The following is a 72089-nucleotide window of genomic DNA, read 5'->3' as shown; positions in this document are numbered from 1 at the left end:
AATAATTGGCTGTGGAAAGAAAAATACATTCAGCGATAAAAGCTTATACCAAAAATTGATTTTTTTGCCGTAACTTATTCCCCATTTCAATATTTTATACTGATAGAGCAATGTCCATTATAGGGGGCCCATTACTGGATCCACGTCCATTACCGGGGGCCCATTACTGGAGCTTTGGTGTCCATGACTGGAGAAAAAAAGCATAGTTTTAATTTGTTAAATATGTGGAAACTAATTGCTGTATCTTTGATACAACACGCCCTAAACATGAAAGACGGGTAGGACTTTCATCTTTTAACACGCTAAGCGGTAGACCATTTACATGTATACGGGAAATATCATAAATACTCCAAATTTCCTCTTAAATGTCCCATGACTGGTGCTGTTACTATAATAAATATGTTGCGTTTAGAAGATATCTTCAAAAGACGCATTTACATTAAGTGACGCATTAGCAATAAATTTCTAACTTCGTTTAAAGACGTATCCGTTTGATAAAAAAATACAAACATCATTTAAACATAATTTTTCTACATGTGGAAACTTGTAATTGGCTTACTGTTTCTATGTTATTACCTAACTTGTTACTCAAGCTGTAAGTTTTCCTAATAAATAAAATAAAATAAATTGACATCAATGCGTTAGTTCGAATCGGCCTTCGGTCCAAACGAGTATCCATGGCGATGGCGGGCAGGGAATTGCCAAATTGCCCAGCGTCTCGTTAAGCTGTAATGACCACTAAATCCCACTTTACTACTGTTCTTCCGAATCAATTCACTGGCTTTACAGCTTCAATTAGCTTATTTCCTGTATAAAGGCGGTGTTTAATGAGGTAATTCGGTTTTAAAAATTAGGGATGATAGGCTGATTTTATTTTGTTGTCATGCAACAAACGTGATTTTTTTGCCGTCTTTAGGGTTCCGTACCCAAAGGGTAAAACTACTATTACTAAGACTCCGCTGTCCGTCCGTCCGTCCGTCCGTCCGTTCGTCTGTCACCAGGCTGTATCTCTTGAACCGTGATAGCTAGACAGTTGAAATATTCATAGATGATGTATTTCTGTTGATGCTTTAACAACAAATACTAAAAAGTACCGAACCCTCGGTGGGCGAGTCCGACTCGCACTTGTCCGGTTTTTTGTAATGGTACCTACGGAACCCTTCGTGCGCGGGTCTGACTCGCACTTGGCCGGTTTTTTTTGTTATTAGGCTTGAATAAAATATGTTACTGTTATGCAAATATAAATAAAATAAATAAATAAATAAAAAGTCATTTATTGTCGCAACAAAACTTACAGCAACAAATCGAACAAAGAGAAAACAAAAAAAGGTTACAGGTTACATAATAAGGTTAAAGTCCAATAGGGTTGTTGTTGTGTAGGGTTGTAGGGTTGTTGGGTTGGGTGTTTGTCCAATATGCCTTACCGTGTACAATATTACTGTCTCCTGAGTTGTGTCTAGTTTCATTTTCAGTATTTTTGGATCATGAGTCATTGACACTCAAAGACTCAAGTCCAATAATAAGAGAATCAGTCATACTGCGACTCTCAGGCCTGTCAATTTTTGACCTAGCCGGCAGTCCGCCGGACGGTATCGGCCTGTCAGTTGTTCGGAACTGTCAAAATTTTGTTCTAACTGACAGGCCGATACCGTCCGGCGGACTGATAATCAGAGGGCCCTTTAATACAACGAGCCAAGAGTGCGGCTCGTTTTACCATTTGCACTCAACATGGTATTATCTAAATTATCTTTATTTATTCAAGCAAAAGCTAATCGTTTCGCCTCTAGGAAAGCGTTTCTATTATTCCAGTTTAATAGCTGTAATCCTCGTCCCGCCACGCTTGTTATAACTTGCCAACGTAACTAGGTTCGGTTGCGCAGTAAAACTATAATAGACAGTAGAAAAGTTAAAAATCTGGGCTTATTTATCGACAGTGGTTTAACATGGGAGCCACATGTGTCTGACGTCAGTCGCCGGGTGAACAATACATTGCGGGCGCTTTATAAACATAAAAACTTTTTACCGGCAAGCACTAAAATTTTACTTGTTCAGTCCCTAATATTGCCAATCATTGACTACGCTGATGTCTGTTGCACAAACATTACACAAGCCTCGCTGTCCAAACTTGATCGTCTCCTTAACAATTGCATCAGATTCGTTTTTAACCTGCGCAAATATGACCATGTCTCTGCCTTTCGCCGTAAACTCCAATGGCTCCCAATTCGTGAACGCAGGTCATTGCGAATTTTATGTACTCTGTATTCAATTTTATTTGACCCAGCTGCACCCAGTTATCTCAGGTCTAAATTTGAGTTTATAACAGCCCGTCCTGGTTGCATTCTCCGTGCTTCTCGTAGTCTGATGCTGGCTGTCCTCCCTCATCGGACTGGATTCTTGTCCAACTCATTCACCTGCCAAGCAATTCGTCTGTGGAATGCTCTCCCTCTGCCTATCAGACAAGCTCAGAGCAAGCTTTCATTCAAAAGCAAGTTGCGTAAGCATTTATTTGAAAGCATTCGAGACTAAATGTCTATGTGATGTCTCACACTAGGTACATAATTATTATATATATGTATGTTTATTTATATATATTGAATTTGTATATACGTAGGTATATTTTAAAATGTATATTTGTGTAATAGTATAGTATAGTATTATAGTTTGTAGTGTCGACTTGTGTCTATATTCTCATATTCACTATTTACAATCCTGCACCAAATTAATTACTGTCTCTGTTTAGCCCAATGGTTGACTGGTAGAGAATGCCTCAAGGCGTTAAGTCCGCCAATTGTACTCTTTTTTTGTAAATTTGTGCAATAAAGTTTAAATAAATAAATAAATAAAAGTTGAGTTGAGTTTTGTTGAGTTTAGTTTATAACCGAGACTGCTAGGCTTAAGTGGGACTGGGCTGGACATGTCTATCGCAGGAAAAGTGGGCCAAAATGATTACTGAGTGGGACCCACGGAACACCAAATTTAAACTGTGCAGACTGGGGTTCTGGGTCAGGCAGATAAGGAAACAGAAAAGAAGATGGCGGGTGCATTGGACGCATTCTACTCCAAATAATAGGAAAATGCCGATGACAGGGTCGAGTGGAGCAAACGAGGGAAGGCCTTTGCCCAGCAGTGGAACACCAAAGCACTAATAAAAAAAGTTTATAATTTGTCACTAATTCCAAGTAGCAGACAAAATCTAGTACAATATAAAAGCTACTTTTGCTCTTCATTGCAAAACTATTTGGAGTTATTCAGAATTTATGTGTAGGGTCAATGCGGGAACAGTTTTTTAACTCGGACAGTGTCTCACTCAAACTAATTTCAACACGAAATAAGTACCTTATTTGCTTCCGCGCTAATACAGCAGAAACATTAATTAATCGAACAAACGCATATGTACAGCTTGGCAAAAAAGAGTAGAAATTAAAAAGTGGCAACACTGTAGTGTCGTCCCGTTTTTTTATATAAATTGGTTAGAAAGGGACGACACTAGAGTGTTGCCACTTTTTAATTTCTACTCTTTTTTGCCAAGCTGTACCTACGAGCAATGGTTATTTTAACATTCGAGGGTGCTATAGTACGAGTATAGAGCAATATTTGGGTGACAGAACCACTGTTCGAGGCCACTATTCCCGCCTTGACCCTAGAGAGCATTACTTGTAAGAGAGACATGGGAAACATTATTACGCCCAACCTACTGTTAATCTACTTTCCACTGTGACCCAAACTATCTGTAAACGGTTTCCCGCTGTTGTGTGTATTAACTGTGTAACCAAAACTTTACCACTTGGTAAGTCTAAATAGATAAGCTAGCCATTGTCATCTTTACCCTAAATAGATACAGCAACTGTCGCGTCTCATCAAGAGGCAAGTCCCGAGATAAACTCACCATCTCTTTCTGATTAGTGATGTATGAAAGAGACAAGGAAGAGCTTCTTACTTGAGTCGTAGCTTCCGATGACCGGCCTCCCCACAAAAAGTTCCCGCATAGATTTAATAAACACTAACTTTTTACCTTAGTCGCTTCACCTTAGATCGCAAATACCCTAAAGGTCAATTCAAACTGACATTATGACATCAAAATTATATCCAAATGATGTCAGTCGCGCGTGGATTTCGCTCAAGAGTCGACGTAATACAACACGTCTACGCGATTATCACAAGTTTGCGCGAATTTTTCTCGCGCGAACACACTACCAAACATATTACGCTACGTCTTACGTAGGCGAACAACGCGCGAACGCGGCGCGGCGCGGCGCGGCGAAAGCGGCCGCCGCCGCGCCGCGCCGCGCCGCGCCGCCTGACATTCGCGTGCAAATCGCGCCGCACCGCGTTCGCAACGAGATCGCTTACGTAGGACACTTCTATGAGCATCAAAGGATTGATTTCGCCGCGCCGCGCCGCGCCGCGTTCGCGCGTTGTTCGCCTACGTAAGACGTAGCGTTAAACTCGAATAGGTGTCCTAATTGACAATCGCGCAAGCGCGCAACCAATTAGGACACCTATTCGAGTTCAATATATTTGATCGCGCATTCACGTTATATTAAGACGACCCGTCATACTTGTCTGTGCATGTATTTTCGGAAGCGAGACACACGTTCGACTGACATCATTTAGATACCATCTTTATGTCATAAAGTAAGTTTGAATTGACCCCGCAGCCCCTTAAAACGTCTCCCCGGCACTCCAGCGCCATATATTGAAATTTATTGCTGTATTATAATACACTTAGAGGCAATACTCGTGCGGCGCGAGGCTTTTATTTCGTTCATTCAATTTGCCGTGTGACTAACGTCGATAAAACGGAACGTTATTGGTTCGCCAGATGCGTTAAGGTGTGAAATATTTAACCGACTTACAAAGAAATGTTAAAGCATTATTTTAACACAATTTGTTGTATATTAACCATAGCTTTTCCCCCCAATAGATTTTTTTTTTGTTAAAAAGGGGTTAAATTAGTTTGTAAAATTTTTTCGTTCGTATGTCTTATAATAACTAATCTAAAAATCTAAAAAAATATAAATACCTAGACATTTATTTGTGTAAAAATATTTTAAATTATGTCAATATTCAGGGAGAAAAATGGGGACTACGTGTGTACGGATAAGCGGTCGTTTCTAACAGTCGTCTATTGTCTCTCTATCAGTCTTCTACATTAGTGCGATAGAGACAATATCGTTTCGTTTCTCTGCGAACGATTGTCATCTTGGCTAGGCCCCCCAGGTCAGTGGGGTGACACCTCCTTTCGGATATTCTCGGCTCCTTTCGGCTCAGCATTGCTCCGAGCAATTATTAGGGTTGGCACAACTTGACGTCCCTTTGTCTGCACGACCACGGGATAAGATAATGACTTTGGCAACCCTAAATAGCCGAAAGGGATATTGCAATACATTATTAGATCCCTTTCTAACCAGCATGATTTGTCCCTGAACCGCTGTCAAATTTCGGTTTTGTAGTACATATAGTCAGACCGTAAAAAGTCTGCAGCGATTTTGATAGCCCACGCAGTGCAAGTGTCATTTAAAACGTCAAACTTCTATGAAATTATGACGTATACATAACACTTACACTGCGTGGGCTATCAAATCCGCTGCAGACTTTTTGTTTGGTGCGACTATAAGTGTCTTTTCTGTACGGCAGTACTATTATTTATTCTGTGCTAAGGAGTAAGTTTGAAATTAGTCTGATATTCTAGAACAGCGGTCGGCAACCAGCGGCCCGCGGGCCGCATGCGGCCCGCGAACCTCTCACTTGCGGCCCGCGAGCCTCCCTGGCTATTTTGTGTCTTATATTGACAAATGAAAATGTCTGATAAAGTCATAAATATTAACAAAGTGCGGCCCGCGTCCACTTCGTTAACTACTATGTGGCCCTTGGCTGCTAAAAGGTTGCCGACCGCTGTTCTAGAATAATACCAAACCGTACATGCGATACCATGGCAACAGGCAATAGAAGTCGTTATCACGAAATTGGCCACGTATACCGGTTAACCATCTCCCCGAGGCGCGTACTTTGATCAAAACTGCCTTCGAAGACTGACGAATACGTTCGGAATATGTTTGAGAGTTAGGCCCTTTCGTGGTCAGGTAGAATAAATAGATAGTCGGATGTGGTACCTTGTACGCTCACACCTGGGGGCCTATTTGTAATCGTAAATGTAACAACTGTGACGTTGCTAACGTATGAATGTTTAGGTACTGTACATTTGTTAGATTATACCCCACCATGTTGCTACTAATTAATTCCTAAGTCGAACTAGTTTTCAATGGCTCTTATTTTTTTTTCTTGTATTACAAGGTATCTATTAAAAGTGTTTAAAAATAAACTCGAGTATCCTTACAAAAATGTTACATAAATTGATAATTCCAGATTTTTAGATTAAGTTCGTGTTGTTGAACGTCTCTAATGAGAGAAACCTAGAGAACTATGATAAAATCATTACTTACATGCCCACAAGCTGTTAACTATTGCCCACAGGAGAGAAAACTAGTGTGTTCGCGCGAACTGTACATTTTTCTTCGTCGCTTCGTCGTTGAATTTGCCCGTTCAACAACCCTTTGTGTCGACTTCCTGTTTTGATAAAAACTTTATCCCTGGTGACTTTTGCGACAACTTAGTTTTTTAGAGTCTTATTATCAAGTAAAAGCTTTAGTTATTTGTAACTAAATAAGTTACAAATAACTAGCGTTTTTTTTTAGAGAAGAGTCAATATTTGTCTAAAATCTATGAAGAACTTTTTTCTTTAAAACACACCATCTTTTAACGGGACGTCTGTCTTTTACTCTCAGATATAAATACAATACTAGATATTGATAATAGATTACCAAGTTGATATATAAGTATAGAACTTGAATTATTTTGAGACGTGCTTCAAAAATTACATGACTAAAAAGACTTTGAAGTCACCCAGAAGAGGCAGTCTCATACATCGTGAATAAACTTTCATTTCACTTCATTTACAAGGGCTTCTATCTGTTTGTTAAGCTATTAGAGAGTTAGATACTTTTGACGCGTAGTCTGATCCATTACTTTTGATGCTTACTGTACAATTTTTATTATTCAATGAACTTAATACATCAAACCCATACAAATGTCTGCTGACCCTTCGAGGCCAATTCGAACGTACACTGACGTCAGAATGATACTGAGTGTTGTCATTTAGTTAGTGCCTGTCTCGCTTGCTCCTATACATGTACGGATAAGTACGAGCAAAATGCACGATAGCTAAGTGACATCATTAGAATATCATTTTGATGTCAGTGTACATTCGAATTGGCCTGTTCGGATAACGTCATTTGCAGGGTTATGAATGAATGATTTTTAGGGTTCCGTACCCAAAGGGTAAAACGGGACCCTATTACTAAGACTTCGCTGTCCGTCCGTCCGTCCGTCCGTCCGTCCGTCCGTCCGTCCGTCTGTCACCAGGCTGTATCTCACGAACTGTGATAGCTAGACAGTTGAAATTTTCACAGATGATGTATTTCTGTTGCCGCTATAACAACAAATACTAAAAACAGAATAAAATAAAGATTTAAATGGGGCTCCCATACAACAAACGTGATTTTTGACCAAAGTTAAGCAACGTCGGGAGTGGTCAGTACTTGACCGTTTTTTTTTGCTTTTTTTATTTTTTTTTTTGCATTATGGTACGGAACCCTTCGTGCGCGAGTCCGACTCGCACTTGCCCGGTTTTTCCATTTATTGGAAAAACCTTCCAAGTGATATTGAAGGTGATGGATAGGTCTGAAGTTATCTTAGGACTGGGATAAAAGGTGGGTATTATTTGATTTGTAGCCGCCGTAACCGGTATTCGGTGAAGGAAAACATCGTGAGGAAACCGGACTAATCCCAATAAGGACCGGTTTGCACATTGGTTTGTGTAAACACTATTGCGACATTTGATATTTGCGTTTATTGGCAAATGAATGAACTATTATTAAATACTAATCAATGTGAAAACAGGTCAACACACAAAACACCCTGGTTTTGAAGATTCGATGATCTTCGCATACGTAATATAATAAAAGTACCTCTCTCGATCTAGGTTATAATTATGGTAGCTACGGTTAAAAAGATAAATTATTCTATGGATTTACTTAAATGTTAGCGCTTTGCAATACACTGCGTCTTGGAATAAACTTTAAAGAGTAATAAAAATCAAACCATGAGTTATTTTCAAAAGTTGCTGAACAAATGTGGGTCAGTTTGAGAAGTACATACAGCCTACAGTTTAATTTATTGCTCCTGTTACAGAAAACACACTGTATAAAAAAATATAGGAATTTAGTATTATGTCACAAACCGGTAACGTGCAAGCTCACACGGCTAGTTCCAACTGTAAACTAAGTTGGTTTCGGCGTAAATTGAAGCAAACTCGTTCGCCCCAACTTGATTTCTGTACTGTATGCATTGACTGTCTGCTACTAGATCCTGTATTACCCCTGTGTGTTGTATACTGTAGCTGAAGTGGCAATGGGCAGGCCACATTGCACGCAGAGAAGATGCTGGCCGATGGGGTCGAAAAGTGCTCGAGGTCGTTTCTCAAAAAGTTGGCACCGCCACCTGTAAATAGGTTTATGTTAGAACTTTTTTTTCGTTATGTACAATTTTTATATATAAAAAATTAATACATATTTAGAGAGACTTTTTACACAGAGGCCTAATACTTTGAAAAAAAATTAATAAATATTGATTACAAAAAAAAAATATTGTAACTACGTTTATCCGTTAACCTGCCGTGTCCCAACGCGAGGTACTGATGTTCCGAGCTATGAAAACCACACAAAATATTAACTTAATTTAACGGCATTACCGTATTTTATTAACATATATCCTTAAGTTTTAAAGTATTACTATCGCATAACAATATTATACTTATATTTTAAGTTATTCGGCTTCAAAGTTTGTCCAAGGCAATTCTTAACAGTCACCTGGCGCGTCACATTCACGACGATTGTATAACCCCCACCGCACCTTTCCCGTCTCACTCCGCACGAGCTGAAGCCGTCACTCATCAGCTATCACCTGGTAGGACGAAGACGTGGTTATTGTGCTTCGCAAATAAAACACAAACGACAAAGTATCGGAAATTGGAGTTTGTAATGGGTAAGTACTCTTTATCCTGGAGTCGATATCTTGCTAATTATGTAACCTATCGCATTACTATCAAGATATGTAACGTAAACAATAGTTTAGTTTTATATGCCTAAGTATGGAGTTCATCAAGCTAATACATTTTGTGTATTCGCGATATAACTGCCATTTTCCCCATCACCTGCATATCGTCCACCTGGCTAAAACTGCCAGGTGGATGAGATTTTGCGGCAGGTTAATGTCACTGATACCACAACTAATACTCGTAACTATATAATTATATAGCGGTTATATCGCTTTTGTGTGTTAATTAAGGAATAAAAACTATCCTGTCTGTTAAAGCTGCATATTATTGAAATTTTTGTACTTTTGTCTTAAGTCTCTTTAACCTGTCCAAAAAAGTCAGGTGAATGATGCAATGGCAGGTGAACGAAGCGTCCTTCACCTGCCATATGACAGGTGATCGATAATTATTTAAAATCCACGTTACATATACTCAAACTAGATTTGTGACGTCCCACGGGAAAAGGTACCTTATGAGGGTTTTTAGTTTTAGACATATATTAAAATGTTTTGTAAAAAGTATAAGTATATGCAGATTAGTCCCGTTCTTGTCAAAACCCAGTTCTGATGATGGGATCTATGAAGAATCGAGGGAACTCCTCAAATCTTAAAGGCATACATATAGTGATTTTTGTGTTTTTATTTACAAATCAAGCATATACATTCACAAAAGTGACATTGGATGAAGTGGAACTGCTGATGAAGATCAGAACGAAACTCTTCAACGACGCATAGTTCACGTTTGGCGATTTGTCCTCTTCGTTATGTTTGTTAAGCAAGATAAGTTTATAAGCTGCATTTTTGTCAATCTCGAGTTCTGATGATGGGATCCATGAGGAATCGACGGAACTCCTCAAATCTTAAAGGCATACATATAGTGATTTTTGTGTTTTTATTTACAAATCAAGCATATACATTCACAAAAGTGACATTGGATGAAGTGGAACTGCTGATGAAGATCAGAACGGAACTCTTCAACGATGCATAGTTCACGTTTGGCGATTTGTCCTCTTCGTTATGTTTGCTAAGCAAGATAAGTTTATAAGCTGCATTTTTGTCAATCTCGAGTTCTGATGATGGGATCCATGAGGAATCGAGGGAACTCCTCAAACCTTAAAGGCATGCGTATAGTGACTTTTGGATTTACATCAGAAAATCAAGCATTTTCATTAAAAACTGTCGCATTTGATGAAGTGGAACTGCTGATGATGATTAGAACAGAACTCTTCAACGATGCATAGTACACGTTTGGCGATTTAGATTTTGACTTGGATTGGGACTGGGGCTGGGACCCGGACCCAGACTCGGGCCCGGACTCGGACCCGGACTGTGACTCGGACCCGGACCTAGACTCAAACCCGGAGTCGGACCTGGACCTGGATCCCGGCTCTTATCTGAACCTGAGCCCGGTACTAACTTGACCTGACCTTGCACCAAACCTGAGTTCCACTAGGTACTGCGAGGGTTCAACATCAGCTCTATCTTGGGTACTGCGCTCCCAAGTGCTCATCAAGACGTGTCGAATGACCAAAACAGCATGTGTCTATGTTGCATCAAACCTGAGTTCCAGTAGGTACTGCGAGGGTTCAGCATCAGCTCTATCTTGGGTACTGCTTTCCCAAGTGCTCATCAAGACGTGTCGAATGACCAAAACAGCGTGTGTCTATGTTGCACCAAACCTGAGTTCCACTAGGTACTGCGAGGGTTTAGCATCAGCTCTATCTTAGTAACCACTTTTCCAAGTGTTCATCAAGACGTGTTGGATGACCAAAACAGCGTGTGTCTATGTTGCACCAAACCTGAGTTCCACTAGGTACTGCGAGGGTTCATCATCAGCTCTATCTTTGGTACTGCTTTCCCAAGTGCTCATCAAGACGTGTCGAATGACCAAAACAGCATGTGTCTATGTTGCATCAAACCTGAGTTCCAGTAGGTACTGCGAGGGTTCATCATCAGCTCTATCTTGGGTACTGCTTTCCCAAGTCCTCATCAAGACGTGTCGAATGACCAAAACAGCGTGTGTCTATGTTGCACCAAACCTGAGTTCCACTAGGTACTGCGAAGGTTCAGCATCAGCTCTATCTTAGTAACCACTTTTCCAAGTGTTCATCAAGACGTGTTGGATGACCAAAACAGCGTGTGTCTATGTTGCACCAAACCTGAGTTCCACTAGGTGGTGCGAGGGTTCAGCATCAGCTCTATCTTGGGTACTGCTCTCCCAAGTCCTCATCAAGACGTGTCGAATGACCAAAACAGCGTGTGTCTACGTTGCACCAAACCTGAGTTCCACTAGGTACTGCGAGGGTTCAGCATCAGCTCTATCTTGGGTACTGCTCTCCCAAGTCCTCATCGAGACGTGTCGAATGACCAAAACAGCGTGTGTCTATGTTGCACCAAACCTGAGTTCCACTAGGTGCTGCGAGGGTTCAGCATCAGCTCTATCTTGGGTACTGCCCTCCCAAGTCCTCATCAAAACGTGTCGAATGACCAAAACAGCGTGTGTCTATGTTGCACCAAACCTGAGTTCCACTAGGTGTTGCGAGGGTTCAGCATCAGCTGTATCTTGGGTACTGCCCTCCTAAGTCCTCATCAAGACGTGTCGAATGACCAAAACAGCGTGTGTCTATGTTGTACCAAACCTGAGTTTCACTAGGTACTGCGAGGGTTCAGCATCAGCTCTATCTTGGGTACTGCTCTTCCAAGTGCTCATCATGACGTGTTGCATGACCAAAACAGCGTGTGTCTATGTTGCACCAAACCTGAGTTCCACTACGTGCCGCGAGGGTTCAGCATCAGCTCTATCTTGGGTACTGCCCTCCCAAGTCCTCATCAAAACGTGTCGAATGACCAAAACAGCGTGTGTCTATGTTGCACCAAACCTGAGTTCCACTAGGTGCTGCGAGGGTTCAGCATCAGCTGTATCTTGGGTACTGCCCTCCCAAGTCCTCATCAAGACGTGTCGAATGACCAGAACAGCGTGTGTCTATGTTGCACCAAAACTGAGTTCCACTAGGTACTGCGAGGGTTCAGCATCAGCTCTATCTGGGGTACTGCTCTCTCAAGTGCTCATCAAGACGTGTTGGATGACCAAAACAGTGTGTGTCTATGTTGCACCAAACCTGAGTTCCACTAGGTGCTGCGAGGGTTCAGCATCAGCTCTATCTTGGGTACTGCTCTTCCAAGTGCTCATCAAGACGTGTTGGATGACCAAAACAGCATGTGTCTATGTTGCACCAAACCTGAGTTCCACTAGGTGCTGCGAGGGTTCAGCATCAGCTCTATCTTGGGTACTGCCCTCCCAAGTCCTCATCAAAACGTGTCGAATGACCAAAACAGCGTGTGTCTATGTTGCACCAAACCTGAGTTCCACTAGTTACTGCGAGGGTTCAGCATCAGCTCTATCTTGGATACTGCTCTTCCAAGTGCTCATCAAGACGTGTTGGATGACCAAAACAGCGTGTGTCTATGTTGCACCAAACCTGAGTTCCACTAGGTGCTGCGAGGGTTCAGCATCAGCTCGATCTTGGGTACTGCCCTCCCAAGTCCTCATCAAAACGTGTCGAATGACCAAAACAGCGTGTGTCTATGTTGCACCAAACCTGAGTTCCACTAGGTGCTGCGAGGGTTCAGCATCAGCTGTATCTTGGGTACTGCCCTCCCAAGTCCTCATCAAGACGTGTCGAATGACCAAAACAGCGTGTGTCTATGTTGCACCAAACCTGAGTTCCACTAGGTACTGCGAGGGTTCAGCATCAGCTCTATCTTGGGTACTGCCCTCCCAAGTCCTCATGAAGACGTGTCGAATGACCAAAACAGCGTGTGTCTATGTTGCATCAAACCTGAGTTCCACTAGGTACTGCGATGGTCCAGCATCAGCTCTATCTTGAGTTCTGCTCTCCCAAGTGCTCACCAAGACGAGTTGGATGACCAAAACTTCATGTGCCTATGTTGCACCAAACCTGAGTTCCACTAGGTACTGCCAGGGTGAATAGACAGTAAGATTGAATGTTTACTTATTCACAGAAACTTGTTGTTAAATTGGGAATCGAATCGAAGGTGAGGTGGGTCAGAATCCAAAATTTTAATCATCATGGTGGACAATAAGGTCCCTTTTTACAGAAGATGACACATTTTTCGATTATTTTTAGAAGGCATTGAAAATGATGTGGTGGACAGGTGGATGACACTCATTACAGGTGAACGATGACAAGAAACCAGGTTAACGGCAACGGACACAGGTTAATGACGCCTCTCGATAACCTGTCAATATTTTCATTGGAATTTGTACTTATTTCTCGATAACCTGCTTCTACTATCGATAACCTGGAGACAAAATATCTTTCACCTGTCCTTGATATCATTAACCTGAATTTCAAACGCCTATATCTCCTAAACTAATTGAAGGAATTGCTTCCCTTCCACATTTTCTAATAGTTAAAGTTGCCTTTTAACGATCCCAATAATAAAAAATGCGAAAATGCAAAATTTTTGAAAAACGTTAACGTTAACCTGGCGGTGCCAACTTTTTGAGAAACGACCTCGAGTGGAGACCACGGACTAGCAAGCGCAGCGTAGGACGTCCACCCACAAGATGGACAGACGACCTTGTTAAGGTCGCCGGAAGACGCTGGATGCGGGTCGCTTCCAACCGGCACGTATGGAGGTCCAAGGGGGAGGCCTATGTTCAGCAGTGGATGTCTTATGGCTGAGATCCTGTATATGTATATTTCTCACTTGCCTGTTTTTTAGAAAACTGTATGTACCTCTATTCCGCGAGGTAAATACGCAGGTCATACTGAAGGATTTATTTATTCATTCATCTGCAACCTTAAGGTTGTCTGAAAGAGACCTCTTACAGCAATAAGACCGCCTGTTGCTACCTTTATTTACATTGTACCTAAATCAATTTTTAATTTGTTTTCTTTTGTATTAAGCATGTTATTTATTTACTCGCACAAAATGCATGGAGTAATGTATAAAATAGCGGACATAATGTGATGTTATATGGCATTCACTACCAACCCTGACCGGTGCTTCCTCTTCCCCATGACACGAGTAAGGGCAGCATCCGCTCGGTGTATCCCTCACATCTCATAAGTGTCAAAAGGGGCCCCACGTGTTGGCTTCGGCTCCGCGCACGCCTCCTAAATGTGCGGGCCACAATAAGACAGACTAAAAGTGAATGAGAATAAATGATTTGTATTTGTACTCGTGAATTATATTTAAATGCTTGTATAGGTATGATCTATCTGTTTGTAGGCAATCTCTGTATTTTCTGTAGTGCAGGCGAACTTGCAGGATTAGTTGGTTAACTATCCGAGTTAAATTAATGATAACTTCAAAACAACTCTATGGAAATTTCAATAAACACAGGAAATATAATTATACCTACACAGTTTGTTTGAACGTTCACAAAGTTTGGATGTTACTGTTAGAGAAGAGATACCTTAATGAATAATGTTTCTAGAGTTTGTGTTTGCCGATAGGTACGCTTATTTATTTTAATTATTTCTCAACGGTTTTGACGTTGTACTGTACATAAATACTGTTAAGAACCTTGAAATATAATTTTATAATGCGTAAACTAGCCATAACGGAAAGTTTAGGAGGCAGGCCTTCCAGTAGTGGGACTACTGCTGGGGCATTTTATACCTACCTAGGCATAGAAAAATAAAAACATTGATTATCGTTTACTACTAAAAAGTTTATTGTTTGAAACTGCTGTCGGTCATTTATTTCACAGATTGTACTGCTTGAGTATTTAAATTAGTTCATTTCTTTATTTTCTCCATTTAAAGCTAAATACAATACAATAATTCTTCCGCTCAACAAGCTCTACCCCTTAGCTGGAGTGGCTCCCCCTGATATCCGCCGGGAGGTAGCCTGCGCTGTCGAAAAGCACAAGCAGGAGAACGACCAGCGGCACCCCTTGTATGGACATATCCCACCACCCGCTCGTCTTAAAAGTCGCAGGAGTTTCATGCGGAGCACCAGCCCCCTGCAGGGTGAGCCGCCCGATATGCGCCGCTTGCTGTGGCAGACCCGCTACCCTCCACCGGACGTGTACGTGGAGGCTTTGGAGCAACTACCGCCTGGCCATAAAGAACCTTGGCCAATCTGGAAGTCCTTAAACAGGCTCAGGTCCCAAGTTGGTTGCTGTAGGCAAAACATGGCCAAATGGGGATTGCTCCGTAGCCCCTCGACTCAGTGTACCTGCGACACAGCAACGCAAACCATGGCACATCTATTGGCGTGCCCCGCATGCCCACATCACTGCTCGGAGCTGGATCTGAGGGACGCGACAGCCACGGCTGTCAACACCGCTGCCTACTGGGCATCCATCGTATAAACAAAGTTTTGTACGGAACACTAAAAATGGAACCTCGACACGAAAAGAAGAAGAATAATTCTTTATAGCTCACCAATATGAAAAAGAACATAACATACAAATTAAGCATACTTTTTAAACTATGGTAGATAACAGGCGAAATAAAAAAGTACCGCAAATACCCAAAACGCCGAGCTTATTAGCATTTTACTCATCTAATAATTATAGAATAGAATAGAAATGGTTTATTTGGTGTTGAAATACATGCTTAACCTATAATACATCTTATTCTAGTACAAGACACCAAAATGGATGCCACTCAGCATAATATATGCCGATAACTAATGTCCTTAGCCATGGCGCTGGTTTTCAGGGCAACCACTTAATTCACTCCGCGTCTAAACTGACAAAATTGACGACATTACTGTCGAAAGCAAATTGTTATTTATTATGAGGAAATTGGACTTCCCCCATAAAGCATTGGTTTAAGGCGCTCTTATACTCGAGTTTTACGTTTTCAAGGGGGTGAAGCAGACGTAGCGATAGAATAGGCAGGGGGGCACCCCGCGCGCCCCGCCGCACGATTCCCGCGCAACACGTCTACTTCCTTATTCTGTCGCCATCCGTATTCTGGTTTGTTAGTTCCGAATTTTTTTCGGAAATTTATGTTGAATAAGGTTTATATATTGACGAAATAAATAAAATTGAGATTGTTTATAGGCTAATTCGTATTTTGATGAGTATTTAATGAAATTTACAATGGTGTTAAGTATAGATAATTATATGTAGAGTATTCCACAGTAAAATAATAAAAATCAATCATTTCTAATCACATTTCATTCCACGTTGTTTTATAATTCATGTAGTCTTGTGTGATATAATAAGCTTTAGAAATCGATACTTTTGGGTTCATTTGGCGTAAAGGACATTTTGGCGAAAATGAGTTATATATACAGTTTTATTCAAAATTCCAAGCGCTTTCGTTCTGTATAGTTAAAATTTCAATATATCTTTAAAAGTTGTCAATTTATACTATGATTTTGGAAAAACACCTTAGCTCAGGGGGCGTAAATGACCAATTATAAATTACATAGTATAGTAAAAATAATTGTTATAAATTGTATTGATAGACATAAATAAATAGATATAGATGGTAGGACAGCAGTGATTCTGCTGAAGTAATATAAACAAATAAAAAAAATTGTTTTGTGGCAAAAAAATTCTGTAAGTACATTACGCCCTTTCAATCAATCAATCAATCAATAAATTTATCAATCAATCAATCCTTTTTCTAATAAGACAACCATAAAAAAAGAGGCGTAAGGGTTGCCCTTCTTAAAAACAGTCGTGTTTTTTGGCGTAACGGACACGCTGTTTTCGTAAATAAGTATTGTATTATAAGTTCAAGCAATCAGTTCAAAAGAACTCAAAAAGTTAAGAATAAGCCATAAATACAGACATCCGTTTATTGAAACAAACAAAAAGGTATGATTTTTTTTTCTCAAAACCAAACCGTTTTTGGCTCTCCTAAAAATCGCGTTTTGTCCGTTAAACCCTTTGAGCCTACGGTAGTCAATGTGTACCGTAGTTGGTAACGAATACACCCTGAATTTAGAATAAAAACGTCTTGAGTATGTCACTTACGACCCCCTACTAAACAAGACTCATTAAATTATCAAAAATGTCATGGTCTTAAAGGAAATTCATAGTGTTTTTGACCAATTTTAAAGGACATTAACTTCTTTCGTATTGAATTTATAGATATGATCGCTAATTTAGGTTAAAGAGACTAACATTTTGAATACTTTTCCAATACACATAATATTTCAATATTTACAAAAATATAGCTCTATAAATAAAAAAAATATATCAACATTAAACAAAACATCGCAGTTATTCGCGTCTCCTGAAAAGTAGCATTTTGTCCTTTACGCCAATCGAACCCAAAGGTATCTTCAGTCTTGCCTTGACCGGGCGCGTGCAATATTACACTGGACTGCCGAGATAAGCGAGTGTTCAATAACTAATTTGCGTACGATTTCCTATTCCTAAATGATCGATTTAAAAGTAATGTTAAAAATAGGCTCATATTAATTGTTATATCGTTTTATTGTATAGTGGACATAATATTGTCTATCGTTCGGACAATATTTTATTGAACTTGCCGATATGCTGCTGTCGATCGTCCTATAAGTTATCAAACACAGTCCTTATCCTTAATAATCCCCTATCCTCCTAAGGTCCAAGGTCCTACCTATAGCATTTATTCAGTTCGATGAAATTTAAATCATAATAATATTCAATTGGAACAGTCGTTCAATTTTTTTTTTGTAATAATGGATATTCTTGTATAAGATATATGTGAAAGCTTTTTAGTACTAGAATTTTTAATCAATAGCCTTACCACGACTATGACACTGACATATTCGCTAACGTCTGCGTAACTTACTTTCTATACATCATCGAGTATCTTCTTTTAAAAGATTATGAAACAATTAAGTAAACGAATTAATTTAAACCGATTTGGTCATTAAATATTAATTACTTCTTCGTCCAGATACGTTTCAAACTTTTTAAAATGCTTGAAACGAAGCTTTTTTGTTTTATATCAACGAGTTAGTGTAGCTGAGCTCATGCAATGACAGAAATAATTAAATTACACATAAACAACCACTTCCACTGCTTAGGGACGAATAATAACAGGCATAACATATCCCTGCGCTCGATCAAGCTGCATCTCCGATGAGAATCGGGTAAGCGAGGCGATGAGCAGTCGCTGATACACCTGTTTTGTTCTCTTAATCAACAAAAAATGCGAATCCGAAAGGTACAGAGTGTATTATGTACAGGCCAGTATGTTGTCGCAGGGCTATAAGAGATTCCACTGCGAGTAAAATAACGATAGTTGCTGAAAAAACCTGAGCTGAGGTTTCTAAGCTAAAGGGCAAACATTACATTTTAGTAATAAAGGGCCCATAAAACTATTTAATAATTTGGTATTATAGACCTTTACGCCCATAAATAAAGATAACTGCGGAAAAACTCTTAGCGTAAATGCTTTCAAATTTAAGGACATTATAGTAATAAAGGTCCCAGGAAACTTTTTATTTGATATTATACACCGCTACGTCCATGCTATTTGTTTTGAATTTAGAGTTTAGAAACTAATTTGTGGTAGTAAAAGACACATTATCAAAACATAATATTAGAAAAGTCCTGTACAACCTGGTTCGCTTCATATACTTATGGTAAAATCATTTTTAGGGCGGGTTGTAAATAGGCAAGTAAAATAATATCAATACTAAAATATGTCCCCTATGACCATCTTGACCATACGATATGAAAAATCATCAAGAAAAATGACGGGCTTAAAGGACAACAAAAGACATAATGTGAGTCATTTACAACGATAACATCTATGAACATGTAATTTATAACTGTTCATTTACGGTCCCTGAGCTAAGGTGTTTTTGCAAAATCATACTTAGTAAAAAATTCGGTTGTAAAGGCAACTTTTTAAAATATATCGAAATTTTAACTATGCAGGACGAAAGCGCTTGGAATTCTGAATAAAACTGCATATATAACTAATTTTCGCCAAAATGTCCTTTACGCCAATTGAACCCAAAGGTATCGATAGGTATTATGAATGTCACAAATTTTCCTAAAATTAACAATATTTTTATGTACCTATATACAGAATATTCTGAGGTATAATAATATTATATTATATTATTATACAGAATATTCTAATAAATGTATTGACAGTACGCTGTTATTATGTAAATTTAATGAAATTTATCTCTAAGTCTCTATGGTTCATTTTATATATTGCTTGAATAGCCCTCTTCTGCAGAACAAAAATGGTACTTAGAGTTAGACGAAGAAAAGCTGCAGCGGATTTGATAGCCCACGCAGTGCAAGTGTTATTTTAAATGTCAAACTTCTATGAAAATATGAGTGTAAATAATACTTGCACTGCGTGGGCTATCAAAATCGCCTAAAGACTTTTCTTAGTTTAACTCTAGTAACTATTCGGTCGTATCAATGTTACATAGTATCTGAACGGTTGCTCCTTCTGTCTTATGATGACATAATGCTATGGCAGTTATGAAAATATATACTGATCGAGTTGTTTACACATAGGTTAGCAAACGTTTTGCTCACTGCAAAAGCTGCAAAACTCAGTTTATTTGAAAGAGCAGAAATATGGGGACCCCACTTGAGTTTAGGATCTAGAGTTATACCATGAAAAACTGTAAGTACTATCAACTAATCGTAATATGGAGCGCTTCAAAAATTGGCAAGCGTCCGACCTCCAACGCGTCCCGCTTGGGACTGAGCGGTGAGATGGCAGCGGGGGCGCGAGTAAATGGTGCCGTGAATTCGTAACTTTCGAGTTTAAAGTTATATGTGTTACGAAATTAACAAGATTAAACCCGACGGACATTACATCATTATAAACGTTTATTTTGATGTAATTTTCAATACATAAAGTAGTATAATATTTAAATGAAATGAGTTTTAAGGTGGAAAATAAGGGTATGTTTGGATTTCTTTTCTATCGAGCGATGTTTGTCCAATTATGTAACGAGTACCCGACGTACTTAGGTAAAGGTCTCAAAAACAACATATATTTTTTTCACGTGTTTAATCTTTGCCGTTTCTTAATAAAATGGCATTAAAATTACGTTTCTAAGAGCTTACCTCGCCTTAACTAAATTGCGTTTCCATCGTTAGCGATTCAATTTATTGTACAGACACCATCCGATATATTGGAGCGGCCAAGGTGCTCACAAATATCTGAACACGCCTCTTTTGTCGTGGTATTGACGTATATCTCAGGACGGGCCTTACAGACACTAAAAATGCTACTAGTTCAGCGGTCTCACTCATGAATTCGAGCCAATCGTACAGTCTAACGCAACTAGTTGCGACCAATCGTGTGGGTGATGCGAACTCGTCAACCAATCGCGTTGTAGCGGGGTCACACCGCTGTACTGGACCCATTCTTATTGCCGTGAAGGCCAGTCCTTAGATACGAGTAGACGTCTATGTGTCAAGACGTTTACTAAACATATCTGCATAGTTGTAACAGGAATGCATTTACTTAGCACGCAAAGGCAGTTGAAAAACGGAAAGAACTAAATTAGTGCTAACAGAGAAATTTGTAATGAATAATGTAGCGTTTGCATGCAAAAATGGCGCTTATTTGTAGGCGAGGAAGTAATAAATTGCGCTGCTTATCTACATCTATGAAATAAAACTGTGGAAATACGCACGTACTTATCGCGTATAATGAATTTAAAATACCAACCTATAACTAAGCAAACCGAATGATGATTATAGTGTTTGTTAAAATAGTAATTACGTATGTAGGTTTAGGCCCAGTTCTACAGATTTCTATTACAGATTCCCAATTCTACAGATTTTAAATTTTACAGATTCCCAATTCTACATAGTTTAATTTTTACAGAATCTTAATTCTCTCTCTTCTTCCTCGCGTTATCCCGGCATTTCGCCACGGCTCATGAGAGCCTGGGGTCCGCTTGACAACTAATCCCATGATTTGACGTAGGCACTAGTTTCTCGAAAGCGACTGCCATCTGACCTTCCAACCCAGAGGGGAAACTAGGCCTTATTGGGGTTAGTCCGGTTTCCTCACGATGTTTTCCTTCACCGAAAAGCGACTGGCAAATATCAAATGATATTTCGTCCGGATTGAAAGTCGCACGCTCTTACCGCTAGGCCACCAGCGCTTCACAATCTTAATTCTACATATTCACAATTGTACAGATACCCAATTCTACATAATTTCAATTTTACAGAATCTTAATTCTACATATTAACACCTACACATAAACACCGGCTCGGCAATGCCCTCGCAAAGTCAAAACTAACTTCACTTCCACAACAGCAGTCGTACAGCCCGCGGCCATCGTACCATTGACAGTGACAGTTACTTTTTAGGGTTCCGTACCGGAAGGGTAAAACGGGACCCTATTACTAAGACTCTGCTGTCCGTCCGTCCGTCCGTCTGTCACCAGGCTGTATCTCACGAACCGTGATAACCAGACAGTTGAAATTTTCACAGATGATGTATTTATGTTGCCGCTATAACAACAAATACTAAAAACAGTATAAAATAAAGATTTAAGTGGGGCTCCCATACAACAAACGTGATTTTTGACCGAAGTTAAGCAACGTCGGGCGGGGTCAGTACTTGGATGGGTGACCGTTTTTTTGTTGCCTTTTTTTGCATTATGGTACGGAACCCTTCGTGCGCGAGTCCAACTCGCACTTGCCCGGTTTTTTTACGACTTTTCCGCCAACACAAGGACACACAAGACGGCGTAAGTATGCTATTTAAGCTACTCGCATACATAACACCACAATCATGATGACGACCGATGTTCAATGTTTATAAGCGCTAAGAAACAATCCATGACCTTACCTCAATCACTCCTTGACTCTACACGATAAATCAATTTGATCGTATTGTTTGAAGAGCGTCAGTCATCATCGCGCCAGGACCACTGATTTCCGCAACCAACAAGGGGGCCTATTCTCGTTCAGAACTTCATTTTACTGTTGTATTACGTAGGTAATTTGTGACTTTCCATCGGAGAAGCATCCGGAGCATAAAGACCCTTTTCTGATACAATGGTCCTTATGCATGTGAAGCATAACGACCATTCTTTCAAGGAAAGACATATTTTAGTCGCTAAGGACGCAGTAATTTTTGGAAAGATTAGGTATCTTTTTTCAAGTGATATAGTGCTAAGAGCATTTTTCATATTGTTAAATGCACAAGTCAAATGTAACAGTTGTTATATTTTACAAACATACATATAATCACGCCTATTTCCCGGAGGGGTAGGCAGAGACCACGGATTTCCACTTGCTACGATCCTGACATACCTATTTCGCTTCCTTCACATTCATAACATTCCTCATACACGCTCGCCGATTTAGGGTGCTCTTGACCTGGCCTTTCTTCAGGATTTCCCCGATCTGATCAGAGAAAGTCCGCCGAGGTCTACCCCTTCCAACTCCCACTACCACTTCTCCCTCATACACTCTCTTTGTTTGTTTTGTCAGATATTTGTTATATTTTGTATATATTTATTTATTTACAATTTTACATGAACATCCCTTATTGCTAAAAACATTTTTTGCCACAGGGCACTCTTTAACAGCTGTTGTGTTTCTCATAGAGGCTATCCGACAGGCGATATCCGATTGATACTTCCGGTAATTTCAGCCATGTCGGACCCCCGTCAGCTGTCGGACCAATATTTTTTATTTGTGTGAGTATTTGCGTCGGCATAATGTTTATTGTAGTGTGCTCGATTTTGGATTTCACAGGCCTATAAATCCCGGTCTTTTGATAGGGTGCGTGGGGATATAGATCCAACACGTAGAGGCCCCTTGGAGAGCTTTTAATGTCATGTAGAACGCCTGCTGGAAACCGTTCACAGGTGCAACAATATACACCCATGAACCGGTTTCAGCAGGTATTGAGACTATTGTAGTAAAATTTAACAGTATACCGGTCTATAGATTGAAGTAAGAAGATTGGGCTATTGTAGAGAGGTCGGACACCTGCCATAACAATTTTTTACGTGGCTTATTATTATATATTGCTTTGTAACTAATATGCTTGGAGGATAGCCCCCTCAGCTCGAGACGCAGGATTCATTGCACGTGCATAGTGCATCCAAGCGTCTCAAGACGAGCACAGGGAAGTTACTCATACAGGTAAGTACTCCATCAAACTCTGATGATCTCGCAACACAAAACTTTTATAGATAAATGGACCAATTTTATCATGTATATTTTTTTCGTTAAACTTGGATAAATGTAAAAGCGCTGGTGGCCTAGCGGTAAGAGCGTGCGATTTGCAATCCGGAGGTCGCGGATTCAAACCCCGGCTCGTACCAAAGAGTTTTTCGAAACTTATGTACCTACGAAATATCCTTTGATATTTACCAGTCGCTTTTCGGTGAAGGAAAACATCGTGTGGAAACTGGACTAATCCCAATAAGAGCTCGTTCCCACTATGTCGGATGTCGTGGCGATTTTTAATCGTACGTTCCACTGGCAGAACATTTTATATGAAGCTGTTCACACTCGTCCGACAACGATTTTGTGTCGGATACGACATAAAATGTCGTGCGTTTTGCCAGCCCTCCCAGCCCGGAAAAAAATCGTGTCGTGTCTCGCTCGCGTACGAGTGAATATAGCGCTGTTCACATTTTGTTGGATGTCGGAACGATTTCGCCCGCGCCGCCCGCGCAGCACCCCCTCACACACCCGCGCGTCGCTGCCGCGTCGTTGCGATCGCTCGCATTGCGCAAACATATTTTGGCGCAGAAAGAGAGTATTGAGTTTTTATGCTGCAAAATTGTAATAATGGCTGGACTTAATATATATTCTGAAGATTTGATCGCACTTGTTCAGGAAAGAGTTATTATTTGGGACAAGACTATAGAAGAATATAAAAATAAGCATTTGAAGTTGGCTGCTTGGCGAGAAATTTGTTCCTTGCTCGTACCAGATTTTGAGAAGTTAGATGAAAAAGAAAGACATAATACAAAACCACAAACATTTCGTCGACGTTCATCTTGTACTAAGCCTCGCTACCCACTCGAAAAATACACGCCAGCTCTGCTGCGATCGTGCACGACAGACGACTAGTGGGAACAGTACCGCCGACACCCGATTGAAATCCGGATCCGACATCCGACATAGTGAGAACAGCGGCAACGACACACGATTAAAAATCGCCACGACATCCGACATAGTGGGAACGAGCTCTAAGGCCTAGCCCAATAACTCTAGTTTCCCCTCTGGGTTAGGTTAGATGGCAGTCACTTTCGTAAAAACTAGTGCCGATGCCAATTCCTGGGATTAGTTGGCAAACGGACCCCAGGCTCTCCATGAGCCGTGGCAAAATGCCGGGACAGCTCGAGGATAAAATATGAGTTGAAGAGCACATTCTAGGTCGGTCGTAGGTAATAATATGTAGAATAACTATGGTAATAGGTATTTCTTTGCGTTTCTTGTGTATAAGTATAACCAATATATGTATACTTCTATAATATCAGAAGATACTGACCTTCAAGTGAAGTTTTATAAGCGACATGAATATTAAGTCAGTTAATATAAAACTCGTGTTCAAGTTGTCACTAACAAGTTTAAACTATCCTTCGTCAAAGAGTATCGATACACGCCAGGGACTATAGAAATAAGTGGACCAGCCGGCCTAGCGAAGGTTACAATCGCTATCGCTTCGACAACGAAAAGCTTTATGTCTCTCTATCACTCTTCCATATTAGTGCGACAGTGACAGTTGCGTTTCGATCGCTACGGTGGAAGAGTGATAGAGCGCGATCGACAGTGAAGCGCAAGCGATCGTCATTTTGGCTAGGCCGCTAGGCCCCGTAGACAACATGCCAATCGCGAACGCTCCGTAGCGAACGAAACGCAACACTGTCGCAAATATGGAAGAGTGATAGAGAGACACAAAGCGTTTCGTTGTCGTAGCGAGAGCGATTGTCACCTTACTAGGCCGGCTGATTTGATGATTGATAATCGGAATTTCGCTATCTGCCCCTCTATCACTCTTGCGTATTCGAGCAATAGAGCGGTGTAACGAAATTTCGATTTTAGTCTAGTTCTTCCGCTGTGAACAAACTCCCTTTGCCTTCTCGTTGGAGTGATGCGATCACGGCACAAGGGCCACAAATATGTATTATATTATAGTACAATAGATGGCTATTGTACTATCTATAGGGTAGACGCATTTCTCCCGACTGTTATCCATTTGCAAAGTATTTTTCATGGTATGTGTCGCATTTTGACCTATGTTGCGAATTTATTAAGCCAATTGATAATTTTTCAGCGCGAATTTTTTGCAATATTTTATACCTAGGTAATAATAAAATACTTATGACAACTATCCAAGTTAATGATGTTACGCTTTAGTACGACTTTTATTTTTCCTTATAAAATAATTCAGTAAGCAATGTATCACCACTTTATTTTAACGCAAAGCGTCCCATTTACTGACGTCACAACTGTCACGTGTGATCACGATGCACAAAAAACATGGCCACCCAAAAAAAATAAATTAAACATTTCCTTCAGAATCGTTTCATAGCACATAGCACTAAACCTACGTTTCGTTTAAGTTTGCGCTTATATCAAAAATACACGAAGTACTCGTAAATTATCACCTCCACTTCTTCACATCTTGTGGATAACGTTGAAACTTTATCTATGCAGATAGTTTCCTGAAGAAAAATGATAACCAAGTCTTCACAACAACTTCTTAACTTAAGATACAACTTTTATATACGCTCTCCCCAAGTTCATCCCACGGAATTTTATTACCTATCTGTATTATGGATTTTGTTTAAACAACTTTATAGGAAACGTTGCTTTCGTCCCCCATTGACATCGTTGCTTTATTTGTATAGAAAAAGTTAACTTCCAAAAATTTTCAAAATCATTTCTGAGTGGAGCTGTACCATCGCCCACACTACACAGGTGCATCTAATGCCTTTCGTAATAAGGTACAGTCGACGTCAAAGATTATGTTTACACTGTTGTGCCTTACTTCCTTGTAATGAGGCGAAAAATGTAAACATATCTTAGACGTCAACTGTACAATAGCTATCCAGAGAATTATGTAGATAGAATCTTTGCACCTTCCCTTCATAAAAACCCTTTTTATCTTACCCTAGCGCCCCTTATATAAGTATAACTGATAAAATCCATGTAACATTTTCCCACCACACTTTCGCCGGTTAAAAAATATATATTAAAGGATGACTCACATTAGACCGGGCCGTGTCCGACCCGGAGCTTCCGGCGCATCGTTTTCTATGGAAAGCATCACGTGATCGCCTGTCATGTCATAGAAAAATAAGCTCCGGAAGCTCCGGCCCGGACACGGCCCGGTGTAACGTGAGTCGTCCCTTATGTTTCTGCCAAATTTTAAGATATCATTGGGATGGAACATAACATGAACGATCATCCCTAGTAGACCCGAAGCCATCGATTCACTAGGTCGAGTTACTTACCTAGTAGACCCGAAGCCATCGTTTCACTAGGTCGAGTTACTTACCATACCATTCCTAATTGATTAGAGTATCGAATTATCGATATGGTTTCAATATCTTATAATCGTAATTACGCTTAGGAATTGTAATGATACCTATATGATTTTGCCGATACTATACCGGTACCGGTTATTGAAGTAAATAATGGTCGATAGCGTTATCGATGGCTTAGTAGTTTGTTAAGAAATAAAATAAATAAAGAATTATAAACTAAATATGCATAAATTTAATCGCGATGTTGTGAAGTGTGAAGAACGCAAAAATTTTAATTAAGAAATATGCCAAATTAAAATACACAAAATAAACTTATATTTAGGTAATAATCACGCAATTAAAGTAAAAGTACATCACAATCAGTGAAAGTGTTATTTATAAAACATAATTTCATGTAATTTTGACGTTTAAAATAACCGCAAGAGACTCAAGCCTCACATAAACTCGTAAACTGCCTTTGAGAGATTTACAACATCGTTTTTAATCCCTTAGTAGCTAAAGGAACATTAATAATAGTAAATTAGGGAGATAAAGTGTGCGTCGCTACAAATACTCTTTGGCACGTTTAAAGAGCATTAACGTGTTTTAGTTGCATGGTACCGTAAAATGGGGTGAGTAGGGTCAAAACTGAAATTCAAACCTCGATAACATTTTATTTTTACATATGAAAACTGAATGGTGTATACAATAAGTGTTCCGGACGTTTGTATTTTAGTTTTTATTTTATTTTGGGTAGTTCCATTTCAAAACTTTGACGATAAAGAGGAAAACCCACCTCACCCCGTAGTGCCTCGTATTTGGGGTGAGAGAGGTTTTCATACAAAGGTAATTTTGGAAGATTGTTGGATCGATTTTTTTTATGCGTATTACTATAGCTCTATTTTAAATTGGGATACATTATTTTTGTAGCAGTAGCCTTATCCCTTATAATAAATCCCTTCTCACCCCCCTCTCAAACCTTCTCTCCCCATTCATAACCCACCTCTCCCCGCGAAACCTACTCACCCCGTTTTACGGTTTAGGAACTTTCAGTTATGGTCATTTTGACTCGCTAAGTGGGCTTCAGCATAGTAAAATTTTGTCTTAATTTCGGGTTTTTACAATATTTTTATTCGTTTTATTTCGTATGTTTCATACAAAAGCAAAAAAACTGAACTGTTTCTTGACCTATACGAGTAAATATAAAAAATGTCATGAAGAAACGTTTTGTAGGAGAAATAAAGGATAATGTCCGATTCCTGTATTTTTAAATTAGATCACATAAAAGATCATTATTTTATATCAATAAGAACTAGTACCTACTGCAGACTATTTACCTTTACCTAACTGTGAAAAATATCTAGCAAATATATTTTATCCACCGAAAAATACAAAAGCTGCCTCAAGGGTATAAAATGTCCACACGTTCTATCATAAATACACTCATCAAAAGCCACACTTGATACGAAATCTGGCAATACATGGGTATTCGATGTCACACGTTCGCTGTAAAAAACCGTATACACATACACGTCCATTTTATTGGACATTCGAACGTGGAAAAAAGGAAATTGTGCCAATTGGGTTCCTAGTTGTTAAAAAAATTAACCATGGACGAGACCTAACCAGCGACACATCTGTGCCTATTGTGCCTATTAATTCCCGGAATACCTTAGCTAGAAATAAAATAAATCTGACACAATTTATTCACTAGCCATACTGATCTGTCAGACAGATCTTGGACAGATCTGAGGGATACACACCTATTAACCTGTTTTTATTGCGTCTTGATACTCTTGATATACTTTAATTGCGTTGTGAAAATGCGCTTGATTTGTTTGTTTGATTGCGTTGTGAAAAGAAGCTACAATATGGTCACATTTATATACAGAAACTAGTAAGTTTTGAAAGGATCCTTCGGGTAATTCGTATTGAATGCCGTCTATTTCGTTAAGTACATGGCCTTTCAGCCTTTCACCGACCAAGTTTTTCTAAAGCTCAAGAGATTTTTAAAAACATATCACGTACACATACTGTATTCACATTAAAGCTACTTCTAAATCCCTATTTTCTATTCTATTCTGTTCTGTTCTATTCAATGTTTTACGCGTAATAATTATACCCTCGGATCAAATGGTGGTCCCTATATCCCTATGATAGTTCCTTCCAATCTCGTATTTTTATTACTAAAATGTTACATATTCTTATATAAATTTCTGTGCATAAGTTCCAAGAAATGTCTACAAACATATTACGTGACAGCTAACTACTCCATGTAAAAATTAATTGTCATAGAAAAATAATTGTGTGTCAGTCGACGCGAAAGGTATAATAAGTATATAAGACCCTAAGATAGTTTCTACCTAAACCGACCTAATTACAATGATAATGTGGGTTCTGTACTATAAATATTATTAAATCATTTAGCACACGGTCAACAAGTGAGGCATTTACCTTATCTTGCATCGGAAAACCCTCTTGGGGTAACTGCCATATTGGGTCCCTTCCGAACCTTCTCACATCCTGTAGTGCTATCACAGTCAGTAAATAAATAGTAGATAAGTTATCTCAGAAAACGTGCTTAGGATAGAAGTGGGCGGATTCTTTGGGCCCGATTCGGATTTGAAATAGACATCTATTAGATATCTTCTAGACATCACCAAGATACGATAACGATATGTTTAAGATCTAACCTGTCAAATTTGACATTTGCGCGATTCTGGAGACACTCTTGAACGATTTCCAGAGGATATGACTTAGAGATCCAATTCACACCTAATAGATATCTTACTCTATCTAACGTAAAAGTGACATTGGTTGCCCGAATTGCGCTGCAAAAGAGAACTAGTTGATATCTAAACTGTAACGTAAGTAGAAAGTATTCCCCGATTCTGGCCCCGCCTCTCAGTGGTCCCCGATCCTGACCCCAAGGCCGAGCCACCGCCCCTGCTGAACCTAAAAAAAAAAAAAAAAAAAACAATTAGCCCCCCATTTGAATTGATTGCGCTAGGTCTCAGCAGTGCCCGGCGCCTCCTTCAGGGACTTACGAAATACGCTAATTAAACAATACACCTTGTTCACCACGGTAACAATAGGCTTATCGACCCTTTTCTATTGTTCGATCTCGACTCGGGCGCGCTATTGTGTTACCGAGCATACTACCTGCCTGGACCCTTTCCTTAACCCACCGACGTCTCCATTCATGCCTTCTTTATGTGTGTATACTGTAGGTGTTTGTGATAGGTATTTTGCAATAGGTATTAGCGACAGCTATTTGCAATAGGTATTAGCGATAGGTACTTATTTGTGATGCATAGGTACTCTAACTATCAACTCTAATAACCCGCATTATCTTATTACCTCTTGGAGCTATTTCGATTTATAAGGAATACAGTTCTAACCTTCTTCTGACGTAGAATTTACACTAGTAATCCTTTGGCAGCCTAAACTAACCTTAACCTGTTACCAAACCTAACTTATTCTTCGAAAACCTAACCTAAACCTAACTTGACCAAACCTAACTAAAATCAACCTAACTCATTTCAAACTAACCTGCTTTCACCTAGTCTTCCGATATAAAGTAAACTCGTAGTTACTTGTTTCTTTCTATTATTTAAAAAAATAACGAGGCGTGTGAGGCATTTCTTGTGCACTTGTGTTCATTGTTATAGTAGCTTAATTGTTTTATTTATAGACGTCTATTATATTTTATACTGACAATGGATTTATTGTTTCCTATACCTATTCTTTTGATTCGATCCCAATAATTACCCATTTAGTAAATATTTGTTTTGACAAAGGAATTTTTCCAGCTCCACTTAAACAATCAATCATTACACCAGTTTATAAAAATGGTGACAGAGACGATGTCAATAACTACAGACCCATATCTGTTTTACCAGCAATTTCCAAAATATTAGAGAAGTTATTGAATACCAGATTACTGAAGTACTTAAATAAATTCAACTTATTTTCCCCATCTCAATACGGTTTCAGACCTGGAAAATCTACTGAAGATGCTGTATCTGCTCTAACTTCACTAATAGTTGACCATCTTGACAATGGATCGAAATGTATGTCTGTGTATTTAGATATCAAAAAGGCCTTTGACACCGTCTCTGTCCCCATACTGTTACACAAGTTGGAAAGAATGGGGATAAGAGATATTCCGTTTCGTCTTCTCCAGGACTATTTAACAAATAGGAAACAGAGGGTGAAATTGGGTGACTCCAGTTGTACCAGTGAAGATGAAGACGTGACGTACGGTGTACCACAAGGATCTGTGCTTGGTCCAACGCTATTCCTAATCTATATCAATGACTTGTGTGACTTAAAGATCCCCCACGCAGATATATTTTCGTACGCAGACGACACCGCCATCGTCTTCACTGGGTCTTCATGGGAAGATGTTCAGAAATTTACGGAGACTGGACTTGAAACTATTAATGAATGGCTTAAGAACAATATCCTTACGTTAAATACTGCCAAAACAAATTATATATGTCATAGTATATACAGCAATACACAACCTGTTAATAGTTTTGACATTAAAATACATAGCTGTTGTAAGAATATACTGAACTGCTCCCAGCAAACCTGTCCCACTATACTAAAAGTTGATAGCACCAAATATCTGGGTGTTTTTGTGGATCGGGGACTGTCCTGGTACCAACATCTCGAATATGTTATATTACGTTTACGAAAGCTTAATTGGATTTTTAAAAATTTAAGACATGTGGTGCCAAGAAGCGTTCCGGGTCTAAATGGCCACAGTAGAGACCTTTTAAAAGAAATCTACACATCGTTGGTTCAGTCTGTGTTAACCTATTGTTTGCCTGTTTGGGGAGGCGCTGCTAAGACTCGCTTTATAGACGTAGAGAGAGCCCAGCGTAGTCTTCTCAAAATTATGTACTTTAAGAGGATGTGGTTCTCAACTGATAAACTATATCAAATGTGTAAGTTGCTTACTGTTAGAAAACTATATATACTAACCTCTGTTCTAAGAAAGCATAAAACCACAACTTTTGATCGCAATCTCTTGACAAGACGGAGGAAAGATATTGCCATGCACCTACCTAAAACCAACACCACTTTTGCTAATAGGCAATATAATAAACGTTCTTCGCACCTATACAATATTTTAAACAAAGCACTAGATATATACCCAAAGCTACAATACGATGTAAAAAATAAGGTAGTAAATTGGTTAGTAGATAAAAATTACGATCAGGTGGAAGACTTGCTAGGATATGTAGCCTAGCCAAGCCGCACAAGTACACACACTCACACACACACACACACACACACACACACACACACACACACACACACACACACACACACACACACACACACAATAGTTAAGTATATGATAGTATAATACTAAATAAATTGTAAATTAGATATGGAAGAGCGGTGCCTCCCAGCACAGGTTATTTTGTAAATAACTTACAGGGAGACACCAGTCATTGGTAAAAATATGTAATGGTTTTTAATGAAATAAAGAATTTTGTATTTTTTTTTTTTGTATAAAGAAAAGAATTCTTTTATAATTTGGGTTTGAGTAAAGAGAACGACTGTTTAGATGAACTTGTTGATACATGTTACTTTGTGTGATTTAAAAAAAAGAACGAGACATGTCAACTGGTTTCAACATGATTTAGTCTAATACATCAACATTTCTTGTGCGTTGCTATTCATTGTTATAACAGCATAATTGCTTTATTAATAGACGTCTATTATATTTTATGCTGACAATGGATTTATTGTTTCCTATACCTATTCTTTTATAATTTGGGTTTGAGTAAAGAGAACGTCTGTTTAGATGAACTTGTTGAGACATGTTACCTTGTGTGATTAAAAAAAAGGAACGAGACGTGTCAACTGGTTTCAACATGATTTAGTCTAATACGTCAACATTTCTTGTGCGTTGCTATTCATTGTTATAACAGCATAATTGCTTTATTGGTAGACATCTATTATATTTTATACCGACAATGGATTTATTGTTTCCTATTATGCTTTTGAATTTGGGTTTTAGTAAAGAGAGCGTATGTATTAGATGAACTTGTTGAGACATGATTTTAACGGTACTGTACCCTGGTCATAGTGACACAATATAAAAGCCGAAGAGAAATGAGTTTGAGTAAGTATTACCGTCGTGGCAGTCCACTGTATCAGAGCTCCTTGTATCTATTGCAGTATATAGAAATATAGTGTTAATTCAACAGTGAAGTGTTTAAGTGTTTATAGAAAGACCCAACAATGGATGTAAGTATGTCTTTTATTACCGTAACTTACTTTGTTTTGTTTTCACTTGTGTTCTTTGTGTTTTAATTATCAAGATTGTAGACAGTGTGTAAATTATTGTTTTATATTGTTTCAGTTCACTGAAAATACTTTCAAGAACTATTACTACCCGGATAATAATAAAGACGAATCAAGCGATGAAGAGGGTACGCTTGGTTTCAAAGTTAAACAAGCCATCGCAAAGAAACGTTCAGAAAACAATATCGATAGTTTCTTTGAACGACCTAAAAAGCAACCCAAAATTGTGAAACGGTCTTCGAATGTGAGCAAAAGTTCACCAGACGGTGTTGCAAACTTATCATCCGGACAAGACGACGGGGCGTATGCATCACATTTGATTAAAATCGAGATATATGATATGCAAACAATTAAAAACGTCCCACCCATGGAACACTGGAAGCATGCGGACTTCAGATTGAAATATTTTGCGTTGGAAGACGATTTGGAGCTACAAAATACGCGAAATATTATTTATAACATAACAAAACAATTAGCTTCTAAGGACAGTAGTGTGAAATATTTTATAGATAATAAGAAACAGTGATAGTTATAATTATTAATGATAGTAGTAGCTTAATGATTGTGTTAACGTATTTCTCATTTTTTACCTCTCCTTAAGTACATTTTCCATGTAACAGATTATTTTTACTGTATAACATTACAACAAGTTTTAATTTAAACTTCTCACTTGTAAAGGTCACAGTCCCCACTCTTAGAAATCTTATACGTGTAGTCAACTATTTAAATGAAAGAAAGCGCTGTATGATTTCTCATTTCATAATGGACTCTTTGAGCTGTGATGTCTACGATCTTGAACTTATCAGACTCTGTGAAGAAATAGAAGAAAATGAAGATCTATGCGAGGCTGCCCGTCTTGTGAGCCAACTTCATCGAGAGGCGTAAGTAAAAATATTCCTGTTCATACATGTTTATAACTCTTAACCGGTACCTGTTTAACAAAGGATGGGTCCGTAACTTGTTGTGACCTGAACTAATTGTTAGGATAAACGTGGGGTGGGAGAGGACTGGTTATATAAGCGGGGTATCTCGAGTTTATATCATTCAGTGTTTTGGTGCCGTGCTTGTATTGTGATATCCTTTTCCATAATGGTGTTTACTTATTATCATATTGGTCTCACCTTACCTCGTGATAAGATTGAGGAATTAAGTAAAGAATTTATTGTATCATATTTTCATAGAAATATTAGAATGTGGTACATTTCAAACAAATTACCTCACACGTTACTGGAAGATTCTGATATTATACCGTATTATACACCATGTGATGGGCATATAAAAAATTCCAAGGGGAATACTGAGTCATCAGATGTGATTGATGGAGTTTCGATGATGCAGGCCTATTGTCAGCAGTGTCGAAAAGACTTACGTTAGTATATACAACCTACCTTTTTAGTAATTATTTTTATTTTATCTCACATTAAGATATTTATGTTTATTTTGTATTGTTATAGATCTTCTCAAATAGGACGGGGAGTAAAAAGGACAGCTGCAGTTTTGGAGACTGAAGAATTCTTGTTGAAGAAAAACCGTCCAGCAGCTGCTGAACCTGTCACATCAACATCACCCGAACCAGTTCCCGATGTCATTGTGAGTACAAATAATAATCATGAAATTGAATGTTCTGTGTGTAATAAGTTTGTCTCTAAAAGATATTTTAAAAATCATTTAAATAGTAATCTTCACAAAAATAATGTTTTATTTATTTTTATTTTTTATTTTAAACTTTATTGCACAGTAAAAAATATACAGTGACAAAAGGCGGACTTAATGCTACACGGCATTCTCTACCAGTCAACCTTTAGGCCAAACAGAGAAGCATAGTTGGTGCGGGGTATGTAAAAACACTAAAACTTGATGCTTAAAATTAATAGGTACAAATATAAATGTAATACGAAGATAAAATAAATATATATACAACAACGATATATACGTATATGTATACAATAATGATATATATAATATATATATATATACATATATATACCTGCTCCTAATTTACTATGATTTAATTATGAGACTTTTCAAAAAGATACTTGCGCAGCTTGCGCTTGAACGTTAACTTAGTATCGGCTTGTCGTATGCTGAGAGGCAAATCATTCCAGAGACGGATGGCTTGCACGGTGAATGATTTGGACATAGCACTAGAACGGTGATGCGGGACAGCTAAAACAAGTTTACGAGCAGTGCGAAGTTCGCATCCGGGTCGGGCAGTTACAAATTTAAATTCAGATCTCAAGTAATCTGGCGCCACTGGGTCAAATAGAATGGAGAACAGGGTGCATAAACTTTTGAGACTTCTGCGCTCACGAATACGAAGCCAGTTGAGTTTATGGCGAAAGGCGGATACGTGGTCATATTTCCGGAGGCCATAAATGAACCGAATACAGTTGTTCTGTAGTCGGTCGAGCTTGTCCAGTAATTCTTGCGTCACATTAGTGCAGCACACATCACAATAATCAATGACAGGTAACACCAGTGCTTGAATAAGGAGAGTTTTGGTAGAAATCGGTAGAAAATGTTTAAACCTATATAGCGAGCGCAAGGTATACGTAACTCTACGACACACATCGGACACTTGGGGTTCCCAGGTCAGGCCACAGTCAAACAGCAATCCTAAGTTTTTAACTTTGGTGGAAAAAGGGATGACAATATTTTCGAAGAGAATCGGTGCAACATACGTGAAGTCCTTATTTAATACCAGACGCGGATTCCCGATAATGATAGCCTGACACTTGGAGGGATTCACAGCAATTCCGAAGTCTTTGGACCAAGATGAGATGCGGTTGAGGTCATCATTCAATCTCGAGATAGCCTCATCCACGTCCTCAAGCCTCGATTGGGTGTAAAGTTGTAGGTCATCAGCATATAAATGGTAGGAGCACTTAATTTTGGTTGTAATCAAGTTAATAAAAACGGAAAAAAGCAAGGGAGAAAGTATACCACCCTGAGGAACGCCCGAAGTTAGGTCGCACCAGTCGGAAAGCGACTGATCAGCTAATGTTTCAATAAATAAAGTTTTGACATTGAATGGGTTAATGTTCAGTTAATTGAAAATGCTTTTAAGAATAGGGTGGCCACTTACAGAATACTAATAAATGAAAATGTTCACCAACCATTTACTCCCGAATCTATTTTACTAGGAAATAAAGATAAAATCTTTGCATTATTGGATCGTTCCCTCACTGATCACCATGCTTTAAAAGTAAACTTTATTTTAAATGCGGATTTTACTCAAGAGAGCAAACAAGTAAATAATACATTTGATTTCCAATTATGTAACAATGTAGTTGATGTTAGCAGCGACAAAGATGAGATTTTCGAGTCAGTTGTTAAAGATATATTAACAAAATTATTTAACTTTGAGAGAAAAGATAGTGGATGGAGTTTAGTAAAATTTAACTATCTAGATGTCAATGTAAACAAATTTAATCCATTGCGTGGTTCTTCCTATATCGAATTACCACGTGATATTCAGAACAGAAAAGCAGTTATTAATGTAAAAAATAGTGATCATGAATGTTTTAGATGGGCTGTATTGTCAGGCTTGTATCCACCTACAAGTCATCGTTCAAACACTACGAAATCGTATATAGCGCATAAAAATAAATTAAATTTTGGAAATTTAACTTTCCCACTTAAAGTTGGAGATATTCAGAAATTTGAAAAAATGAATGATATAAGTATAAACGTTTTTGGTCTTGAATACAATTCGAAAAGTAAAATACATGACATAGTAGGCCCATTACACTTAACAAAGTGCAAAAAAGCTACCCACTTGAACTTATTGTACATATCCAAAGACAGTAAGGGGCATTATTGCTATATCAAAAATTTATCTAGGTTAGTATCCAAACAATTATCAAATACACAGCATGCCGCACATATTTGTGATGGTTGTTTGTCGAACTTTACAACTCGTGACAATTTAATGAATCATCAAAGAAACGATTGTTTCCATGTTTGTACACATTTACCTTCAGAACAGGATAAAAAGAAAAACTGGTTCAATGAAAACGTTTCCTCCAATATACTTACTTTCGATAATTATGAACGTAAATTAAGGGTACCTTTTGTTATTTATGCTGATTTCGAGGCCTTTCTAAACCCGATTCAAACAGGTAAAATTAATCCTACTACATCCTCAACAACAAATATACAAAAACATGAGGTATATAGTTTTGGATACTATATTAAATGTTCTTATAATGATAAATTGTCAGTGTACAGAACATATAAAGGCAAAAATTGCACCCAGGAATTTATGAAGTATATGGAACAAGACTTAAAGGCCATTTGTAGGAGAAATACTTTTGTAAAAACTCCATTGCCTTTATCTAATGCAAATAATGTGCATATTTCTCAGAGTAGTACATGTTATATTTGTGATAAAAATTTAAACGAGGATTCAGTCATTTCCTATAATTACTATACTGGTCTTTATGAAGGAGTGGCACATAAATTTTGTTCTGAAAAATACAGGGCACCTAATTTTGTACCTGTATTTTTCCATAATTTGTGTAACTATGATAGTCATTTTATAGTGCATGGGCTTGGTTTGATGGAAGGCGACATTGAACTGATTCCAGAGAACAAAGAGAAATACATTTCATTTTCTAAGAACTTGCAAATAAATAATCGTACAGTTAAATTGAGATTTGTTGATTCACTTAAATTTATGTCCAGTAGTCTTGACAAATTGGCAAAAAACTTGTTGCCTGAACAATTTTATGAATTAAAATTGAATTTTTCATGCGAGGAGGATTTTAAACGCTTATTACGAAAGGGTGTAAATCCCTATGAACACATGTCATCATACGATTCTTTAAACTTAACAGCTCTTCCCTCTAAAGATGATTTCTTTAGTTCCTTGTCTGATAGTCACATCTCAGAGGAGGATTATGATCACGCAAAAGATGTTTGGTCTCATTTTCAATGCAAAAATATGGGTGATTATTCTGATTTATATTTAAAAACTGATGTTTTAGTACTAACTGATATATTTGAAAATTTTAGAAACCTTTGTCTTAAGACGTATGGATTAGACCCCGCTCATTATTATACTGCTCCGGGATTAAGTTGGGATGCAATGTTAAGAACTACAAAAATAAAACTAGAACTCCTAACTGATATCGATAAAATAGCTTTTATAGCGAAAAATATTCGAGGTGGCATATCACAGTGTAGTAATAGATATGCGAAGGCTAATAATATTTTTTTGTCAGATTATAATCAAAATATCCCATCGTGATTTCTTATGTACTTTGATGCAAATAACCTTTACGGGTGGGCTATGTCTCAATGTCTTCCTACCGGTAAATTTGAATGGGTAAATACAGATACTGACTTTAATATATCTGATGACGCTGATCATGGTTTAATTTTAGAAGTTGATCTCGAATACCCTAACGAGTTGCATGACTCTCATTCAGATTTGCCATTCTGTCCTGAAAACGTTTGTTTGGGTAATTCCAAAGAAAAAAAATTAATTACTAATTTAAATAAAAAAACGAATTATGTCATTCACTATAGAAATCTAAAACAGTGTTTAAAAAATGGTTTGAAATTGAGTAAAATCCATCGCATTCTTAAATTTCAGCAGTCTATGTGGTTAAAAAGTTACATAGATTTGAACACCCACATGCGATCACAGGCATCATCCGATTTTGAAAAAGATTTCTTTAAACTAATGAATAATTCAGTGTTCGGTAAGACCATGGAAAATGTTGCAAAACGTGTAAATGTCAAATTATTAAATAACTGGGAAAATCGAGGAAAAACGCAGGGGGTTCAATCTTTGATAGCGAAACCCGAGTTCCATAGTTTATCCATATTCTCTGAGAATTTAGTGGCCGTTCAGTTGAATAAAACTAGAATATTTTATAATAAACCGATTTATTTGGGATTTTGCGTATTAGATATATCAAAAACTTTGATGTATGACTTTCACTACAGCTACATGAAAACCAAATATCCTGACAATCTTAAGCTTCTTTATACAGATACTGATAGCTTAGTATATCAAATTTTCACGGAAAATTATTACGCAGATATAAAATCAGACCTTAATTTATATTTTGATACATCTGACTATCCTCCTAACAATAAATATGATTTGCCGTTAATTAATAAAAAGCGATTAGGGTTTTTCAAAGATGAAAATAATGGTAGAATTTTAAAAGAATTCGTAGGTCTGAGATCTAAAATGTATACCTTAGATGTTGAAAAATATGACGAGAATGATGAGAAAACTGAAAAATACGGTGTTTTATCAAAAGCCAAAGGAGTCAATAAATGTGTTACAAAAAAATTTACTCTTGACAATTACAAAACGTGTTTATTTAATAAAAATTTGCAACGCGCTCAAATGCTAAGATTTAACAGCCGTATTCATAAAAAATCCTTAAATGAGGAATGATCAGCTTATTAGCTAATCCGCTGTTTAGGCTTAGTAAGCCGTTGATAAGAACCATGATTTATAAACGTTTATTAGGGGCTTCTTAACTAATAACCAGATTAGACGCGTTATGTTGGCATCTTGGCGCATCATAGACTAAAATATGGCTGAACATTAAATTAAAAAAAAAGTTTGACAGCAGCACTAGCGGCCAATCGTAATATCATGAAGAAGTTGATTTACTATTTTGACTAATTTTCGGAATTATCTCTTATTAAAATAGCTTCTGTGCCACAAAAATAATTAAAGATTGCTGCATGGCCGGAAATTTTATAAAACTTGGTGAGTAACTACGTTTACAGACAAGTATCTTATACAGCAACAAGTAATAATATGAGTTCACTGCAATGTTGATATACCTATATCTTATTGCTTTTAGTTTAAATATTATGTGGAATGGAGTCGAAAGAAGTGGGGTTCTTTCAAACTAACCGAGAAGTGCATAATTAGCGAAGAGAAGAAGTCGAAGCCAGATACCGTACCAGACCCCACTCGCCTCCGCAAGAAGAACCATTGAATAATGGTTCATGAGTTCACACTAATTTATTCTGGTTGCGGCAGAAATTCACAACGGGTCAACAAAACGAAGTCCATTCAGACTCACTAAATCAGGTATGAACAATGTCCTATACTTTCTTGTTTACCTTACATACCTGCAGTGTTTAGAGTTAGACAAAGAAAAGTCTGCAGCGATTTTGATGATAACTCTAGGTACAGTTCAAATTTTGGGCATGACCATCTATTTATAATATATTATAGACATAGGTACGTAACATAAAATGTAGTATCTGAACATGTTAAGATTGACACTTGCATTGACGGCTTTGACATTATTTAAAGGTTATAACACTTATAAATTTGGTAAATTTATCCGTGCTTTGTGGAGCTTGGTGTATTTGTTTAAAATTATGCATAGGTACCTACCTATTATAGGTATTATATTTCTTAACCATACAATGGAACCAAATGATAATTATATGTACAAGTGATGTTTTATTGTAACAAGCCGTTGTGTCGCGAGTTTACTTCTTGTCATCGTGTCATTAGTAATAATTTTGTAATGGTATTTATTTTATGCATGGAACAATGCGATGGTTATTATACTCGATCACCTAGCCAACCTACTTACTACGAGGAAGGATGGTTCACAAATTAGGCAGTATTTAAATACCAGTGTACGGGTGTGTGTATAGATACTGTGTACCTGCTGATTAAAAATAAGATGTTTTCTGCGTACAGTTTGTTATAATTAAGTTGGCTAATCTATATCTCATCAGACAGTTTGGACATCTATTCCAGAGAGTTTGCAAGGTCAATGTACAATGATATCATATTATAGTACCTAATAGGTAATGAATAATAAATGAAGTCATATTGATCTCTGTCTATAGCTTAAAATGATACTTAGTTACCATAACTATATTGAATCATGTGACCCTAACTTAAGTACATCCATTATATCATAAGCTAAAAATTAAAGAAAATTGTTGAATACAAAAATACTTTTATTCAAATTATTGCATCTTTTCAGATCCTGAAAGTACCATCATTAGCCACTGTTATTGTTGAATAACTCCAGGCTTTGGAAGAAAAGCTGTGGCCTGTGAACAGCTGTGAATATTGGTCAGAGAAGTGTAACTGACTCCGTACACTGCAAGTCCCAGCAGGAAATCAGCAAGAAACCTAAAAGAAAAAAAACATCAAAATGAAAACCTAGCTTGATTTAGGTTGAAGTAATAAAATTGTTCTAATTTAATTGGTGTTTTATTTTACTAATTAAATATATTTTTTGACTTACAAGGTTAAGGTTTGTACAATTTTTATTAATGATTTACAGTCACCTGCAATAATATGTTACACAACAAAGGCCCATAAGAGCATTGCACATTTTTGCAGCCTTCGAAGAGTAACATATTATTGCAGGCGACTGTACCCATATTGAAATACTCAAAATTCCATTTTTCTAATTACAATGCAATAAAATCTTAAATGTATCTAGCAGTCTAATAGGGATGTTTCCTGTACTTAAAATAAATTATGTCACACCATACCATGTATAAAATAAAGCACCAGATTATTATTAGAAAATAAATTTTCATATAAATACCATAATAGCAAATCATTTTGAGAGTTCTAAATAGGAAAGTAGGACCCTATTTTGCACATATTTATGATATTCATGTGTTTGCAATATTGTTCTGATGAAAGTGTACAATTTATATAAAGTAAAGTAGATATTCATAGGTAAGTTCATGCTATGTACCTAGTTCAAAGAAGTTCAAAAATAATATTGGTAATTAATGGTTCTTATGTAGAATAAAATTAAAAGGTATTTTTGAATACCAGACAATGACAAGGACAAGTTTAGTGCTGCCCATCTGATATTAAGCACTGCAGCCTACAGGCAACTAGCGGAGTTACAAATAACCGACAGTGCATTTTTGGGAGCACTGGAAACCTTAGCGTCAAGAACAGGTAGGTATAGAATCCAACCTGGATGACTATACTGAATAATTAGTTGACATAAATGAAACTTTCATTCTATAAAGTTCAGCTTGCAATATTTTTACCTGGAGGCCAAATTGTTATGCTCAAAGCCAATATTGAGCAAACTGCCTATGCAATGACTGCATATACCCGTGACTTTTTCAGATTTTTCATCACTTTACCAGACTGACAAGAGTGCACACTTCTTTTACCTGTAAATAAGTTGATACTTTTAAGTAGTGCCTACTTACCTGTGATATTTTTTATTAAACACAGTCGGTTAAATATGTCTATAAAACAAGTTAACTTATGGTAAATATTATAATCTCATTAGGTATAATGGTTAGTTATTCAATTGCAAACTATGAACGAGATTGATGTACTCTTACAGGGTCTATAATATTATATAGGTAGGTATAATGTGCGCAAGAAATGCAATTAAATTTAAGTTTGCGAAATGCGAACACCCTGATCTTAAATTAAAAACAACGTTTCTGGCAAGTGGTAATAATGAATAACTAAAGGGTTTACGCACAAATATAAGTAAGTCCTCGCCGTGTCCGACGATGGCGACTCCTCCAAATATTTTTAATTAGGAACATGGAACGCTCTAATATTACTTGCCAAGCCAAACTTGGTTTCGAAAATGCGATTGTATGGCGAGCAATGAAGCTGGCCCGCATAGATTTAAGTGAATCTGGCGGTTTACCTATTTCTCCAAACGCCTAATAGCTGTGAGGGAGGAACTCGCTCCGTTTATGATGCATTTTTCCGACTACGCGATCATAGAATTCTGTTGCCTTCTTCGATATTTTGGTTAAACGAAAATCACCATACACAAAATCACATAAACAACTTATAAAAAGCGGGATATTTAGGTTTCGCGCCATTTTCGCACTATATCCAGGTATGTAATACGTAATTGCACATATTAAAGTTGTTTTCCATTCACATTTGGGATTTTAACCAAAACGTACTATTTGCTCTTGCTCTTGTCACTCTTGCCAAAATCAGCTGTTTCGTGACCGCCATCTTGTAAAATAGCAGATAATAAACAGATAAAGAAGGGTCCTCGGCTCCGTAACTTTCCGAGGATTTAATAAAGAGATGATCAACTGTTTAGCGCTAAAAAGTGTTTATGAATCACGTTTTGTGACATCCGGTTATCAGCAACTGATGATCAATGCTCTAACTGTTTATGAATACGGCTGTAGTCTATAAAACATATAATATTCACTCAAAAAATAAATAAAATATCATTATCGCATGAAGATACAAAACGATACTTATTAGAAAACTCTTCTGACACTCTTGCGTGGGGTCATTATAAAATACCGCAATAATTAAAAAGTTTCAAAGTTGTAATTTAATCACACAGAACATTCGAATTCCAAATTATTGTTTGTACATTATATATTTTTAAGATATTACTTGTAAACATGTAAAAAAAATGTATGAATTTTATTTTATTGTATCTTTTAAGGTAGTTTTGTAAATAAGAAACAAAAAAATTAATGTTAAAAGTGTGATCATATATAATAAATTTATTTTTTTACGTAATCCTTTTGTTTTTTTCTACTATATCTGAGTTGTTTAAATAGTAATCTTCTTTCTGAATATTACCATTTAAAGTCCATCCGTTAACATATCAACACTCACCCACACACACACACATAGACATAGATTACGATATTTAATAATGATTCACTTTTATCATCCTTTCACCACCATTGTCGCAGGTCCTAGTGGCTGTGGTAAAACTCAATTTGTCACAAACTTTTTGAATAACTCCAAAGAGATATGTAATGTTGAATTTGATGAAATTATTTGGTGTTATGATGAAATGCAACCTCTCTACAATCTGGAAAATGTAAATTATAGTCAAGGAATACCAGATTTTTCAATTTTTGATGGGAAGAAACCTAAACTTCTTATTATAGATGATTTGATGAGAGAATCAGATGGACGAATCGTTGACATTTTTACGAAAGGTAGTCATCATAGAAACTTAAGTGTTTGTTATATTGCACAAAACATATTTCATCAAGGTCGAGGTTAACGTGATATTTCATTGAATACAAGCTACATTGTATTTTTTAAAAATCCCAGGGATAAAACTCAAATACGCTACCTGTCACGACAAGTTTACCCAGAAAACTCAAAGTTTGTGGACGAAGCCTACAAAGATGCTACAAAGGAGGCTCATGATTGACCTGAAACAAAATACAAATGACATATGCCGTTTCAAAACAAAAATATTTCCGTTCGATGGGCATTGCACAGTGTATGTACCTAAAAAGGGGTTTAAATATGATAAAAATCAGCATATTTTAGTCAGTTCTACATGATGCATGCAAGAGTAAACACATATAAACATTTACTTGAAGCATTGCAGTTGCTTAAACCCAAATATCGTACTGCGTTACTTAAATCTTGTGACGATGAAGAGATCAACATTATTTGTGAGTGTATTTATAACGTCCTAAATGGGAAAATTCCATTAGAAAAAAAAGAAAAGACGAAACTAAAAAAATATAAAGATATTTTAAGAAAATTAGTTTCGAAAGGGAAACATAAAATAAGAAAAACTGTTATAGTTCAAAAAGGAGGTGCATTTCTACCTATTATTTTAGGTGCAGTTTTAAGTGCTTTAGTGAACTCTTTATCATAAACAAAATGGAAAACACAAAAAAAAATTTATTAGTAGAATCAGATTTTATTGAAAGACTGAAACGGAATGAGAGTCCACCCGAAAATTCCTCATCTCGGCTAGATGGAGAGATGCAAAAGATCCTTAAATGTAAAATGAATGATCGCGAAAAGTGGACGTTATATTCTCAAGCATTACAAAGATTTCTACATTTTATTGAAACAGATCGAAAACCGTTTAGAATACCCATCGTGATGGAGGGGTAGATCAAGTCATCAACGAAAGTAATGATATTATAAAAACAAAAGTGAACAAAAAGGCTAATGCCAATTAGTCCATCAAAAATTATAAACATATTACCTAAATCTTATGAAAAAAAAGCTCGAACGTTGTTAGATTACATTGTTTCAAGTAAACCGAAAATTTGGTGGAAACAGACTGGTGAAGTTGTTATAAATAACCAAACCATTCAAAATAGTAATATTACTGATTTGGTAAGCGACACCGTTAGATGTCTTAAACGTCCTAAGCCAATTGGATGGGAAGTGTTTGCTTTACTTTTAAAAGATATCGAAGTGCCTAGGTCATGCATAGGTAATCCTACAAATTTAGCATTTATTAATGGTACTCCTTTGATTGAACCCTTTACCCCCTCCACATCTGTGAAGACGAGAGCCTCAACAGATAAAGATAATAATACTTCTACACCTCTTGCTACACGGGAGCAAAAGCGATCCGGAAAGAAAATAGAGTGGGAAAGATGGACTCCTTATTAGACATTAACAGAATCTACTATGATGTCTCTAATCCAGCTGGCTATAGCAGTTTAAATAATTTATCAAAGGAAATGAAAGGTCAAATGAACAAAGAGGAAGTGAAAAAATGGTTACAATCTCAAGATACGTACACGTTGCATAAACCTACTCATAGACGATTTACTAGAAATAAATACATTCTCTCGAACTTTAATGAACTTTGGCAAGCCGATTTAAGTGATATGAGTACTTATAGTCAATATAATGATGGGTACAAATATATTCTTTGTGTTATTGATGTATTCAGTAAATATGCTTTTGCAAGAGCCATGAAGAAGAAGGATTCAGCAACTGTTAAACAATGTTTTGAAAGCATATTTACTGAAGCCAACTCTGTTCCCCGTCACATCCAATCTGATAAAGGTACAGAATTTGTTTCAAGGGCGGTTAAAGATTACTTTAAGAGCAAAAATATTAATTATTATACCACTAATAACCCCGACATTAAAGCAAGTATAGTAGAAAGGTTTCAAAGAACACTTAAAATGAAAATGTGGCGTTACTTCACTCATAAGAATACATATAACTACACAAATATATTACAAGATCTTTTACATTCTTACAACCATAGCTATCATTCTAGCATTAAAATGCGCCCAGTTGATGTTAGCTCTAATAATATTATGACTGTTTGGTGTAATTTATATGATCGCAAAAAAGATAGGCAAATTTCATCAGAAACTAAAAAACTAAATGTAGGTGATCATGTTAGAATCACTAAATATAAGCATGTGTTTCAAAAAGGTTATGAAAGTAATTGGAGTGATGAAATATTTATTATTGATTCGATTATTAACAGATCGCCACGAGTTGTTTATACAATAAAGGATTTAGAAGGTGAACCCATCATTGGTACATTTTATTCTAAAGAATTACAAAAAGTAACTTACCTCCCCTCCAACGAGTATAAAATTGATAAAATAATACGCTCGCGTCGAGTTGCTGGCAGAAAGGAAATACTAGTTAAGTGGCAAGGTTATCCTAATAAATTTAATTCTTGGATACCTGAATCAAACTTAAAGAAAATATGAGTGAAAATAGTTTTTATCTAACTTTGTTTCATCAGATTACTACACGGATAACACGACTGCATATTTCTTAACTAAATTACCAAAGACCATTAAATTGGATGGAGAATGGGTAGTTGGGTTGGTGGAATTTCAATACCCTTGTTCCATGTATAATGTTCAAGAGCACGAAAACATCATTTATTTAAAGAAAACGGTGTTATCACCCACCGATAAAACTACAAAAATAGTGGATATAAAAACTCATATACCAGCCACTACATATGATAATATAGATCATTTTCTTCAAGCGTTTAATGAAAACCCACAGTTAAAAAATAACGTAAAATTTCGATATGATGGATTAACAAAACTGGTTGGAATAGCAACAACAAATAAAGAAATAACATCTATCATAACAACTCCGATACTAACAGCCGTATTCATAAACAGTTAGAGCATTGATCATCAGTTGCTGATAACCGGATGTCACAAAACGTGATTCATAAACACTTTTTAGCGCTAAACAGTTGATCATCTCTTTATTAAATCCTCGGAAAGTTATGGAGCCGTGGACCCTTCTTTATCTGTTTATTATCCCTAAAATACAAGATGGCGGTCACAAAACAGCTGATTTTGACAAGACAGCATTTCACAAATTAGTGCAAACGTCGATGAGACTTGTATCGTAATTTAGTGATTTGGGTGTTCTTTTTGTTTAAAAAACGTCTAAATTTAATAAATGAGTGGTTTAATATGTGTAAATAAGGAGATAAACCATTACATACCTAGATATAGTGCGCAAATAGCGGGAAACCTAGATATTGTGCCTTTGCTAGGAGTTGTTTGCACGATTGTATGTCGCATTCATCAAGATGCAAGCAATTTATGCGATACGAACTGTTATACCATAAGACTAAACTTCTACGACTGGGGCACCGGCGTCGGATAAAGCACCTCACCAACCTATATACCTATCATAAAAGAATGAAAACTACTCCCGGAACTCCTACAGCGCAAAGAAGTGAGTATACCTACTTTTGTTTCATACTCATTACCTGCCATAAAACGTTGATTTATTATAAGATCACGGTATTCTCAAGCTCTAACTAAAAAGTATTAATTGCGCACATATTACATAGCAACCTGTAAGGGCACAGCAATACTGAAGATACTTAATTGAATAATATGGGCAGGTATATAGGTACCTTTGTTGTGGGACATATCATATTCCAATTTGTAGGTGTATTATCATTATCACTATAAAAAACATAAACTGTGGTTGGCCTACTTTGGTTGGATTTCTAGGCACTGTTAATGCTGCCGCTGCACTGAATGCTGTGTGGTGCTATTTGCTATGAAAGAAGGGTGTACTCGGTTAATTGGTATTAATGCTAGCATACTTGAGTTCTGTGTTGAAGTCCACACTGAGCAGAGTTAATTTTTTACATTGTGATAGATAAATAAAACAAGTTCATGAGTTTTTAACTGAGATTTTTATTATAACATATCAACATATTTCATGTGTTAATTTAGGGAAATCAAACAACCCACTTAAATAAAACAATTTTATTACATTTGACAATCATTAAACTAGTTAATATTTTTTCTTTATTTCAGTACAACCAACTTCATTTGATGGCGGTGTGCAGGCCGGTTAGATGCCAGAAGAGTGTGGCCTCCGGATTGTGTAGCCAGCTCCGGACAAATAGCTGATGATGGAATACTCACAACCTGAAAAGAACACAGTTTCAATTAATATACTCATTGAATCAACCTATATCATCTTTTATTTTAAGCTTAAGTATAACATCCTAATGGATATGGCAATATGGAATAATTTCCATATTGTTGTGGTAACTATATGGAATAATGGATCTCCATCCAGGCAGAGATTCTGTTGTTGTTTGTCAATACCATAGCTATCTCACAGCAAAACTAAAGAATTACATACATGTCTGTTTTGTTCATACATACTTCTACCTAGCGTACCTACAGACACTGTTTCTTACCGGTAATTGTAGTTTGATAAAATGAAATTATACAATAATAACAAAGTTATGAATTGAAACGCTAATATACTTTTAAACAAATAATTAACCTACAATGGTGTGTTATGATTGATAAGTACCTTATGTAAAAATCATATTGATATCTTTGTTGATTTAAAATTATATAACCTACCAACAGCGACACTCCTGTGAATAATGAACATTTCTGCCTCATTATGAATTGTGCAGTTTGCCTTTTAATGCGGCTATTGGCTGAGATGTTTCACTGCAAACATTGTCATTGTCAAGTTGCATATATAAGCGCTTATCTTTAACTCTGCGCCCTAGGCGAACAAAAAAGGTTTTTAAGATAAATCACCACTTCACTGATAAATTGGTTCCATCGTGTGGTTGGTTAAGTATGTTATTCACTAATTCTAATTATAAACAGCTCCTAACTAGCTTAGTTAGCTCTGCTCTTCTAAAAAACACCGATAGTACGTCAAATTAAAAATGATGAGGCCATAATTTTTTGGGTGTCGAGGTATGTTCATAAAAATACTACAACATTTTACGTTAAGAAATGAATAACCAAATCTTGCTCACCTGATTTATCTTCACCGATCATTTGATATGAATAGTGTCAATATCGTTTGTGTTTCGCCACCAGAACAAAATGTGTTGGAATCCGTGGTATTACGGTGGCGATGGCGCGCAGGCAGAATTCTTGACTTGAGATGTGCAACTGCCCTCTTTCCCTCATTCCACAATATATTGAAACTATAAGCAATAACACATAGTTTTATCAATATTGCTTGCAAATCTTGCAATGAACTTTACTCGTAACATATCTGATTATCAGACTATGATATAGGTGGTTGCTTACCGAGTTTCGTAAAACTTCCGGCCGTGCAATATTATTTATTTGTTTTTGTGATGCAGAGGCTATTTTAATATATAATAACCCAGAAAACTGGTCAAAATTGTGCATCGTATTGTTCAGGATTTTATGATTTACCGCTAGTGCTGCTGTCAAACTTTTTTTTTTAATTAATGTTCAGCCATATTTTTGTCTATGATGTGCCAAGATGCCAACATAACGGGTCTAATCTGCTTATTAGTTAAGAAACCCCTAATAAACGTTTATAAATCATGGTTCTTATCAACGGCTTATTAAGCCTAAACAGTGGATTAGCTAATAAGCTGATCATTCCTCATTTAAGGATTTTTTATGAATACGGCTGTAGTCTGCAATTGGGTTTTAAACCAAGAACAAATTTAAAACAAAATACATTAGGAAAAAACCCTGCAAATTTATATTTAGGTTTACCATCTCAAATATTTGTTTATACTGATATAATACATCCACAAGTAGTCGGAGATGTTATTACTTCATTACTCAGAATAATACCTTTAGATCCAACTAAGTTCATTTATGGAGCTTATAAAACTCACATCTTCTCACCCGCTCATTATGTACCAGTTTTACGAAGAGAGTTCGATACAATTGAAAAAGATATAAGAACAACGACTGGTGTCAGAGTACCATTTCAATTTGGATCTTCTTGCGTGAAGCTACACTTTCAACGAGTAAAATGATTTACAACAGATCGTCAGTCTCTTGTCCTTACGAACATTATTATTCACACCAAGCCGGCTCTGGGATAGGTATTGTCTATAAGGGAGTTCCATACCAACGAGGACATGGTATAGGCAGTTTTTTGGGTGGACTATTTAGATCAGTGCTCCCTTTGTTGTCTAGCGGTTTAAAAACCATTGGAAAAGAAACCTTAGGGGCAGGGGTTGGTCTGTTATCTGATATGGTAAATTCTCGTCCTATGGATAGTTCCATTCGATCACGATTTAAGGAAGCGAGCGCTAACCTAAAAAGAAAGGCTGATGAAAAAATTGATTCTCTCATGTCAGGATCTGGGTATAAAATGTCGAATAAAAGAAGAGAACCGCTCATTACTCGAAAAGCATCGCGACGAAGAGGAAGTAAAAATAATAATAAAAATAACGATATATTTTCAAGTTAAATAATGTCATTTCTACACAGTCATTCATGTGAATGTGCAAAATCAGAATTAGATATATTTGCCCTTCCATCAACTCAAACAAGTATTGAAAGCGGACATTGGATTCATTACAAACCAATTTCATCTTTAAGTGATGATGGCCCCATTGAATTTCAAGTACCTGGATCAGGAGATGACTACATTGATCTATCACACACAATGTTACATATTACTGCTAAAGTGTTGAATCAAGATGGGACAAAATTAAAAGCAGATGCCGGAGTTGGACCCACCAATAACTGGCTACATTCCCTTTTCAACCAACTTGATGTATATTTAAATCAAAAACTCATATCACCCCCAAACAATACATATGCTTACCGTGCTTATATGGAAAATCTTCTCAACTATGGACCGGCAGCCAAAAAAACCCATCTTACTTGTGGGTTATGGTATGAGGATACCCCAGATTTTATGGATACCGTTGACGCCAACAACAAAGGATTTCAGAAAAGACTAGAATTTATCAAAGAGAGTAAGCAAGTGGAAATGATTGGACATTTGCATGGCGATATATTTAACCAAGAGAAATTCTTGATAAATGGCGTTGAATTGCGTATTAAGTTAGTCCGATCAAAAGAATCGTTTAATTTAATTTGTCATCAAGATAAAAAATTTAAAGTACAAATAACAGATGCTAGTCTCATTGTTAGAAGAACAAAAATTAATCCTAGCGTTTTGTTAGCCCATCAAAAAGTATTGGCAACAACGACTGCGAAGTACCCCATTACGAGAGCAGAAGTTAAGGTTCTCACAATACCATCAGGGGTTCAGGGTAAAACATTGGATAATATATTTCTCGGACAAATTCCTAAACGGTGTATTATTGGATTTGTATCAAATTCAGGTTTTAATGGAAATTTAGCTTTGAATCCATTTAATTTTCAAAACTATAATATGAATTCTTTTAGTTTGTTTGTAGATGGTCATGAAATTCCTTCTAAAACATTACAACCGTCATTTAGTTCTGGTTTAATAGCGGCGGCATATCACACCTTATTTTCCGGAACTGGTATTCATTTTCACAACGAAGGTAATGGAATAAGTAGAACAGATTATGGTGGAGGTTATTGTTTGTTATGTTTTGATTTAACCCCAGATTTATCTGCTAGTTCAACTTCACATTGGAATCTTGTTAGACATGGAAGTGTTCGGATAGAAGTACGCTTTGATTCGGCTCTAACTAGCACCATTAATTGTATCGTTTATGCAGAATTTGATAACATTATTGAAATAAACAAAAACCGTGATGTATCTGTAGATTATAATAGTTGAAAAACATAATTATATAAATACAATGTTTTCTTTCGTTTACTTTATTTTGTTGTAGTCATTGTTTGCAGCATCATCAAGACAAAAATTGTTATTAATTAAGTAATAATGGATACTAATGAGATACAATTTTGTATGAAGAAATTAAACCCACTTTTTGAAACAAATGTTTTTGCTGCTAACAAAATACCTATTTGGGTCGATCTACCTGTCTTTATTGTTAGTAATTTGGACCCTGACACGAAACCAGGCTCCCACTGGGTTGCCACACATTGATGTTACTGGTATAGGAGAATATTTTGATTCCTTCGGAAGGAAGCCTTCAGGTTACCATAACTTATTTTTAAAAAGAAACACCAGACAGTGGTTTTATAACAATATACCTCTTCAAAACCATTTTACTTCAGTTTGTGGTGAATATTGTTTAGTTTATTTGTATTTTAAATATCATGGAAAAACTATGAAAGATATGCTAAGTTTGTTTTCTGATAATTCTGTATGTAATGACCTTATATTAAGGAATATGTTTAAAACATTTTTTTGTGAAATAAAATAATACGTGTACTTAAATAAGATTTTTTATTTTTTCATATAATACAAAGACCATTCTAAACTATACATTTTTTTTTAAATTTTATTATTTACAAAATATTTCTTAACATTCTTTGTTACTTAAAAACGAGACGACACAAAAAAATCTGTTACATGGAAAATGTACTTAAGGAGAGGTAAAAAATGAGAAATACGTTAACACAATCATTAAGCTACTACTATCATTAATAATTATAACTATCACTGTTTCTTATTATCTATAAAATATTTCACACTACTGTCCTTAGAAGCTAATTGTTTTGTTATGTTATAAATAATATTTCGCGTATTTTGTAGCTCCAAATCGTCTTCTAACGCAAAATATTTCAATCTGAAGTCCGCATGCTTCCAGTGTTCCATGGGTGGGACGTTTTTAATTGTTTGCATATCATATATCTCGATTTTAATCAAATGTGATGCATACGCCCCGTCGTCTTGTCCGGATGATAAGTTTGCAACACCGTCTGGTGAACTTTTGCTCACATTCGAAGACCGTTTCACAATTTTGGGTTGCTTTTTAGGTCGTTCAAAGAAACTATCGATATTGTTTCCTGAACGTTTCTTTGCGATGGCTTGTTTAACTTTGAAACCAAGCGTACCCTCTTCATCGCTTGATTCGTCTTTATTATTATCCGGGTAGTAATAGTTCTTGAAAGTATTTTCAGTGAACTGAAACAATATAAAACAATAATTTACACACTGTCTACAATCTTGATAATTAAAACACAAAGAACACAAGTGAAAACAAAACAAAGTAAGTTACGGTAATAAAAGACATACTTACATCCATTGTTGGGTCTTTCTATAAACACTTAAACACTTCACTGTTGAATTAACACTATATTTCTATATACTGCAATAGATACAAGGAGCTCTGATACAGTGGACTGCCACGACGGTAATACTTACTCAAACTCATTTCTCTTCGGCTTTTATACTGTGTCACTATGACCAGGGTACAGTACCGTTAAAATCATGTCTCAACAAGTTCATCTAATACATACGCTCTCTTTACTAAAACCCAAATTCAAAAGCATAATAGGAAACAATAAATCCATTGTCGGTATAAAATATAATAGATGTCTACCAATAAAGCAATTATGCTGTTATAACAATGAATAGCAACGCACAAGAAATGTTGACGTATTAGACTAAATCATGTTGAAACCAGTTGACACGTCTCGTTCCTTTTTTTTAATCACACAAGGTAACATGTCTCAACAAGTTCATCTAAACAGACGTTCTCTTTACTCAAACCCAAATTATAAAAGAATAGGTATAGGAAACAATAAATCCATTGTCAGCATAAAATATAATAGACGTCTATTAATAAAGCAATTATGCTGTTATAACAATGAATAGCAACGCACAAGAAATGTTGATGTATTAGGCTAAATCATGTTGAAACCAGTTGACATGTCTCGTTCTTTTTTTTAAATCACACAAAGTAACATGTATCAACAAGTTCATCTAAACAGTCGTTCTCTTTACTCAAACCCAAATTATAAAAGAATAGGTATAGGAAACAATAAATCCATTGTCAGTATAAAATATAATAGACGTCTATAAATAAAACAATTAAGCTATTATAACAATGAACACAAGTGCACAAGAAATGCCTCACACGCCTCGTTATTTTTTTAAATAATAGAAAGAAACAAGTAACTACGAGTTTACTTTATATCGGAAGACTAGGTGAAAGCAGGTTAGTTTGAAATGAGTTAGGTTGATTTTAGTTAGGTTTGGTCAAGTTAGGTTTAGGTTAGGTTTTCGAAGAATAAGTTAGGTTTGGTAAAAGGTTAAGGTTAGTTTAGGCTGCCAAAGGATTACTAGTGTAAATTCTACGTCAGAAGAAGGTTAGAACTGTATTCCTTATAAATCGAAATAGCTCCAAGAGGTAATAAGATAATGCGGGTTATTAGAGTTGATAGTTAGAGTACCTATGCATCACAAATAAGTACCTATCGCTAATACCTATTGCAAATAGCTGTCGCTAATACCTATTGCAAAATACCTATCACAAACACCTACAGTATACACACATAAAGAAGGCATGAATGGAGACGTCGGTGGGTTAAGGAAAGGGTCCAGGCAGGTAGTATGCTCGGTAACACAATAGCGCGCCCGAGTCGAGATCGAACAATAGAAAAGGGTCGATAAGCCTATTGTTACCGTGGTGAACAAGGTGTATTGTTTAATTAGCGTATTTCGTAAGTCCCTGAAGGAGGCGCCGGGCACTGCTGAGACCTAGCGCAATCAATTCAAATGGGGGGCTAATTGTTTTTTTTTTTTTTTTTTTTAGGTTCAGCAGGGGCGGTGGCTCAGCCTTGGGGTCAGGATCGGGGACCACTGAGAGGCGGGGCCAGAATCGGGGAATACTTTCTACTAACGTATCTAGAATGGATCTAGTACGTATCGTCTCTTGTTAATATCTTGAAGTTCGAATACGGCAGTTTGTCGAGCAAATAAAAGACCTATAATAACATTTTTGTGGTTCACGTGAAAGTCAAAGTTCACGACATTCGATAAATCTTTGACGATATTGAATTAGAAAATATCTGATTAAGCGCCTCTTGCACCATCCCACTAACCCGGGTTTAACCGGTCGAACCGTTAACCCAGTGTCCAATTGTACTGGTAAAAATGGTAACTCCTGGTTTAACCGGTTAACCCCGGGTTAGTGAATGGTGCCAGTGGCCCTAAGATATATATAATTATTATTACTTGAATTATTATGACTTGCAAACCTATTTTGTTAGTCACAGTAGAATAAAAGGGTGTAACGTAACAATAGTAACATTGTCAACGTATTTTTGAGCCAACCTGCATTAAGTTTTCCTTTCCACCTAATTATAAAAGTATCAAAATCTTATGTTTTTAATTAAAAAAGAAAACCCACCTTAATGCCTTCGGTAACAAAATTAATTTTGGCTTTTCATCTCCTTAATTTTACCATTGTACCATGCTACTTTTGCTACTAGAACGACCAGCTCCACTTTACACACCCAGCTGACCCATCTCTTCTCTGTCGTATCGCTCTTGACAGAGCGGTCGTGGTCACGTTGAGGCGTCCGCATCGGTAGTAGAGGCGGACACAGCTCTTCGCACGATCTCCCGCCATCTCTCCCTGTTGGCAGACTGTCTGGCACAGATACGCGGTTTCCCACTACGGATTTTATTTGGTCAGTCCAGCGCACAGGTGATCTGCCGCGCGATCTGGTTCCCTCCACTCTTCCTTGTATGACCAGTCGCTCTATGGAGTCGTTATCTCGCCTATACTATAAGCTGACCCATACATCGTTTAAATTTATATAACCCTTTGCGGATAAGATGGTCGTTCTTGTCTACGTGACAGCGTGATAAAACGGTGTCGGTCACTTTCTATCCCATGGTGTTATAAAAGTGACAGTTATTTTATCACGTGGATAAATATGGATAAAGCCATCCATAATACGCCGGTTGCACTGGCTAAACTATGAGTAGGTAAGCTAACTGGCTGAACGCACTGCACCTTAAGCAACGAAAAATAAACTATTTAAAGTTTCGTAAGTCTCTTTACCCCAGTTTCAAAAATGGCTGATCAGTCTGTCGACGTAATCGCGTCATTTAAAAGTTAACGAGCAAATCTGCGCCGTGCGGTTCATTAGCATGGCTTATGTGTAGTGATGTGCGCCATGTTTCCCCTTTTCAAATTAATTGATCCCCATTTAACCTCGTGGGGCAATTTTGGGGATTTTGAATTTGGAACTTTCTTTAATTTCTATAGTTCAAAACTCGATTTAATTCGTACAAGTAGGTACACGGGGACTTACGATTAAATTGATTGAGAGCGAATGAGTGCAAAAGGGGCAAAATTAATATGTAATATGTAGATGCATATTCATTTTGCCTCTGGGTAAATGCACAGAATGTAATGTAGCTTGCTTGGCTAACGAAAGTTCCTACCAACTAAAGTTTCCTATATTATAATATTCCTAAGCTTCTAATATGGTAATAATAGCCTAAAAGAAAGCAATATCTACTGAAATGAAGATATTGTTACTACGTCATTATTGTAACACCACAATGGATGTAGTAATATCACAACCAAAAAACCGGGCAAGTGCGAGTCGGACTCGCGCACGACCATAATGCAAAAAAAACGGAAAAAAAAGCAAAAAAGAACGGTCACCCATCCAAGTACTGACCACGCCCGACGTTACTTAACTTTGGTCAAAAATCACGTTTGTTGTATGGGAGCCCCCATTTAAATCTTTATTTTATTCTGTTTTTAGTATTTGTTGTTATAGCGGCAACAGAAATACATCATCTGTGAAAATTTCAACTGTCTAGCTATCACGGTTCGTGAGATACAGCCTGGTGACAGACAGACGGACGGACGGACGGACGGACGGACAGCGAAGTCTTAGTAATAGGGTCCCGTTTTACCCTTTGGGTACGGAACCCTAAAAACGACTAGGAGACTGATTCTGCTAATACCTATTTGATATGGTTTAGCTCATTTTGATACGACTTTTAATTGTACGCGCCAATAAGTGCGAGCGAAATGCCTTATGGGACAACTCCTGACTGCATTTCGTCAGCGCTGATCAGCGTAAGCCGCTTTCACATGACGCAGTTTATCGTAAGCAGGTTTTTAATTTTCAAATATATTTTACGTTACCCCTTGTAAGAAAGGGCTTAACGAAGTTCCCGGGCACGTGTCACATCACTAATCACGTGCCTCCATTGTGCTCTCTGTTTGGTCATTCATGCAGCTTTGCCGGATGTGAGTATGTGCAGGCACTTTTAATGGGAATTTCCCGAGATTTAAATTACATTTGCTGGATGTGAGTCTCTGCAGGCTCTTTAAGTGGGAATTTCCCGAGATCGAAATTACATTTGCTGGATGTGAGTCTCTGCAGGCTCTTTAAGTGGGAATTTCCCGAGATCGAAATTACATTTGCTGGATGTGAGTCTCTGCAGGCTCTTTAAGTGGGAATATCCCGAGATCGAAATTACATTTGCTGGATGTGAGTCTCTGCAGGCTCTTTAGCGGCCATCCATTAATTACATCACACGTTTAGGGGGAGGGAGGGGGTCAAGAAAATGTGACATATTGTGACATGGGGGAGGGGGGAGACACAAACTTTGTGACGTCGCTTTAACTTCATCAGTAACCGAAAATTTATTTAAATTATTTGTCGCTGTACATTTAAATAACAAGTTTCTAAAACGATAATCGTTTTTATTCGTTTAATTTTCTTTCCTAAGCAGTTTTGGGTTATAAAATTACTAATATTTATATCGTCAAAAATATTTTGATAAAATATTAATAATACTTAGGTACTTACTTAATTCGATTTGGCGATTTCGTAGAAAAAATGTGACGTCACACTAGGGGGGAGGGGTTTGCCAAATGTGACCAAGTGTGACAAGGAGGGGGGGAGGGGTCAAAAAACCTAGAAATTCGTGTGACGTAATTAATGGATGACCCCTTAAGTGGGAATTTCCCGAGATCGAAATTACATTTGCTGGATATGAATCTCTGCAGGCTCTTTAAGTGGGAATTTCCCGAGATCGAAATTACATTTGCTGGATGTGAGTCTCTGCAGGCTCTTTAAGTGGGAATTTCCCGAGATCGAAATTACATTTGCTGGATGTGAGTCTCTGCAGGCTCTTTAAGTGGGAATTTCCCGAGATTGAAATTACAAGACAATATTTATAATCAATTTTGTAATGACTATTTTAGAATATTTCAACGGTGTCAATATTAAAACGAATGCCCTAGGGCCTATAGTTTTCCCTCTGGGTTGGAAGGTCGGATGGCAGTCGCTTTCGTAAAAAACTAGTGCCTGCGTCAATTCTTGGGATTGGTTGCTAAGCGGACCCCAAGTTCCCATGAGCCGTGGCAAAATGCCAGGATAACGCGAGGAAGAGGATTCTTGAATAATAGAACGAATAATGGTTAAACAACAACTTTGCCCACTTGGAAAACAAATACCTAACTGTTTTAACGCGAAAAATTCTTATTGTTAAAAAGGATCCTTAGTTAGTTTCACATTAAAAAGAGATTTAAGGGGCTTCAACCGTCATTTAGTTTTATGATTCAAGCTCGTTCATGGATGATGAGGGAGCTTTTATTCTTAACGTTCATTTGAAGGCGGTTTATCTTTTAACCTCAATAAAAAAGAGAAAAGAATCTAAAGGAAATTAAAGGAAACATGGTCTTTGCTTGTCTAATTATCTTTGGGTTTGTAAAGAAGTAAGTACAATAAAGTACAGTTGTAGTGCATAGGTAGGTAATTTCCATCGTATTTTCACGAAAACGTACGAACGTGTCTTGCTATTTCAGTCAGTCTTGGTAGGTACAAAATATACTGAGGTTGACTGTATTAGCATGACAAATGCGAGCGTTTCCGAGAAAGTACGATGTAAGAATTTTTCACTAACCGTCTCATTCAAAACGCTCTCATTTTAAAACCATATGCTTAAATTACATGAAAGTCGGTATGAATCATATATCTATGACTGATACGAATTTTCCATTGCTAAACATTTTAAAAGGTAATATAAAGAAAATATAGCGAGTAGAACTTTTGTATGTAAATGTACACACATATCGGTATGTTACAAGAACGGCCATGTAAAATTTTCCGATATTTCTGAATATCGTTTAAATGAGAGCGAACCTAACATCGATTGTTTGGCGGCGGCTGAGTTCGCATGACTCTTAAGTGGTAAACTTCCTTTTTTTTTTTTTCAAGAAGTACTAATTACTTAAATTATAAAAAAATAAACAGTATAGTTTTGTTGTTTCTTAGTTGATTCGGGTTTTTAATGCACGGTGTGATTGTTTACCACCCTCGTCTGTGAATCAATAGCGAGCGATTAGTTGGCTATATCGCGGCGGGAAATAGTTGCCTTCGCGTCCGGCGCCGGGAACAATACGTTTCCTGGCGCGCCTGACGGGGCCGGGAATTGTACGATAGCGAATATCGATATTTTCGTAGGGGGCAAGCGGGTTGACATTTCGCTGCCTCTTGCTGCTTTGTCGCATGTACTAGTGGCTGAATAAGCTGTAGACCTCGCGGTAAGCTTAAAAAAATTGGCAAAAAACGAAACGTCCGAAAAAATCTATCTAACTACCGAACCCGCTTACAAAAAATCACTAGAATCGGTTGAAAAATACGACCTGGAGAGAAAAACATACGAAAGCATTTTTGCAAGCGTACCTTCGATTATACGGGAGCAATTTTTGGGGAAATTTTTTTTTGGAGATCTGGGCGTCTTAGTTATATCGCTGGAGCGATGAGGTCGTGAAATATCTGAACGAGCTCGGTGCCGTCGATTGGACAGAAACGGCACTAGACAGAGAAGCATGGCGTTCCTTAGTGTCAGAGGCCAAGATCCACTTCGGGTAGCTGCGCCATGGCAGTAAGTAGTAAGTAATTTTCGGTGTGTTAATTAAAAAATAAAATAAATTGTGTGTGTGTAAATTAAAAATCGACAACACCATGCAAAGCACATCGTACATCTAACAAAATCAGTATCGCCTTTGCTGTAAATAATAATTTCGGTGCGTATTCTAATATCCAATCTCGCTTCAATTAATCACAAAGTAAAATTTAGTGATTCTAACGCTTAATAAATAAGCTTCAAAAACATTTATCGCTTTGAAACCAAAAGACAAAGCAAAGGGCATCTCAATTTGTGACAGATAACATGACAAGGGCAGCTGGGTCACTATCTCTCATTCAAAATCACGTGTCTATCAGTTATGCGAAAATCACTCTTATTTCCTTTACTTTAAAGTAGAAATAACAAAAGGCATATCCCAAAGAGCATATCTTTACGACAAGCTTTCAAACAATACTAAGAACAAGTATTTTAACCGAGTTTTAAAACGAGATTCTCAAAAGGAAAAAGGGAATGGGGCCCCTGTTTTTAAGTACCTTACTATTGCAGTTGCTACAGGAAATACAACCGGTAAATATCTAGTACGAGAAATAGTGGTAATTTACCGGTAATTTCTGTACAATATTTTACCGGGTTGCATCTTCCATATAAATAACGAAATATTAGAACTGCGGATTGAGGATTTTAGAGCTAATTACATATTTAATTTTATCAACCAAAACAGAAAAGGCACCACACAAAATAATTATTAAAGAGTTCTCGCTTATTAATTAGTAATTAATACACAAAGTTGTAACGTATATTACGTATAGTTAAATTTAAAAATGATAACCCAGTGTTGCCAATAATTACTAGAATAAAAAAAAGGTAAAACCTGCCCGCCAAGCCCAAATGTTCGATATTGGCTTTAATCGTCGGGGCGGAAATTTCGTCCATATAGCCTCGCCTACAACGCCAGGGCGCAGGCGCAAAACGCGCCGCGCATGCCCCTTGAACACTCACTCAAAACTCCACCAAAAACAAATACATTTTAATATGATTTCTGTAACAAAATCCTTATCTAAACAAGTATTTTCCATTCCAAAAGTGATGTTAAAAGTGTTCAGATAAGCAAAGTCAACGGCGCGCCAATCGTAAGTAAGTCAGACTTTGTTGATCATTAAATATAACCTTCAAATGTTTTGATAATTTTATTTTGATAGCTGTCTGAAAGCTTCTTTGAGCTCGAGATTATGTTTGTATTGGTCTCTTTATTCGTATGTATGTATTATTTGCTTTGGTTATTGTGATATTCTTGAAAAGTCCCTTTTTATATGTATACACGTGCTCTTTGGTTTTACGAGTACTCTGTACTATGCTGATTGCCATATGTTAGTAGTAACAACGTAGTAGAACGTACTAAGAATCCACCTACACAAAAAAGAGAGAAAAGATATATATTATAGACCTAATTATTCGCTTAAAGAGGCGAAAATGTATATCAAGAAATAAGAATTGGATTTTTATATCTGTCTTGAAAGGATCTCATTACGAGGAGACAAAATGAAACCGTGTGCGAGATGAGTAATATTTGAGGCCCTCGGAAAAGGCTTATGGACCAAAGGTAGGCTTGATATAATTAGGATTTATTTTTGGTTTAGTTATATTTGGTTTAGAAAATAAAATTACATAACAAAATGGTTTGAAAGACAGTAGTATTAAAATATTATTTTTTGATCAGTCTGTTAATGAATGATCAAGTGAATAAAAGCGAGATTTTATTTAAGTATTCGTAAATTTTACGCTTGCTTTTTGGCAAAGGTAGTATCTAATAGGACCTATCTATAGGTACATAATCATTTAATTTTATCTTTTATTCAATACTTTTAAAATGTTATTATTATTCGATTTTTAAACACACTAATTAGTACGGTAGATAATATTTACTAGGTACGTTATAACGAAATGTTTTAATAGGTATTATATAGTAAGTTAAATTTAATATTGTTGAGCCCTAAAAGGGTGGGGGGATAAATTGGCCAACATAACTGTAAGATCTAATGTGATTATCTGCCGTATTCGAACTTCAAGATATTCACAAGAGACGACACGTACTAGATCCATTAGATACGTTATATAACAATTAGTTTAGATATCAACTACCTAGTTCTCTTTTGCAGCGCAATTGGGGCAACCAATGTCACTTTTACGTTAGATAGAGTAATGATTCGGTCAAATTGTGTTTTTTGAAAAACTAATTATAGCCAGCATTCTATGAATGTAGTATGATACCTTTGGGTATGGTGCTTTACGCACACTAGCGTCCCTCCCCCTCCCCCTGACGCAACCCCCCCTTTTAGCTTGAAATATGTCCCGGTTGAGAGTGTTTTTTGTTTTTTGGGGAAAGTATACAATATAGGAAAAAAGTGTCAATGAAAGAAATGTTCCCTATTAAATTCTTAACAAAAAAGGTTATATTCATTTTTTTAATACGACGCACCATATTGATGTTTTAGCTAGATGAACTTCGACAAAATTTTACCGTTGAAAAACTTGTTGAAGTTCATTATAACATAGTACGTGACAGTACTGAAAGAAATCTTCACGAAGAATAATCTTGCAAGCTTAGAGTGACATTCCATTTCCAACTGCAGCTGCAATACTGTTCATTTTACTATGGAAACGCGTCGCTGTCATTGTCAATTGCCATAGAAAATGAACAGTATTGCAGCTGCAGTTGGAAATAGAATGTCACTTTTATTCTCCGTATTAGTTTTATTTCAGTACTATCACGTACTAACTTATATTCAACTTCAACAAGTTAATACATGAATATGGTGAGTCTTACCAAAAAGTTGTATATAACCTTTTTTGTTTAAAATGTATTAAGGATTATTTCTTACCTTGACACTTTTTTCCTAACTCTAATACTTTTCTCAAAAATTAAAAAAAACCGTAAACCGGGACATATTTCAAGCTAAAAGGGGGGGTTGCGTCAGGGGGAGGGGGAGGGACGCTAGTGTGCGTAAAGCACCATACCCAAAGGTATCATACTACATTCATTGAATGCTGGCTATAATTTGTTTTTCTTGCCCATACATTAGAACATAATTTAACCGAATCATAAGATATATTATTAGGTGTGAATTGGATCTCTAAGTCTAATCCTGTGGAAATCGTTCAAGAGTATCTCCAGAATCGCGCAAATGTCAAATTTGACAGGTTAGATCTTAAACATATCGTTATCGTATCTTGGTGATGTCTAAAAGATATCTAATAGATGTCTATTTCAAAATCCGAATCGGGCCCTAAATATGTAATAATGTTCATGACTTTGCAATAAATGAAATGATACCTATTCCGATTTTTGTCGTCATTATGATATTAGACAGGCAATCATAATCTAGACCTGTGGTATAATCTGAAACCGATAACACAACAAGTCTATTATCGTCCACCTCTCTCTTTTCTATTACGCACAATATTGCAAGTAATTCCATATTAATAATAAATATTAGCCACTATCAAAAGGCAAAATGAAATAATAACAGATTTATTCCCCGTATATTGGGTATTGAACGTACATTTTTCCTTATTGAACATATGATGAACTCTCATTATTTCTTAAGGTTTCAGTATGAAAGAACGGTCATTAGTTATGTTCTGTGTAATTTAGTATTATTATTCAGCTCGCTTTTATTATCATTAACTGGATGCGGGTGGCGCAAGTCCGGTCATTGTGGCATTCTTTGGGGGAGGCCTATGTCCAGCAGTGGACGTCCTCTGGCTGATATGATGATGATGATGATGATGATGATGATACTTATTTAAGACTAGCCTTTGCCCGCGAATTTATCTGCGTGGAATTATAGTTGTTCCATCAGTTAGAGTAAGTTTTTCTGCTCTTCGTCTCTCCGTCGCTACCTAGGGCGTCCAGACGGTCCACCTTACCTCAGACCTTAGCGAATTCGGCGTCGTCGACTGGACAGAAACGGCTTTGTACAGAGTAGCGTGGCAGTCTTTGGTGTCATAGGCCAATATTCACTTCGGGTCGTCGCGCCACAGTATTAAGTTAGAGTAAGTATAGCGCCTGGATAAAATCTAATGGCAATAATTTGGAGCAGTATACGCTTGATTGCTTACATTAATGAATAGGCAATTTATTCATTATCTCATTTCCACCCCCCTTGAGGGGTGAGTTCTGGGATAAAAGGTATCCGATGTCCTTCCCCGGTACTCAAACTACCCTTTTACTAAATATGAACTAAATCAGTTCAGCGGCATGAGCGTGAAGAGGTAACACACAGACAGAAAGACAGAGAAACACACTTTCACATTAATAATAAATAAATAAATATTATAGGACATTTTTACGCAAATTGACCAAGCCCTACGGTAAGCTCAAGAAGGCTTGTTTTGTGGGTACTCAGACAACAACCATGACTCTGGAACAAATATCTAATAATATTTGTTAAGGTTGTTAGGAGTGTGTGTGTGTGTGTGTGTGTGTGTGTGTGTGTGTGTGTGTGTGTGTGTGTGTGTGTGTGTGTGTGTGTGTGTGTGTGTGTGTGTGTGTGTGTGTGTGTGGGTGTGGGTGTGTGGGTGTGTGTGTGTGTGTGTGTGTGTGTGTGTGTGTGTGTGTGTGTGTGTGTGTGTGTGTTAAGTCAGGATATTAAACACAAAAGTTCTGAGGCGCCGCGCTTAAGTTACACTGTTTTGTTGGCCCCCTCTTCAAAGCTTTCAGTATCTCTCTACTTACTTAATTGGTTATTATGAAAATTAACCTTTCGATGGCAAAGGTTAAAGTCAAAAGCTAGGCGATCGACTTATCTATCTAATACTTAGGTACCTTGAAACGAGCAATTCTTGTTTATTTATACATATATATATATTTCGGGGATCTCGGAAACGGCTCCACCGATTGCGGTGAAATTTGCTATTTGGGGGTTTTAGAGGACAATTACACGGTGTAACATGAGTAAACGGAATAATTTTAACAGCGTCATATTTAGAGACAAAAATGTCCTATAAACTTTTTTGATATTCGCCTAGTTTCAGAGATATTATGAATTAAAAAATAAACAAGTTTTTATTGTTACCTAGTGTAAAAGGCCTTTTTGATGGTGATGTTGGTGCTATGGGACGTAGTCTAAATATCCTTATTGATAGATGTCAAAAAGTGACAAGTAACACTTTGCAAAAAGTAGGTTCTACGAAAAAAAAATGTAAAAATCAATTTTAAGTGACAAGTTTATCAATAACATTTATTTTTTATGTACAAATACATTCAAAAAACTGAAAAAAAAAAACAAAACAAAAAAATATTTTTTTTGGCGAAATTGACCTAAACTCATATTACATTTTTTACTTCTTATGGCCTCAGAAATGCGTGGTTAAAATTATTCGGTTTCCTCATGTTACACCGTGTATATTGATCTAGTTCTAGGAAAACGCACATTTTTGAGTTCTAATATATTTTCCTAGCAAAGCTCGGTCTCCCAGATATTTATTAAATCTTTACGAACACTGCATTAAATATCGAATGCGGAAGGCACTCGATACGTAATAACGAATATACCGAATACGTAACTTCGATTGTACGGGAGCGGCTTTTTGGTTGCGGGTTCGTGCAGCTCTTAAAAACAACGAGTTAAGAGCTTCCTTTTTAAGTCGGCATCAAACCTGAGCAGCTATGTGACCCAGTGGCCTAGCCACTTCACCTTTTGCCTTTTAACACCGCAACGAGTGACCGCTTTTGTTGCCACTGCCACTTAATTTGTAAAGGGTGACCTGCCTGGCTATACAGTATGGAAAGATAAGTCGGGCCCTGGAGGGAAACTACCTTAAATCCTTAAGCCCCTCATTATCTAATGCGAACAACTTTTATTACTGGGACCAAACCCGAAAACGCGATAAAATATAAACCAGCACCCTTCAGAATATAGTCGGAAATAACAAAAGTCCTACTTATTTCAATAAAATCAATTTATTATTACATTCAAACATTTCAAACATAATCAAACACAAAAGTAATCTGCCACATGTTTCGTCTTAACACAAACGTAATCCGCACAAGCATCGTCATGACATGACCTTGTTCTACATACCTACTAATTTCTCCATTACTCCTTTGCTATATTAATGATGAAGATTTCCTCACGATGTTTTCCTTTAGCCAAAAGCGACTGATATGTATCAAATGGTACATTACATCGTAGGTATATTTAAATTACGAAAACTCATTCTGTCACAAACAAATATGTATCTAAATAGTGTTATGTTGTAAATTTTAATTAGCATAGTTTACTCTGTAGAACGTAGAACGTTATGCAGAGGATATGCAATAAAAGGAATTTATGATCCAAAGCGTGTATGAAACACGGTTGCAGCCACGATTTATTCATATGAATTTATTTTTAACTGCCAGAAGCATACAAAGATGAACCATGTAATTTTTTTTACAAAATTTTACCACGGGTATCAGTGTATCCTATTGTTTAAAAATATATAATCCTCATAACATCAACTCGCTTCTACTTATTTGAAGCGAACCAGGACCTTAAAGCAATCTCAGTGACCGCAAAATGGGAAACTTATTATAACTTCAGCATTTCCGTATAATGAAAAACCCGGGAAACTCACATCTCGGCGACCGATTCTATATGTTACAGTTTGATATTGGTTTCATTTTGTTTTGATACGACCTTGACCTTGACCGTGAGCACCAATCAGCATTAGCTGATCACACTGAGGGCGGCCACTAGATGGCGCTGTTGTACGGAGCGGGTGAACGGGTGAGCGAGTTAACGAAAAAAAGTGAGCAACGCTAACTGGTGCAGCTACGTGCGATGTGACGGATTTCACCTACAATGGCACCCGCATGCGAGCGCCCGCTCCGTGCACCCGCGCCAGCTAGCGGACGTCCCGATTGGTGCTGACGAAAAGCAATCAAGACTAAAGAGTCGTATTATAGCCTATTTCGCTCGTACTTATTGGTTCGCTCGCGTGAGATGCTTGATAGCTCTGCTCAATGAGATAAAAATCTAATCATCTTATGCTTTTGAACGAGCAATTCTGGTATATATTTATACATGTATTTGTATATTTCGGGGATCTCGGAAACAGCTCTAACGATTTCGATGTAATTTGCTATATTGGGAGTTTTCGGGGGCGAACAATCGATCTAGCTAGGTCTTATCTTTGGGAAGACGCGCATTTTAGTTTTTATGTTTTTCGAGCAAAGCTTGATCTCCCGGATATTTTTATTTAAACAGAATCAACCTCTTGATCAACAAATTAATTATTGACTTTGGAAGTGACAAGTTTGATAGGGCGCCACTTCTAGTTACAATTCTACAATAATTATAAAGTTTTGGCATGTTCAAAGTAATTTTCATAAATTACTTACATTTCTAATTAATGTTTATTCGGTAAGTCAGGCTTTAGGGAGGATTTAACAATATTATTATAGATTTTTAAATATACATTATTTTGTAGATTAGTATCATGAAAGTGTGAGAAAAATGCACATATAATTTTTTTCAAATCCCAGTAGGTACTCTGAATAGTGCTCATTTCAATCCTAGGGAGTTTTACTTTCCGACTATGTTTGTTTTTTTCATTTTTTTACGATTAGCAATGAAACCTCTGATATTTCATTTCCGATTCCTTAACTCGGGTAAAAGAACCCTTTTCATCCCTTGGTTAACTATCTACTATTAAATAATATATAAAGTATATTTAATATATTAAATTAGATATTAAATTACTGTGAGACTTATGCCTTATAGATAAAATATAAATATAGGGTTGTTGTGAACCATTATAGGTACATTAGATACGTAAAGTACGTTTGTTTTTTTTTTGCAATTATAACAAAATTTCGCTACGCTAACATTTGGGGACCGAATCCGTTTGAAGTCGAAAAAAATGCAATTAGTAATCAGAGAGCTTTGATGTTCCCTGTTCCTTTAAAATTACCTTGATTGTAAACAATTCCATTTTATTTGCAAAACTTAACATTCCGTAACAATAGGAAATGAGTGTAATCTATATGTTTTGTTGCAGACTCGAATTACCAGCGTTAAACCTCAGCGTCGAAGCTCGTAAAACCGACAATTCCAGGCCGACACTGAATAACAATCGGCCTCCGATTCGAAATGAACTGGACGCACAATTATACACTCGAAGAAAATTTGTTCAAAGCTCGAAACACATCTCACTTCATAGAAAACATCATCGACAACAAATGGGTCCAAAGCGGCTTCTGCATCTTCTACACCGTCATCTTCGTCCTCGGCCTTCTCGGCAACCTCCTCGTCTGCTTTGTCGTCATTCGAAACAAAGCCATGCAGACCGTCACCAACCTCTTCATCACCAATCTAGCCTTGTCCGACATACTACTCTGCATATTTGCCGTCCCATTCACTCCGCTCTACTCCTTCCGAGGCACGTGGGGCTGGGGCAGTATCTTATGTCACATAATGCCTTTTGCACAAGGTTGCAGCGTATACATATCTACATTGACACTTATGTCTATAGCTATCGATAGATTCTTCGTGATTATTTATCCGTTTAGGCCAAGAATGAAAATAGGGACGTGCGTCACCGTTATTTTTATGATCTGGTCGTTTGCAGTCACTGTGACAATGCCTTACGCTTTATTTATGACTTACTACGAAGTTCCTGGTGTCGGGAAGTATTGTGAGGAGATGTGGCCCTCTGAAGAGCTCAGACAAGTGTTTGGCTCTATAACTTCTATCATGCAATTTGTACTTCCATTTGTAGTCATAGCCTTCTGCTATACGTGCGTCAGTTTCAAACTGAACGATAGAGCCAAAGCTAAAGCAGCTGCAAAGAATTCCCGTAAAGAAGAAATAGATAAGAACAGGAAACGTCGAACGAACCAGATGTTGATCGCGATGGTGACTATCTTCGGCCTGTCGTGGCTTCCACTCAACGTGATAAACTTATGCAATGACTATTACAAATACGCTATCCATTTGAAGTATTACTTGGTGACATTCTTCATCTGCCACGGCGTAGCTATGTCGTCAACATGTTACAATCCTTTCATATACGCTTGGATGAACGAGAATTTCCGTAAGGAGTTTAAGCAGTTGATTCCTTGCATGGATTCGTCAGCTCACTTGAGGGCTAATATTCAGTTGGATCCGATGGGTCCTTCGGAAAAGACGTTTAACGGGAATACGACTACTGATAGTTACTTGGGGTCTAGTTCCCAGAGGGGGACGTCGTTTAGGAATAAGAGGAAGCCAAGTGCGGCGGCGGATGTGGAGAGGAGCGGGGTGGAGCTGAACGAGGACTTGCTGACGGTGGACGTGAAGCACTGCCACATCTCGACGAGCTACAACCTGCGCCGGGAGTCTGTGAAGCTACGACTTATCAACGAGGAGTCGTTTGATGGCACGCCGCCCCAGAGTCAATTCTAACGCTTGATTTCTTGGGTAAACATTTTTACAAATGACATTTTTAAGACGTCTCTTGCCTTTCTAGTAATGTTAACTCTTTTCAATTATGCCCCATTTACTGAAAAAATATTTACAGAGAACATACAGTCACTATAATAAGTACCTTAATCAACGATGCTCGCAAACATGTCTGACATAATCTAATTTGTAAAACGTCCAATCGTGACATATATTATAGGCGCTTCTTGAACAAATAAAATATTTTCTAGATCCTGTAAAACCCAAAGAACAAGTATACCTAGTAGTAGTGCGACACAAAAAGTTTGAATGCATTCTAAAGATCGCCAGTAACTTTTGGTACCTCTCAGTCCTTGCAATATTTTCGCTAAAGTCAATAACAGGCATCGCGAACGACCCGAACCCAATTTCCCCAGTGTATATTTTTGTGAACTAATAACAAGTTTTGCCTCCATTCGCAAACAGCCATTTTCAAAGTTTCCCCAATTGAATTTTTATCAGGTTATTCAATTAATTCTGTTTTGCAGGTGCGGCAGTGGCGGCGCGCCCATTTTTAATCATAACACTGACTTAGAGTTTACAATATTTTTGGAGTAAGATTTTCTGAAGACATTTTTGGACTACACAAATTTATGGACAACTTCATGACGCTTATGAAATGTATGTTAAGGTAAAAACGTGATATTTTTTCATTTCTACCATTTTAATATTGTCAGGAGGAACATACTTGAATAGGTATTTAAATATTTTTCGATTTTACGAAGTATTATGTAGCAAAAACCGATTTAAAAATATAATAGTGCGGCCAATCATTCACGTCAGTAGGAGAGCAGTTAAAATATACTCATCCCTTTCTATTTGGTTGTAGATAGGTACTTGTTAAACTTAAGGAAGATTCTTCTTCTTTAGTGACCTGTGATTGGCCAAACTATAAAATTCAAGTATTTATCAGAATTAAATTTAATGTATGTATTTTGGTAACTCATAGTTAAGCTAACGTCCCAATTATCGTTCAAAAACAAACAAAAACGCTTACGAAAGCGTAATAAAAAGAAATTATAATAGAGTAGGAAGTAGGATTTTCCTGTTTTGTTGTTATTGTAGTAATTGGGTAGATTCGGTGTATTATGTTTATTTTTGACGTTCTCGTGGAAAAGGACTTACGAAAATTGGTTTATATAATACCCACTTCAAGAAAACCTCAGCAAGTAATAAAGTCAGAATGAATCACCATAACAATCCGTAATGTGATTTATTTAACATACAATAATAACATTCGATAACAATAAAAATTAATAAAAAAATACTATAAATTAAATCCGTAATCCGTAATTGGTTGTTGCTTTAAATATAGTATATTAACTATCTTTATGTCAATCATAGGTATGTAATAGGTCATACTGAACATCTTTTCCTATGGGACCAACCTTGTCTGATAAAAAATGGCCAAATCACACGTTTTGTCTGATGTCGAAGTTTTTTTAACAGACAGCCAATTTTTATTCATAATTTCGTGTACTTACCTATGGTTTTTCTTTGTCTTTTCTTTTTTCTTTTGTAGTTTCACAGTGCCTTGGTTTTTTACTATGATACTGTGTAACTTATTTGATCAATAAATAAATAAATAATTTTGGGTTTAATCCAATAATGACAATTTTCCAGTAGGACTAACCTACATATTAACCTCGCAAGCAAAGTTTATAACACTCTGTAAATGCAAGATAAATTAAAAACGTTATTAAAGTCCTTTTTCCGAGAGAAGTCGATAGTTTTACGGAATAACTGTAGTTTGATTCGTCAAACTTCACCTTCGAATTTCAAACTGCCATGATATGCCAATACATAATATACATTGTCCGGATTTTTTATGAATCTCTAAACTTTCGTAGTGAATCCTCTAAAGCAGGGCTCTCCAAACCCCGGCCCGCGGGCCAAATCCGGCCCGCGAAGCGTTCTAATCCGGCCCGCCGACAGCGGTCCAATCCGGCCGCGGGAGCCAGGCTCCAGGTGTTCAGTCCTATCAGTATCAGTTCAGCAGCAACCAGACATACACCCCCGCCCGACGGCGGCCCGCGCAAAAATTCTGAGGCGCAATATGGCCCTCGGGTAAAAAAGTTTAAGAGACCCCTGCTCTAAAGCCACGAAAATTCCGGACTCTGTATGTTAAGCAACTTCATATTGGTATTCATGGCAATGAATAGAGTAGATATTCCCACTGCCAGGTCTTTTTAAAATTTTATCTATGTCGTGTATTAGACGCTAGATGAGGTTTAAGGAATCCAGGATAAAGTTACACCATTACTAGTAAATAAATACAGCTACCGAAAGGTTGGAAGATATTGCTTTTTATCGATGAGATCGCTTGTTATTTGCTTCTTGTATACAGGGTGTAATCGTTAAGTGGGCGATAATTCCGTAAATATAACCGATATCAGAAAACTTCAAATTGATATCGAAAGTGCGTTATCGAAATTTAATGTTTGGGATATTTCGGCTTTTATTAAAAAAAAGTTATTAATGTAATTTTACTCATTGGGTGACGCACTTTCGATGTCAATTTGAAGTTTTCTGATATCTGTTATATTTACGGAATTATCGCCTTACACTTAACGATTACAACCCTGTATTACCTCTATATCGATTTTTTGAAGTTTTTATTTCAAGGTGTGTGCAATAGCGTTTTTGTATTATAAATGATAAATGATTATTTTCAGTCAGTACCATGACAATAGAGTATTTTACGGTATAATCAAAGTCGTAAAATGTCAAGTTGCCGGCAAAAAAGTTCTAAAAGTCATAAAAAGTTTTATTCGAATTTGAGGGACTAGGTCAAAAATATTCAAGTGACTCTTAAATAAAACAGTGTTGACACTTAATGTGTCATTCTATGTAACTTGCTATCAATGTAAGCAAACCGCCTTATTGAGGCACTTGTCCCACCGCCGACGATGAGCGATAAGCGAGTAGAACGATAAACTAGAAATGAGTGGCTAGAAGCGAGTGTT

At 37.0% G+C, this 72089-nt stretch overlaps 1 protein-coding gene and 4 long non-coding RNA genes across 6 annotated transcripts; 3 read left to right on the top strand and 2 right to left on the bottom strand.

Moving 5' to 3' along the window:
• Positions 1 to 39438: 39438 nt before the first annotated feature.
• Positions 39439 to 41123, top strand: LOC134668598 (uncharacterized). Its single transcript, XR_010098816.1, has 2 exons — positions 39439 to 39979; positions 40899 to 41123. It is a non-coding gene; the product is annotated as an uncharacterized LOC134668598 (long non-coding RNA).
• LOC134668597 (uncharacterized) lies at positions 40852 to 43053 on the bottom strand. The gene is made up of 3 exons (XR_010098815.1): positions 42564 to 43053; positions 41938 to 42066; positions 40852 to 41050 (listed from the first exon to the last, which is right to left on the bottom strand). It is a non-coding gene; the product is annotated as an uncharacterized LOC134668597 (long non-coding RNA).
• Positions 43054 to 47247: 4194 nt separating this feature from the next.
• On the top strand, positions 47248 to 48102 carry LOC134668596 (uncharacterized). The gene is made up of 2 exons (XR_010098814.1): positions 47248 to 47350; positions 47947 to 48102. It is a non-coding gene; the product is annotated as an uncharacterized LOC134668596 (long non-coding RNA).
• On the bottom strand, positions 47804 to 49553 carry LOC134668595 (uncharacterized). Of its 2 annotated transcripts, XR_010098813.1 has the most exons (3): positions 49204 to 49553; positions 48511 to 49097; positions 47804 to 48060 (listed from the first exon to the last, which is right to left on the bottom strand). It is a non-coding gene; the product is annotated as an uncharacterized LOC134668595 (long non-coding RNA). The 2 variants fall into 2 exon arrangements; XR_010098812.1 differs by having other exon boundaries at positions 48924 to 49553.
• An 18064-nt stretch (positions 49554 to 67617) lies between these two features.
• Positions 67618 to 69105, top strand: LOC134668594 (prolactin-releasing peptide receptor-like). The gene has a single exon (XM_063526037.1). The coding sequence runs from the start codon at positions 67795 to 67797 to the stop codon at positions 69085 to 69087; it is 1293 nt and encodes a 430-aa protein (XP_063382107.1). The 5' UTR covers positions 67618 to 67794; the 3' UTR covers positions 69088 to 69105.
• Positions 69106 to 72089: the final 2984 nt, after the last annotated feature.

This window comes from Cydia fagiglandana, chromosome 11 (genome assembly GCF_963556715.1).
Source record: "Cydia fagiglandana chromosome 11, ilCydFagi1.1, whole genome shotgun sequence".
Classification (NCBI taxonomy): Eukaryota; Metazoa; Arthropoda; class Insecta; order Lepidoptera; family Tortricidae; genus Cydia; species Cydia fagiglandana.
The sequence above is the reverse complement of the archived record's forward strand: the minus strand, read 5'-3'. Positions and strand labels throughout refer to the sequence as shown.

Excerpts from the sequence above, each read along its gene's own strand:
- LOC134668594 (XM_063526037.1), top strand. The coding sequence starts at position 67,795 with ATGAACTGGACGCACAATTATACACTCGAAGAAAATTTGTTCAAAGCT.